At 39.1% G+C, this 66,891-nt stretch overlaps 3 protein-coding genes and 1 pseudogene across 18 annotated transcripts in view; 2 read left to right on the top strand and 2 right to left on the bottom strand.

The window, feature by feature from the left end:
• Nucleotides 1-6,416: 6,416 nt before the first annotated feature.
• Nucleotides 6,417-16,398, top strand: LOC148867777 (protein REDUCED WALL ACETYLATION 3-like). 15 transcript variants are annotated; one of them, XM_088977162.1, is made up of 17 exons: nt 6,417-6,564; nt 6,894-6,946; nt 8,867-8,958; nt 9,959-10,102; nt 10,195-10,251; nt 10,339-10,411; nt 11,850-12,008; nt 13,116-13,265; nt 13,345-13,600; nt 13,672-13,793; nt 13,909-13,995; nt 14,093-14,181; nt 14,275-14,337; nt 14,537-14,593; nt 15,335-15,431; nt 15,518-15,676; nt 15,935-16,398. In XM_088977162.1, exons 2-17 carry the CDS (start codon nt 6,914-6,916, stop codon nt 15,938-15,940), a joined length of 1,644 nt encoding a protein of 547 aa, XP_088833288.1. In that variant the 5' UTR covers nt 6,417-6,564; nt 6,894-6,913; the 3' UTR covers nt 15,941-16,398. The 15 variants fall into 15 exon arrangements, 11 of the variants coding, with proteins under 11 accessions (XP_088833288.1, XP_088833286.1, XP_088833287.1 ...); XM_088977160.1 differs by having other exon boundaries at nt 6,497-6,617; XM_088977161.1 differs by having other exon boundaries at nt 6,516-6,737.
• Nucleotides 16,399-19,363: 2,965 nt separating this feature from the next.
• LOC148867776 (putative pre-mRNA-splicing factor ATP-dependent RNA helicase DEAH2) lies at nt 19,364-24,507 on the bottom strand (annotated as a pseudogene). The gene is made up of 7 exons (XR_016110804.1): nt 24,118-24,507; nt 23,422-23,624; nt 22,266-23,335; nt 21,664-21,789; nt 21,308-21,546; nt 21,093-21,211; nt 19,364-19,853 (listed from the first exon to the last, which is right to left on the bottom strand). The product of XR_016110804.1 is annotated as a putative pre-mRNA-splicing factor ATP-dependent RNA helicase DEAH2 (transcript).
• Nucleotides 24,508-28,346: 3,839 nt separating this feature from the next.
• Nucleotides 28,347-32,587, bottom strand: LOC148867775 (uncharacterized). Its single transcript, XM_088981124.1, has 2 exons — nt 31,852-32,587; nt 28,347-28,963 (listed from the first exon to the last, which is right to left on the bottom strand). The coding sequence occupies exons 1-2, from the start codon at nt 32,263-32,265 to the stop codon at nt 28,730-28,732; spliced, it is 648 nt and encodes a 215-aa protein (XP_088837250.1). The 5' UTR covers nt 32,266-32,587; the 3' UTR covers nt 28,347-28,729.
• A 24,354-nt stretch (nt 32,588-56,941) lies between these two features.
• The window catches only part of PAPS3 (poly(A) polymerase 3), a 14,128-nt gene continuing 4,178 nt past the window's right edge, over nt 56,942-66,891 (top strand). The window contains exons 1-7 of the mRNA XM_088979972.1: nt 56,942-57,793; nt 57,987-58,794; nt 58,905-58,982; nt 60,779-60,886; nt 63,829-63,891; nt 63,993-64,154; nt 64,695-64,808. Coding sequence (XP_088836098.1) covers nt 58,540-58,794; nt 58,905-58,982; nt 60,779-60,886; nt 63,829-63,891; nt 63,993-64,154; nt 64,695-64,808 — 780 coding nt within the window. The 5' untranslated portion in view covers nt 56,942-57,793; nt 57,987-58,539. The remainder of the gene's footprint in view (nt 57,794-57,986; nt 58,795-58,904; nt 58,983-60,778; nt 60,887-63,828; nt 63,892-63,992; nt 64,155-64,694; nt 64,809-66,891) is intronic.

The raw sequence follows: 66,891 nt of genomic DNA, 5'->3' as shown, positions 1-66,891 counted from the left end.
ACCTCATCCTGCTCTCCGACAAAGAACCTGCTTCAGCTCATCTTGCTCTCCAACGAAGACGAGTGAAAAGACCTCGAGCAAAAAGAGGGCTCTGTCTGTGAATGGAGGGAGTCTCGGTTGGAACCACCATCACCTCCGCCTATGCAAAGACAAGGCTACACTCATTTTATCTTTGAGGTGAAGGCCACTATTGGAGATACTCGCCTTGGAGAGGAGTACTTTTTGATAACCAAATGGTGAACCATTTCATTCAAGAGGAAGCACAGCATCAGTGGGAACCCCAAAGCTCTGAGGAGGCCGAGGACATCATGTGAGAGGGTCCTTCTATAGTGGAAACCCCAAAGCTTTAACCTTTCTCAAAATCCTCATTGCTCTCGTTTCCTACGCCAGTACGCCACTTCCATTACCTCACTGTGCTTATTCCTCTGATGCTTAAGGTGATGGTGAGGGAGGGTTTATTGATCAAGAAAACCAGAGAGCTTGGCCGGGAGGTTGGTTTGATGAAAAAACAAGAGGAGGCCAGAAATGGATCTATTGTTGCTCAACCGTCTTCTAATTTCTCAAGGAGTTAGATTCCAATGGCAGAAGGGGAGGAAACCTAGATGAGTGGATCGAATCGGTTTTGAGAGAAGGCAGGTGGGACGAGTTGGACGTCGAGGAAATTGTATAGGTATTAGCATCCGGTATTTTTGAAGGAGACATACTGCTAGACGGCCAAGCAGTTTCGTCTTGCTTCACCACCTCATCCTGCTCTCCGACAAAGAACCTACTTCAGCTCATCTTGCTCTCCAACAAAGACGAGTGAAAAGACCTCGAGCAAAAAGAGGGCTCTGTCTGTGAATGGAGGGAGTCTCGGTTGGAACCACCATCACCTCCGCCTACACAAAGACAAGGCTATAGTGAATACGGTTCTGCTTTGTCGTCCATTCAGTTGTCATCTGCCTTTCTGAGCTAGGAATCCAAAAAAGGCAAGCTACATTCACCCTACGTGAAGATGGAGCCACCGAGTCCACCCTGACTCTGCCTTACGTTCGCCTTGCTTTGCCATCCACTAAATCTCCAGAGTCCACCCTGCGTGAAGATGATTCTCAATTGTAGCTGAACTCTACAAGGGGGTTTAGAGAGAAATCATCGTTTGTATCGCCTCTACAGGGGAATCATCGCCGCTCAGCAAGATGTGTTCCTCTACCTATTGCAAGGATCAAGTGGGTCTCTAGGTATCCAGTTCAGCAAGTGAGTTGTGACATTTGAAGAAAGATGGATGGGATTTAATGGAAGGGTAAAATTGATATTTCATTATTTAAAGACGATGATAATTATCAGAAATAGTAGGGATAGTGTAAGATAATAATTAAATAATAAGGATAGAGTTAGCTAATTAACTAAACAGTGATGATAGTTTAAGAAATTTTCCATTATGCTGTAATGAGAAAAAAATGCTAATGTGGCAATAATAGTCCCAAAAAAAACATTAGAAAACAGTATGCCAATTCAGCACTATTTTTTCAGAGAACATTTATTTGGAAATAACATTGATTCCAAACATTGCCATATCACTTGTGACATTCTGAATTTTTCTTGAGACCTTGGGTCAGTTTCTCTTTTGTCATATCCGTCACGGTGAGAGTGTTAGAACTTCCTGAGGAGGCTTGGTTTTGCCATAAAAGTCCCTTATTTTTCTTATCAAGATGGTGTCTTAGTAACAGTTCGTGGATGGGAGATTCAAGCTCTAGGCATGATTCCTTTTGGTCGCTCTTATAATTTTCTGATGTCAGTTTTTTTTTTTTTTTTCCACCGGATCCCCTCTGTTGTGGGGTGGTAATGATGTGTGGCCATGGTTATCCACGCCTATGTCTACACCAATTTGCACTTTTATTGCCACGAGGGATTTATTCAGCTGGCTTTTACTGCATGAAAAAGGCCTATAATGAGATGATGTAGCAACAGCTAGGCCAATTATATGGACCCTTTATCTTGACCTAAACGTGAAGACTTTTGAATAACGCAAGGCTGTGTTTGGTTGGAGTTTTTTAATGAATTAATTTTATGAAAAATTTTAAATAACTTCCCTTCTACTTCATGTTTCTCTTATTTTCTGATAAACCAAACACAGCCTAAAATAAACCATTTTTACAAATCTATCAGCCAAGCTTGGAAAGAGAAAAGGGGAGAAGGAAAAGGGTGCAAGAATAATATAGTGCATGTGCACCATGGATTTAATGATGCATCGGCCACCCATAAAAATTTACTTTGCCGCCAAGGCAATCACCTTTCAAACAGGTAATAAAGAAAAAAAAGGAATAATTAGACTTGTTCGAGCCTTTAATCACATAAGCAATTATATGAAAGGGTGCAATCTCTTTCTCTCTCTATATGTATGTATGTATAAACAACTCACTGAAAAAGGTATTAAGTGTTAACCACCTTATTGTAGGTGTCATCTATTATAAGAATATAAGGAATAAATCAAAGCAACAACCCTAATGGGAGAAAACCCTTTTTTTCATATAAGCAAGCTAGCTATAGAGTCCAGAACAAAATCATCAGGTTTTCATTGTATAAATCTCAAAAACGTTGACTTTTCCCCCTTTCCCTTAACTCACATAGGACATAGCTAACCAAATAATGAATTCAACAGGAAAACAAACATTTTGCATCATGAGTTTTGCAATTTTGTATTACCTGATGAGGATTGAGGATTAGTTCTAGCAATTCTTACCAAAATGTTAAAAAGTTACAATCACTATAGAAATAAAACAACACTCAAACTAATCATACAATTGACAAATTTATACCTTCAACATTTATTTTATACATATGTATAGCATAGACATGGGAATTGATCAATAATGAAACTGCCTACTTATCAAGGGCAATATTATATGAAATTTAGGCTCAATTTGGAAAGAATATAAATACAAATATGTACTGTTTTAGAAATATCAAATATATATATATATATATAAGGTTTTATATTGTATATATTTGTATTGTACTCTTCGCAAATGGAACCTTAAGAGGTAAATCAAGTACAATATAATACTATTATGAAGGATTGATAAAACTGTCTTTAACAAATCAGGAATTCAGGATATGTTCAAATTGCATAATCCCACTTTGTACAATGTAACTTGATATATAGATAAGTAGATGGATTGGAGTTTATTTCCTTTATTCGAAAGAGCCCTTGACCACTACATAAAATCAGGTTGAGTATGAGCCTGAAAAAAAAAATTTAAGTCTTAATATAATCAGTGGGGTGCTCATTCAAGGAGAAAAAAAAAATCAATGGATTGATATAGGTAGGTGGAGGTAAAAGGGGCCTTTAATTGGTTCAAACCCGTTTAATTGCAGGCTTTAAATGATGAGTTCTCAGCAGAGCAGAATTCATGAAAAGATTAGACTTTGGAGAGGGTGAGTAAAGCAACCTTGCTTAAAAGATATGGCTGTACACCAGCTTGCTTAAAGTGGATGGAGCGTATCGGCCTGATTTTTTACCGTATATATATATATATATTAAATCTATTCAAAAGGGTCGGTATCCCAAAGCCCTAGCAATAGCTCACTGATTTTCGGTCCTTGATTAAGATTACTCTGTGATAATAATATTGTATCAACAGTTCATTGCGAAATTTCGATCCTTGATTAAGATTGCTCCGTGCTTCAGCAAGGAATAGAAGACAGTATGATGGCGTCATTTGGCAAGTATTTTTAGAAAGATCTTTTAATAATTTAAATGACTAAAAAAACATATTAAGCTTTTGGGGGATTGTTTTTAAAGACAGACTATTTGGTAAAAGGCTCCGTTTATCAAGCTTTTGAAAACATGTTTGGAGGCTATCTATCACAATGATCATGAAATTTGGCATATTTGGTCTTTTTTCGGTCTTTTCGTGCACATATCTTCTTATCTTTCCATCTTTTGGTTACCGGATACAAAAGGACCGATTTTCAGTCTTTCAAGTTTATTGCAGCTCAGAAAAGTTTAAAGAAAGACTAGAGGTGGATTCAAGTCGAGCCGAGCCAAGTTAAATACTTGGATATTTGAGCTTGACTCACAAGAATAGTATCAGGCTCGATTCGAGCTAGAGACTTGAGCTTGAGCTTGGCTTGGTTCATAACTTGTAAAAAATTATTATTTTTATTTTTAGACAAAAAATAGAAATTATAAAAATTATTTACTATTATACATAAAAAATAAAAATTTTATTATATATATATATGTATATATAATAAAAAATATTTATTTAATACTAAGCTCGCAAGCTAAGTTTCACTGGGCTTGAGCTTGACTCGATTAGCAAACGAGTTTATATATCGATTTCAAATTCAACTCAAAACTCGATTTAAACTGAACCAAACCAAACTTTTCATGAACCAAACTCGAATAGCTCATTAAAAACTCGACTCCTGGCCATCCATAATAAAGACTTACCAAATACCACCTTTCTAAATAATCCCATTTCAAATTAGCGATGGCCGCAATTAAGCATCGAGGAAGAAGAGAGTATAGACTTTTCATAAATTTTACCTGGCAATTACGCTTTACTATAACTGACTGAGGCAGCAGTTTGATAATCGACATTTGCAGCTGTAAGTGTATCCATGGATACTTTCTTATCCATTACTGGTGAGCACCATGTTTGGATGGTGATGGGGAAGCTTCAGCAGCAGATCTGTGGTCTGTTTGGATCACCATGATAATTTACAGTTACTTCACCATTATAATTGGGAGCAGACCGCAGTGACAGAAGTGAGTTCCTTTTTTGTTGGATAATAACAACCTTCCAATTTTTTAGTTGCGATCTTCTCCCAAGCAAAACTGTTTCTCACCTAATTTGCTTCATGGGCCGGCCTTCCGACCCAATTGTACACTGTTTTGGGTATGGACTTTAGGCCGGGTCCATTCAAATTTGGCAAAAACCAAGTTCGGGCCCAACTCATAAACAGGTCTAATCTCACCTAATAAGCTAATAGTAGAACTCATCATAAGATTAGGACCCACTATCTACGCATGAGATATACAGATATGGATTGGTTTTTTGTCTAGCAGCTTTGATTAATCAAAAGCCTTCATAAATTTTCATGAATACCATATGATTGACTATCACTTTTATCCCCTAAAATTACAATCAGATTCACCCATTAGAATTTTGGCAGAAGCCGAAACCGAGCCCGGTCCAGGGACAGGGACAGGGACAGGTCAGACAAGACTTAGAGTTAGATTTCATAGGATATAAGGGTTAAAGAGAAATAAGGTTTGAGAGGCCCATTAACATTGATCAACTCGTGGCCCAACCCCTGAGTCTCTGACTGCCCACGCCTGGGTGTTTTATATTATTATATACAAACAAAAGCGAAGTGGGCGTAGCGCTAGGCGATCATCCTATTATCCATCGATCACGAATGGAGTCATGAACGCGTTTTTGCGGTGACAGCTTTCAAATTTCAAAAAAATGATGGAAGACGACAGAACTCCAAAAGTCGGCTACGTATAGTATTAATAGCGGAGGAGGGAGTCCGGATCTGCTCCCCACAGAGAGGTTCCACAGCACGTCTCAGCCGCATATTAAGAATATCTCCCGTCCTTCTATGCTGTTATTCATGGGATTTGCCGTAAGTCGATGTGTGGAGCAAATTCCTATTCAGAGGCAACCCAACCTCGCGAGACTAGGTCTGCTCCTCACAAAAGACGCCTCACACTGACTTCACACGCACATTCTAATCGCGCCTCACCCCGCGATTAGAATTTAGAAAGTGGAGGTATGTCGTCCTGATTGGTCCTCCAGGCATTTTTGTCGGTGATGACTTCACCTTTTAGATAAAACACCGACACTTCAGAACCACATCAATTTCCTGTTTCACTGTTCAAAATCAGTTTGATGGATCAGACCTCTGCCACCGTTGATCATTAGATTAACGATTCACAATGTCATACACATACGGTCATTTTTCTTTTAGTTTTTATTCGTCAGCGATTCTGCAGTCCCTGACACGTGGCAAGCCATTTTTCCAACGACTGTGATCTTGACCGTCGATCAACCTTAGCAGAAAATTTGAAAAAATAATATTTAATTATAACAGCTGGAGAAACCTACAAGCTGTCAAGCCACTCAACCCCCCTCCCTCCCTCGTCAAAGAAAAGAGAAGAAGGAAATGGGGGTTAACACGTCGAAGTCCACAGCTACTGACCAGAGAGTAAAAGATTAAAATGAAAGAAGGGTAGTTTTGTGATTTCCTCTGCAACGACTTGTGAAAGGAAAGCTACACGGGAGCAGTTCAGATCTGCTACGCTCCCAAATCTGCCCCAACAAGTCATTACTGCCGTACATCGGAAACATCTCCGACGAATGAGAAGGGAGATGCTCCCGATGTGCGGCTGTAGTGGCATGTTGGGACAAGGGTTGAGAGCGTTTTATTGGTAGCACCGTAGCAGATACCGACCCGCCCAACAACTCTCCACATGGACCCAACCAACGACTCTCGACCAAACTTCGTTGCATCCAGTTCAGACTAACTAGATACGTAAATTGTTAAGACGCAGAGAGAGAGAGAAAGAGAGAGGTATAACAACACATCGGTCGATCGCTTCCTTCAGAGTTCAGACTAACTAATACGTAAATTTTATTTAAGAAAGGATTAATTCCCTCTTTCTCTCTCTCCTTCTCTACCAAATTTGTTTTATCAGTGCATCTCTGATTCACCTACATTTCTAAGCTTCAGTACCACTAAGCATTGTAAGCGAATTAGGGTTTCCATTATTTTCTGTCAAGCGAAAATCAGATTTCCTGCTCGGGTTTCGATAGATCTGGTTTGCCGACGCACTAATTTCTAGTTTCCTGGAAATGCTAGTGGATTTACAGCTCTTCTCACCGTGAGTTCTTTTTTGCTAGGTCGGTATTCTTCTACAAGTATGTCGATCACTTCACCTGTAACACCTGGTCAGGTATGCTACGTCTTGGATGAACGATGGTTTTGATTTACTGTGTTCTCAGATCTTTAGCTGTTGAACATGTTTTCTGAGTAATTTAAGTTATGATCCACTGCTAGAACTAGCTGCAACTCGTCAATTTAGTTGTAAAGTTGCTGGAGTATAAAGGGTGTTTGTTGGATTTGATCTTGAAGTTCGGACTATAGGCAATTGGGCTGATGAAAAGACAATTCTTCGTATTTAGTCAGTGTTTCCTCTTCGTATCCAGTCAAGATGAAAGTTATTCGTGTAGTCTGCCCATGGAGTACAATTTTTATCTTATTTCAGTTTTAATTTATTGTTTATTTCCCATTACCTCTCTTGAATCGTATTTATGTGTACTCACTGCTCAAAAATTTTGAGGCAGGTAACTAAAAGTCCAATTCTAATTTACACCGTTCTCGGCGTCCGAGGTTTATCTGAAGAAAAATAATTATTCCAAACTCTCTACTTGTGCTATCCACGCCCTTTCATTGACTGCATTTAACAATTGAAATCAATAACCTGTTTTCTATAATAACAGGATAACATCTGGTTGTCTGTATGTTTTAAGGCATGATACAAGTACCAAAAAAAATCCTAACACTATTATACATTTTTATAGAGTTGTGGTCAGATATATCATACTTTACCTTACTATCTAACAGAGTTTTTTAAATTAGATTAGTGCTTTGTACTGACCAAAGTCTGTTGTTCAAGACCCTCCTTGGGAAAAGCAAAGTCATATGCAACTATAGCACATGTTCTTTTGTGTGTGTGTTTTTTTTTCACATTGCATTTTTGTCATTCCTTCATATTCTATCATATGAATCATCATCATTATCCAAGCCTTAGCCCAACTATATGGGGTTGGCTACATCATCATCATCCAAGCCTTTTCCCAACATTTCGGTGCTTAAATCATTTCTTACTACCTCTTCTTGCAATAGGTCACTTCTTCTTGTAGGTTCTGTTGTCTGTTAATGGTCTTCTATGCACATGAACAAACCACCTTAGTCTACTTTCTCTTATTTTATCACCTATTGGAGCTACTTCTAGGTTCCTTCTTTTATTAATTTTTTTGGGTAGACTTGTAGGTTCCTTTGAATGACTTCATTTCTGGTCCTGTCCTTTCTAGTTCTTTCACTCATCCATCTCAGCATACATGTTTCTGCCACACTCATTTTTTTGGAAATGTGATAGAAATATTTCTAATTTGATTAGACTAGATATATCTTCTCCTGTGTCATGAAATATTATTAAGGCTTCGTTTGGGAAGAACTCCAATGCTGGATTGATACATATATGCACTCTAGTTCAGTTTCGCAGGTATTTGGTAAGAATACATTTGTACTGAAAATGACAGCAATCACGAATTCCAAGACATGGTTGCATCCAAAAAATAGATGCACACTTTGCACTCAAAGTTGACCAATGTAAAAAAAGTGGATTCCAGTCCTGGAATTCGTGTTTGTATCCACCACAACCAAAACCATTTGGTATGAATACAAAATTTGTCAATGCAAAGCTAAACCAACTTTGCATTTTCATGAACCGTGCATATTTGTATTTGCACCCTTCCCAAAAGGAGCCTAAGATGCACTCATGCACCTTCTTGCCTAAAGTGCAAACCCAAGATGTAATTGGAACACACAAGTGGACCATATATCTGTTAATATGGGATTAATGACCATAAGTTGATTAGCTAAAGTTATACATCTTTGGTGTGGTCTTTAGTTATTTGCTATTGTTCATAGATCAAAGGTTCATTTATTAAGAATGCCTAATGTCTGGAGGAGTCCAGATCTGGATAGATGCACCATGAGACTTGATGTTCTATTTATTATCAATCTTTTTTTTTTCATTTGTTATTATCCAATATATACCTAACGGGGTTCAATTGAATATTGATTTCAGGTGTCATTTTTACTTGGAATCATCCCTATCATTGTGGCATGGATTTACTCTGAGTTTCTGGAATACAAGAAAACTTCAATTTCTTCAAAAGCGTGAGTTGATTTTTTTAATCCGGTGCTTACATTGTTGCTTCTGATAATGTTGATATAGATTTTATTTTTTTTCTTTGCTTTTTTGAGACTAAAATAAAAGAAACTTATTGTGTGTGTTTTGGTACATCAAAAGTAAATAATTTTTATTAAGTTGGCTAGTCCCCTGAATAACACTGGATGCTAATTACAGGGTTGGCTTCTCAATTACATATTGGAAACCTCAAATGCGCCTTGTTTAGCCAAGGGAACCTCAAGATAACCTTGGGATCTATGAGAACAAAATGTTCAATTTATGCTGAGGTCTTAATCTTTCCCAAAGCTCTTGCAAATCTTGATGCACCCCCCCCTCCCCAAGAAGATACCTTCTGCCCCATAGTGTTGCTACAGTAGCTCTAAAAGTGTCACAAATAACAGAAAACCCAGTTTTTTTTTTCCAAATTAGGACCCTGGGTTGCTGCCCCTGTGGGAAGTTGTAATTGTAGTCCTTGTTTTGCCTACATTAGAGGCCTTCTAACGATGATACCCCCTCTCACCAAAGAAAAAGCAAAAGAGCATAGCCTTAGAAACGAAGTTGCTAAATGGTCATAATATAATACATTAAATATTATCTTGTTATTCTATCTAATTTTACATGCTAATTTATGTACTAACAATTTGCTCTCATGAAAGTTCATGTACTTGTATGTTGCATACACACATTTATTCATGTCATACTGCTCATATATAATGTTTTTCTTGGGCATGGTTTTAGAAACTAACTTGTGTCAGTAGTTCTCATATATATATATATATATATATATATATGTATATATACATGTATTTTGACCTAGTCAGAACACCCTAATGGTGTACATTGTAACCAAAACAATGTTGAGATTTAAGGTCCAGATTATCACACATCTGTTCTCCTAGATATTTTGTTTTTACAATTTTGGAATTTGGGGTCTAGCAGATTCTAAAGTGTGTACTCTGTTGAATTTATTTATTTATTGCTTTGTAGAGGCAGGCACTCCGACATCAATTTGGTTGAGTTGGGCAAGGAAACTGATAAGGAAGATGATAAAACTGCATTAATAGAAAGTGGGAATCTCCAATCAGCTTCTCCTAAAGCTCGAAGTTCATCTGTTACATCTCACCTTGCTAGGTTTGCAGAAGAAAGCAAATGTCTTCTTAAATTTTTATTTGATTTTGACACCATAAGTTAAAGATGCCTTACCATTGTCAATTTTTTTTCAGATTCTTTCTGATGGACGAATCATTCTTGACTGAAAATCGATTTTTATTGAGAGCCATGTGCGTGAAACCCCTTCAAAGAGTTTGGTTATAATTTATATGTATAAAAAATTTATCATCAGCTGATTTAGTATTTTTGGCTTTCAGATCTGAATTTGGTCTCATCTTGTTCTACTTTTACATATGCGACCGTACAAATGTCTTTGGAGAATCAAAAAAGGTGCTGCTTTCTTCCTTTGCCAGCCCTTGTAATGTTGCCAATTTATGTATCTATTTAACCACATTTTGGCAATCAAAGAGCATGTTTAAAACAGTTTCTTGTTGAACATCTTAATGAGAGGGATAATAAGAATGGTTGTGTCTCATTACTTGCCAAAACTACATCACTTCTTGCATGGGGACATATTCCAGTGTCAAGCAATCAAACCCCACTTAACTCAAACGAAATTCCATCGGAGAATCTGTTTTTTTCTGGCTAGATCAAATACTGTGAGGTTTAATTCATCAAAGAAGTAGAATTTCTCTTATGCTTGAATAGAGATTTAATTATCAAAATCATATTGGTTTTAATTATTCTTTTGGTGAAATTTATGGTCTTCCATGAAAAAATAATAAATTCAAACTCTTTGTATTTTGCATCCATCTCAAAGAACTATGGAGATGACTGAATTACCTATAGATAAAGAATTAAGCTTGTGGATAAATGATTTAGAAACAAGAGGTTTTAAAATAAGTAGAACAAACAGAATTAATGATATGTAAATTTACTAATAATAGGAGTACAAATCAGGGTGCACGTAGGATTGGAGACCAAGAGACACAATGTGACATTTTCCAGTACATTGGTTCAAGAATTCATAACAAGGGAGAGACTGAGGAGGATGTTGCCCATAGGATTAGAGTAGGAAGGGCAAAACAAAAGGGTGCATCCAGAGTTTTAGGTGATAGGCAAATACCACTTTGATCAAAAGAAAATTTCTGTAAAATAGTTGCAAGGCCAGCTATGCTGTATGGAGCAGTGTTGGGAAGTCAAGAAACATGTCCAAAAAATGAGTGTGGCAGAAATGCAGTATGCTGAGATGGATGAGTAAAAAAACTATAAAGGATAGGATCAGAAATAAAGTCATTCAAAGGAGCCTAGAAGTAGCTCCAATAGGTGATAAAATGAGAAAAGAGAAAAGTAGACTAAGATGGTTTGGTGACATGCATAGAAGACCATCATTGTCACCCATAAGAAAAAGTGACTTGTTGCAAGTTGAAGGGGCTAGAAGGGTTAGGGGTAGACCAAAGGACATGGGTAGTGGTAAGAAATGATTTAAGTGCCAATAATTTAACAAATGTCATTAAACAGAACGGAATGGCAAAACAGACCCCATATAGTTGGGATAAAGCTTGGGTGATGATGATGATAAAGAGATGTCCAATTTACTCTTAAAGTGGGGTATTTGTAGGTATTATCACCTGGTTAAAATAGTTTATAGTGTTGTACTTCTTGATGCACGTTGTTTGAAATTCATATTCTACACCATTTTACTTTTGCCTTTAATGTGTTACACCAATTAAATAAGAATTGTTCATGTTCAGCAGTGATTTGCCCACTAGCAACTTTTCTTGGCATTAACTTATTTTCATTGGTTGATCATCACCTATGTTTGCAGACTTACAATCGGGATCTTTTCCTATTTCTCTACTTCCTTCTCATCATTGTCTCAGCGATGACTTCTTTTAAGATCCACCATGATAAGTCACCATTTTCAGGGAAATCCATACTTTATCTGAACAGGCATCAGACTGAGGAATGGAAAGGATGGATGCAGGTTTGTAATTACACAACATGTTTCTTATTCTTGGAATTCTCTTTTTTTATGCACGATCATGTTTTTATTTTCTGTTTACACTCTCTCATATAGAAGACAACCCTAAACAGTTGCTAGAAGACATTTTGGAGTGAAAATTCAGTGTTTACTAACATTGAGTGATTGATTTGTGCAATTTCTGCATCTTATCATAGATGCGACATTCACTTTCAATGAGATAATTCGGTGTCCCAGATATATTTTTTTGGTAATAAATAAAAAATTATTAAGAGAGAAAAAAGAAATACAACAAGGTTAAAATATATCACCTAAAAAGGTCAAACACCCAAGCCCACCAAGCCTTCTAGCCCTTCTTAGTACAGACAAATAATTCCCCAAACCTGACTTCCAACCAACAGAAATTCACAAACCAAGGCAAGAAGTTACATAGCCCAGCCTTCTCCCCTAAACACTCCAGAGCAACCCCAGACCCTGATACAGTCAAAAGAACAGATCTCCCCTTTGAAACTAATCTTCATTCAGCAGGTATCTCTCTTCCATGTCAAGGAACATTTTTTCAGAAATCCTTCCCTTCCTAGGACATACTCCCCTAAAACCTTACATGCTTCTTGTACTTGAGTTTCTGCCAATTTTTCAAAATCCACCTTTTGTTCTGCTTCCCTGACTTGATCAAGAGGAACCCCTTCACCTTCCTTCTCTCCTTTGCTCTCTTCCTCTGTTTTGGTTCAGCATCCCCAAGCCCCTTCTCAATTATTATAGCTTCTTCAGATTGAGCATTTATGTTTTCCCCTGAATTTTTTCTCATCCAGACCCTTGTTTACTGAATCCAAACCAGAGCTAAATCTTTGGATTATTTTGATGCCTCACCTTCTCCTTCATTCCCCTCCTCTTATAGTATCTCTTATACTTGCTACAGGGGCCAACCCCAATAAGCTTAGTGCATGCCCATACAAGTAGATTGTTTACGAATTCTTGTTCCTAAAGCACTTCCTTTAATCCAATACCAGATTAAGTATCTACAATTTTTTTAATAAGGATGGACAACATTGTCGGTTAATAATGGCATGCTATAAAATGGGCCTTATTCCTACTACTCTTTTTCTTCAGGTATTATTTTTAATGTATCATTACTTCGCTGCGGCGGAAATCTATAATGCAATCCGTATTTTTATTGCTGCATATGTGTGGATGACTGGATTCGGAAATTTCTCTTATTATTATGTCCGGAAAGATTTCAGTCTTACAAGGTTTGCTCAGGTAAATTCACTCCAACTTCGAAATCATCCTTCTACTCATATCCAATTTGTTTCTGACAATTACCCTTTTTTTCAAGCAGATGATGTGGCGGCTAAATTTCTTTGTAGCATTTTGCTGCATTGTCCTTAACAACAACTATATGCTATACTACATATGCCCCATGCACACCCTTTTCACTCTTATGGTTTATGGTGCTCTTGGTATTCTAAACAAATACAATGAAATTGGATCAGTCATAGCTCTAAAAATTGCTGCCTGCTTCATGGTGGTCATTCTGGTCTGGGAAGTCCCTGGTGTATTTGATGTGGTTTGGAGCCCATTTACCTTCTTTCTTGGTTAGTAACATGCCAAATCTCATTTCCATTACCTTCGCTTGGATAATTGCTGAAGCCATACAAATTTGCAGGTTACAGTGACCCAAATCCGTCAAAACCAAAGTACCCTCTCTTGCATGAGTGGCATTTCCGCTCAGGCCTTGATCGCTACATATGGATCATTGGGATGATCTATGCTTACTATCACCCAACTGTAAGTTCAATCATGCATCTTTTTTTTATTTTCCAGGTATTAATAATATCTTGTTTATCCTCTTATGGATTCTTCCTTGTGTCATGACTAATGTATTTGCATTTTGTCAATTTAGGTGGAGAGATGGATGGAGAAACTGGAGGAAACAGAAACAAGGCGCAGAATATCTATCAAAATAGCTGTTGCAACTGTTTGTTCAGTGGTAGGCTGCAAAATCTTGTGATCTCTGTCCAATGTGATCGTTAACTTTGGTGTTTAAGTTTTCATTTCTGATTTATAACTTTTTTATAAAATTTCAGATAGGATATCTGTGGTTCGAATATATATATAAACTGGACAAGGTTGCATACAACAAGTATCACCCTTATACATCATGGATTCCCATAACGTATGCATTTTCTTTCCTAGAACCTATCAAGAATTTGAATTATTCACATATACTATTGCTTATTAATGTACTTTTCTATTTTTTGTTGATCAGAGTCTACATTTGTTTGCGCAATGTTACTCAGCAGTTCCGTAGCTACTCTTTGACCCTTTTTGCGTAAGTAGCTTTTTACTTTTTGCAATCATTCAAGCCTGCTTTTCTATTTATCTTCTTGAGTAATGCATTCATTTCAGATACTGCAAAAAGCTTTCAACTCTTGCAGTTTGTTGTTTTTGGCTCCCTTTTTCCCTTTCTTTCGTTTTCATTTTCTTTCTAAGCAATATATGAGATGTGTGTGTATTTTGTAATCCAATAGATGGCTTGGGAAGATTACACTGGAGACCTACATCTCACAGATCCACATCTGGTTAAGGTATGTATAAACCCGTAACTTGAGAAACTTGTCAAAGCAGGACTAACAGCGGCAGATTAAATGATGCATTCAAGTTTTTCATACATCACGAAACAAGCTGTGGTGATTTACAGATTATACTAGATTAATCGATTGAAATACTTTAAATATCATGGATGTGAATATCAAGGTTCTCTTTTAACTATGAATGCAGCTATAGTTTGTCATTTCTTATATTGGTTATGAGGTTTCCATGTTTGAACTCCTAGATCCCCTCCTAGGGGTATCATTGGCCAGGCTGGACTAGGCTTTGGGCCTAAGTCATTAAATTCATTAGATTTTTTTGGTAGAATTATAATATAATATTTTATATTATATGACATAATACATGCATAAAATATGCATAATAATTTATATAAATAAAAAATGTTATATATAATATATGATGCCCGTCATTTTATAATATTTATATAATAATATAAAAGTAAACATATAAAACATGTGTTATATAAAAGAAATTTCTCGTTGTGCCCAAGCCTGGCCTGATTCAGGCCCAGGGCCAGGCTGGGCAGGGCTGAAAATGATTTCCCCTCCCTGCCCCCTAAAAATGGAAAAAGAAAGATTAATGCTGCATTGAAAGACCAAGTTTGTAGATGATCTCTAATGAGCTTTCTTTGTAGTCTTCGGAATATTATGTAGTTGTTGGGGCAAGCTGATCTTTTCCTTTCCTATTTCTTAAACAAGATCTATGTGAACCTGCAGATCAGGCGTGCCAGATGGACAGCCTCGATGGCTGCTATCTCTTATCCCAGACTATCCAATGCTGAACTTCATGCTCACTACTTCAATATATGTTGCAGTATGTTATCATTCACTATTAAGTTAGAGAGAGATAGGAAAAGCAAAACTGGTACCATCTAATTTCTCTGTACATTACTTTTGCAGATTTCACACAGAATCTTTGAGCTTACCAATACATTGAAGTCTGCTTTTGTACCAAGTAAAGACAATAAGAGATTGATGTATAACATGATTGCAGCTGCAGTAATCTCGATCATGTTGTACTCCTTGTCCTTTGTATTTCTGCAAATACCTAAAATACTGGTAAGATTTTATATCATGTCAATTTAAGTGGCCTGAAGCAGGTGCCCCTTATGCCGAGTTGCATGAAATACTGCCATCTGTTCTTGGCCTGTCTCAGTATTCACATTGTGACTAGTTGCCTCCTTGTGAACTAAATGCCTGAAACAGATGGCATATTTTCTTAGATAAAAAAACTCAACCAAGTTTATATTAGGTCAATGGTTGTTCTGACTGGTCTTCTGATACATAGTCTGACTTGTGCTGTTTAAACACATGCAGCATTGAGAAATTGAAGCTGTGTAGATAATCTACAAGCCTGAAGGGCTAAATCACATTGGAGTATGCTTTGGATGCTCAAAGGATATCTTAATGGCAGAAGCTCTTGCATATTCAACAGAGATTGAATAATCAGGAGGCATGCACTGGCTGATAAAATCACTTGAAGTAAGAAGTTTGAGAGTGGGCCGTTATAGTAGAGGTAGTCTGTGCTGGCTGCTTTTGTATAAGAAAGGTTGGATTCAGCTTCCTCCAATTTGAGGTGCTGCTTTTGCTTAGTATTTCATACCATTTTGTCCATTGTAATGATTTCAATTTCATTATAGCATTTATTACGTAAAAAATTTGAGTAAGTTTGCCACTTCCATCATGGGCCACACACATCATTGGCATGTAACCCATTGAGGCAGCGAGTTCTTCAAACAGCATTTCCAAGCGAAATATGGTGATGGAGATTTATATAGTCATTGCGCTATTAGTCTATTGGATGATTACTGTGACGGTGTGACCCCCTCGCTGTATTGTTCGGTCGCTTGGTCCAATTGATCTTTTGTGTTTTCACTTTTCCATAGTGCCATATTGTATCTCTGGAGTGGAGTCGGGGAAAATATATGATGCCGGAAAAGCTTTGAGCAATCAAAGCACCCTGAGAATTGTGATGAATACCCCCTGATTGGTTATCTTTTTTATGATACCGGTTGATTGATTGCGGTATAATGGTCCAACCCAGTTAGGGGAGTAGTTGAAGTTGAACCCAACTTGTGGTGCTGGGCCACCATTTGTTGGATACGATGGTTCCCTCCATCTCCAGGTGATTCCTGAACATCACCATCAAACAGTCGGAGCAGACTTTTATCATACTAGTAGGATTGTGCTTGCTCCCTGATATGGCGTGCAGATGCCTTGCACTAATAAACCACAATTCCACAAAACAAAAGGCCCTCTACTGGCCGGTGCCAGACTGCCGGTTATGGTGATATGATGGAAATTTTCATAAGCAACTTCTCTCGTTACGTGTCTTGGATACCGTAGTAAATAGTAAATGAGTAATCCAATTGTATAATCTAATACATCCAATTGTGGGTGTCAATCTGTCAGTAAGACTGACATCATGCTAGTAATAGGGTCCCACCGCATGTTGTTTTTTTCTTGGTTAAGTAGACTGCACTTCATGTCAGAATTTTGAATTTCACTGCACCTAACACCTTATCCTCTCGTGTATTAACATCAATTCCGAGTTGTCACCTGTCCCAACTCTATTTTTTGCAATTGTGATAGGGGCCCCAAAAAGGCTAAAAAGGCATTACGGGTTACCCCCCACTGTCACAAATTATGACGTATACGCTCCCCCTTGGGTTGGAGAGATATTAGGCGATGGGATGATCCCTCCTAAGTGCAATGGAGGTCGGCAGCCTTCCTGATCACCTACCGCATGCCGCATTTAGCCACTATAAATAAAGTTTATTATTGTTCATCGACTTCCCTATACAGACAAAGACTCCCCTTGACCGTTAAGTCAGATAACGGAATGCATTAAATTATCAAAATATTCTATTAAATTTTTTCTATTTTCCTTTTTTTACCCTTTTTCTCTTAAAATCTATTTAACCTATTGTTTTTCCTTTCTTTTCTTCTTTTTCCCTCCCTCACCGTCCTCTCTCATTCTTTCTCTCTCCCAACTCTTTGAAATGAATGGATGGAGAAAACCCATTTCTCATCTTCCCTTTCTTCTCTCCTTTGTCTTCAATCTCGTTTCTATATCCATCGCCAACGATGTCACAATCATGGGAAACTGCAATGCTTGATAGTCCAACAACAAATGTATGCCCATATCACCAAGAAGATCGCCCAACTTCAAGCTCTTAGAAAACTTAACCTACACGACAACGTTATCACAAGGGCAAGAGAGAATGGGGGCGAGGGGGACTGTATCTACGATTTGCTCCATTGCCTGGATTTCAGGGATCTTATCCCTGAGTCGAGTTTCAATTCCCATCTTCAAGGTTGTTTGGTTGTAGTTTGTTATATAGAGAGGATTTCTTAAGTGAAGGAAAGAAGATACTGAGAAGAATGGCATCCAGGCAGCAAAGAACCAAACTTGGTGCCAGAGCCAGGCAGGGAGAGACTGTAGTCCCTAGTGGAACTAGAGGGAAGAGCCTCGCAGCACAGGAGCATCTCACCGAAGGGAGGAGCTGTGGAGGGCAGACGAGGAAGGAGCAACTAGGCACGAAAGGATACCAAGTGATGGGGCAGAAGAGTGGACTTAGCACCATGGCCCCCAGAGCCACCTCCCCTGCAACACTTGCGGAACCGAAGCCGGCATCACGTCCCGACCTGAAGACCCCGTCGCCACTGCTAATCCTTCATTTACCGATGAAGTTACCACCAAGGACATCCACATAGATGCCTTCACCTCCCTCTCCATTTGAATTTTCCTCCCCGACACCTGCCTCCCCGCCGTTGATTCTGAATCTCATTCCAATTCTAGGGCTAGGTCTAGGACTTCTTACAAATCATTAGATCTCGATTTGACATCTACTGCTCCCGGTGCAAATCCCAACCTCCAGAACCTTTGTCGTAACAACTATGGCGCTCTTGGAACGCTCAAAACCTATTATGCTGCAATTTCACGGTGGCGGAAGTTGCCTATCTAGTTGCATTTGAGGACAGGTTGAAAATTTCGAATTGGTTAAGGAAGCAAGCAAATGGAGAGAGAGAGAGAGAGAGAGAGAGAGAGAGAGAGGAATTTGAAGAAAGCAGTAATGGAGAGAGGGATTGGGATTGAATTAAATGGATTCAATCCCAATGCTACTAAGGGGAAATGCAAGAAGAGACATCAGGGGAGAGAAAGGGAGAGAGAAACGTGAAGGAACGGAATGATAGTATTGGAAGGTCAGAAAAGATGAACAGTGTTTTTCTCGTCTAATTATTATAAAGGTAGTATGGGGATTAAAAAAATATTATAACGGTCTTTTTAGACGGAAGGCTAATGGAAAGGGGTCTTCAGAGTCTTTATAATTTACCCAAAAAACACCCTAGACAAAGTGAAGGTATCAACGTGCAATTCATGTTTTTTTGTTTTTCCTCAAGGCATTGGGAGTGGATCTCACGTATGATAATAATAATTAGGCTTTGGTCGTCGTGACTTGCCACCAAAACTTCAGATTTATGAGAGAGATTACAGTCCAAAAATCCCAGAAGTAAGTGTGTAGTTAAATGCAAATATGTGCTGAGAGATTATCAATGCAAGCACAGGCTGGGTTTGATCTTTGATGTTTGAAAATTGAAACCAAGTGAGTTCCCAATATTCCACGGATGGGTACAACCGTATAAAAGTAAAACATGTACTATAGAGGGTAACTTTGTTGACATATCTGCATTTACTGCATACAGTTGCGAGCGCCTAATTCAAGGTTACAGCATTCGGAGATATGTAAGTAATTGATTGACCAAAGTACGATGAAATATTATACTACATTTGGACATCTTACAGCTTCCATATCATATTCACCTCAACCATAGCCTAACGTTCGAAGAGTAAAGAAAATAACATTGATGATTTCCACTGCTTTTCCGGTAAAAAGGGGAATTGTGATATCACATTAGAATATGAACGGAAAATGGGGGAAGAAAGATATGGAAGAGGATGAGTATTATGTTCTAAACTTCTACCACCACCTCCCACCGTATATAGGAAAAAGAAAATTCACCTCAATGTGTAAATGACACAGTAACTGATTAGCATTTCCCGCAATCTCAGCCTTTGGGGCCAAAAAGGAGTACTAAAATCAAGTACCCGAAGTATTGCTTCCTCTCCTCCCTATCCCTCTCCCGCTTCCTGTAGAGCCTCTGAAGAACTCGTTTGGCTTCACACTGAGGGAAATTGGCAAGATCATAGTAGTGGGGAGCTATGTCCACTAGCCTGCAAAACAACAATAGAAATGATGAACACGCTACACAAAGTAGCACAAATCAACAGGATTCCTGAATCAGATGCCAATGTAAGACACGGGGCCTCATTAACACAAAACATGCTACCTTAGTTGATTCTATAGAAGAAAAAAAGAAACAAAACTTCCAACTTGAAGATCTACACCTCCAACTCCATAGTTGATTCTATAAAATCCTATCCTGATGTCTTCCTTTGAGTTTCCACTAACTCTTTTAGAGACCTCAAACTTCATCCAACTTACTCCTTGGTCCCTACCATTGCAATAGTTAGCCTACTGTGCAAATTCCAACAGCATCTTATCCGCAATTATCACTTGGTCATTTACTGGGGTCACTCCTAGATCCTAGAAGTACTGATTTCTGCATCTTAATTCCAATTTTGTCACTCATTTCAAACCCCCCATCTTTATTTTTTCACTGGTAAAGTTCTCGTTTTTATTAAACCATTCTATAGGCGTGTTGTTTCTTAAATTCTTATTTAATTCATACCTTTGATTATAAAGCACCTTACAACAGTTCTTTGTTTTACCACCTCCATATTATCTAATCATAGTCAATTAACACCATCTCGTGAAGATGTACTGGAACAATTTCAACCTAAGTTGGACTTTTGAAAACTGGAGCAGATACCATCATATAACCATTTCTAATTGAAGTATTTAACTTTTATTTATTTATTTTTAACTGGACGTTTCTAAATGGATCTTTAGCACTAGGACTTGATATAACTAAAATATTCAGAAAAGTTAGTTCGATCCTACGGGGATGATTCTACCCTACCAGAGACAAAAATCAACCTTAGCTTCTCACTAAGATGAAAGATACCAAAGAAAAAGCAACATAAAAGACGCATGATTCCTTTGTGTCCCTTATCTTATCAGCAGTGAAAAGATCAACATAAAAGATACCCAAGAAAAAGAAAAATAGGAGAAAGCATTGCGAAACCAGCTCTCATACAAAATATTTATGATGCATCATAGTAATAGACATACCCTTAAGGTCAATTGATTGACCAAAGCAAATTTGTAAACCAAAAGCCAACAAATGCAAGATTAGATTATCTATACACTAAGCCTAAACTGAAGCATAACTTAAACAGAGAAAGCAAATTTTCAGACTAGATTAGTGCAAAAATGCATGATTCCTAACAGAGTTGGGCATCAGAAAAACAAGCTACAGATGTTTAACTAGAAATTTGTTGGTGTCATACCATTCCCCACAAACATCTGTAACTGTGTGAATGAAATTCCTTCTAGTCAAGACAAATTCATTGTAAACAACCCATTCTGGTTTGTGATCCAAGCAGTTGGAAGGATGAAGATGAACCACATTCACATACAAATTTTGACCCAACATCAGTGTGAAGAGAATAAAACATTAAAATATTAGTCAAGACTGAAATATAAACAGGTCAGGGATGCACACCTGATTATCTTTCACTGTCAAATAGTGGCCAGTACGTTCAAGGTGTGCTACCTGCATAAAATACACAGCCAGCATAGCTTTCCTTATATTGACATAATAATCACAGCTGTTGAAATCTGTGCTGCACAGCTTCAGAGTAAATCGGGCCATGATGCGTACTAGTTGTTGCCTCACATTGTCAGCAGCCTTGAGTGCCCTATGGTTGATAAAATTCTCATAACACCACGTAGGATCTTCATCTGCAACATCTCAAAAAGACAAAAAAATATAAGATAATTGATATCAAATGCCCTCTATTATCATATTTTTTTTGATAATTAACTACTATCGTAATAGCCACAAGGTTAGGTACTCACTGTTCTGCTTGTATGCATGATATACATTCAAAAGGGTGAGGTGATCCCCATCGATGTGGCCAAACTGAGCTTTTGCTTCATCTGCAGATTTCTTCGCCTCCCTAGGCCGTACAAAGCAATTGGGTACTAAAGAAAGAAATTGTTATCACAGAGGAGGCCCATGGTAGGTCAGAAGATGCATAGAGGCGAGACGACACCATTTGCTTGATGAGAGAATACTGAGAAACTGCAACTATCTGCAACAGCACTTACATAAAAACTTCTTACGGTGCATGCCAACCAGTGGCATGGAACCTGGACAAGGCAGTTGCTGATGACAACCTAACAGGGCAAAGTAAACTCTAAAGACATGCGAAGGTACTTGCACACATGCAAGCTCCATTGCATGTTTGACTTGTTAATTGTATGCATAGGATATAAATTGTGCTGTAGGATCCTATGCACAAAAGCAACTATATGATATGCTATAGCAAGCAAGCATAAAACATGTCTACCAACATGGATATACATGCAGATCAGTCCAAGAGGAACCCCAGCTGTACGTTGAAGACTTAAAATAAGATCCAAGAGGAAGAAAAAATTAGTATAGTTCACATTTGTACCTGATAACATGGCTGAAATACACAGGATCTCGTTTGAGCAGCTGAATTCAGGACTAACAACAAGCATCTTCGACATTTGAGGATCCAAGGGGAATTCACTCATGATTTCCCCATGCTTTGTCAAGTTTCCATCATCATCCAGTGCACCCAAGTAGTTCAGTACCTCTAAAGCTCTCATCAGTGGGTCCATGAAATCAAAGTGAACAAGATCATCAATTCCAAGCTTCTTCAGAGTGAGCACTGTGTTTGCAAGGTTTCACTGCAGTATTTCCGGATATATCTGCGGCTAAAGATCATTGTGGAAACTCTTCTCAGTGTATAGCCTAAAGCATTTTCCTGGTTGTGTTCTTCCAGCATGCCCTGCTCTCTGATGCGCACTTGCCTTTGATATTGGTGAAACCAACAAGGATTCCACACGTACTCGGGGATTATAAACTTTTTGCTTTGCAAACCCAGGGTCAATAACATAAAATATGCCATCTATAGTAAGGGATGTTTCTGCAATGTTGGTTGACACCACAATCTTCCTCCCACAAGGGCCACCTTCCTTCAGCGGAGGTGGGAAAGGTTCAAATATCTTCTGCTGCATAGCTGGAGGAAGGGTGGAATACAATGGCACAACTTTCACCGGCCCTACCTGATAACCCATATTTGCAATTTCTTTTGATATTTTCTGGCAAGCATCTTCAATCTCCTCTTCTCCAGTAATGAAAACAAGCATGTCACCAGCAGGTTCACACATGTGTATCTGGACAACTGTCCGAATAGCTGCTTCAAGGTAATCTCTCTCAGGTTCTTGACTGTAAAAAATCTCCACTGGATGAAGCCTTCCAGGTACTTTCATAAGTGGTGCCCCATAAAAATAACCCTGAAACTTTTCAGCCTCAAGAGTTGCACTCATCACTACCAGTTTCAAATCAGGTCTGTTTTTGAGAACTTCCTTCAAAAGCCCAAATAGAACATCTGTAGCCAAAGTTCTTTCATGAGCTTCATCAAGGACTATTACCCTATAGCGTTCCAGGAGTGGATCTGTCATAGCTTCTCTTAAAAGCATACCGTCAGTCAGATACCTGCTAAGTGATAAGAATCAATTATACAGTAGCAAATGGCAAAAACAAATGCTGAAACAAAACAAAGGAGTTGAATAGAGTCTTACTTTAGAACAGTCTTTGAACTACTGCAATCTTCAAAACGAATGCTGTAACCAACTTCTTCTCCAATTGTTACATCCATCTCTTCTCCCACTCGACGGGAAACAGACATTGTAGCCACTCTACGAGGCTGGGTGCAAGCAGTCATCATTTTCTTGCGTTTGTCTGGAGTTTCTATGTCAACAGATTCTAAAACAAACTGAGGAATCTGTAGAATACCAATTAACCTTTGTTAAATATCTAAACTGGAGTATACAAAAAATAAATAAATAATAATGATCAAGCTAGCTGACTCCCACTATATAAGACTACCAACGAAGAAGCCCTTGATACCAAGAATAACCAAGATGTCACCGAGGAATTTTAGGAACATTATCATTAAGATAGTAACCAAGTAGACAACTGCATGTGAAACCCATTGCTGAAGTATAGTGGCTTGCTTTGCATTATGAAATGTTGTTCCAATCAGAAGCGAAGCACTGAAATGTGCCTCCAATCAACCAAGATAGATCATAAATGTGCTGACACCAACTACTAGGACTTGAAAGGCTAAAGAAGGAATTATAGAAACACTATTTCCCCACAATTTATGAAATTGTTTTAAGCACCGAGGAGTTATTAAAAAATCCAAAGTTGATAAAAAGATATCCAGGACAATTTTGATGAACAAGCCACCCATAAACCATGCTCAATCTACTAACCTGAGTTGTCTTCCCACTACCAGTTTCTCCAACCAAGATCAAAACCTGATTATCCTTCAAAGACTGCAAAAACTCATCTTTCTGCTGCCAAACCGGAAGAGTCTTCATCTTCTCCAGGATTTCGTAGTATCTCTGCGAGAAAGGTCGTCCATTCCATCTGTTAATGCCTGAATTGTGCGCTATACCGCCATTAGTCTTAGCGATTTTGGCAGAGATTGAAGTATCATCCATCAAGCGGGAGACAGTAAAGAGCAGATAAAACCCAATGCGAAAGAAAATCCTTGATTGATCATACAGAGTGGGCAATAAAACCCGAGAACAGGCCCAAACAAGCGGGAGACAGAGTAAAGAGCTCTCTCCAAGAAATCGAGCCTCGCCCGATTTCCGAAGTACCGCGTTGTCTCACTTTTCTGACAATTACTTAAAGCGTCCCAGTCTTTTTAACTCCTCGCCGCTCCCCTCCTTTATTTATATTTAATGTTCATGTACATCTCTAATATTATGCATTCATTATATCCCGATTTCCGTTTGGTTTATTTGGAATGGGAATGGGTCTATTCCGTTAAGACGGGAATGAGAATGGTAATAAAATCAGAACGAGTGAGATTTCGAACGGCAGGGCCCTCAAATGGGAAATGCCATTCTAGCAAGAAGGGGAATGAGATCCCAGAATAGAAATAGCCCATTTCGATTTCGATTCTAGACCACTATTCTTGCAAACCAAGCAGGGCCTTAAATATATTAGGTGCATGATATCTAGATTTAACTTTTATGGACGGCATGTAAACCATTAAATAGGAGAATAATATGAGTAGAGTTCCACTATGATACTAGAATAAATTGTAATCAATTAACCGGTATCCTAAAAGTATGGGAAAATGTTTAAAACTCACCATAAGTTTTCAGCATTACTCTTAAACTCACTACAACTTTTCAAATTAAACAGACTAATGGGTGTTAATGTACTACCATTTTAACCTTCATAGAAAAATATAAAATATATACAAAATAAATTAACATGTGTTAATATATTATCATTTTAATATTTAGACATTAAAAAAGGTAAAGGTCAAAAAAAATATTTTCAAATATAAAATACATAAAAAACATAGAAATTACAAAAAATATAAAAATTGCAAACAAAATAAAAATTATTTTCAAATTATAGAAACTATAGAAATTGAAAACAAAATTAGAAAATAAAAATTGTAGAAAAAACCAAAATTTATAGAAAAACACAAAAATTGTAAATAAATAACAAAAACATAGGAAAACTTAAATATTGTAGAAAATAGAAAAATGTAAAAAAAAAACAAATTATAAAAAACATTGGAAATTATAACAAAACAAAAAATGCAAAAAAAAAAAACACAAGATAATTGAAAACAGAAAAAGACAATTTTTCCTCTAACTCACCATTCAAGGGTAATTTGGTCATGAAAAAATATTATTTGTGCTAACGTGGTCACCTCTGTTAAGAAGCATTAATAATGGACTAACGGAAGATGAGTTTTAGAAAATAAAAACTTACTGACATGGTGAGTTTAGACATTTTGAAAAGTTGTGGTGAGTTTAAGAAAAATGTTAAAAACTCATGATGAGTTTTAGACAATTTTCCTCAAAGTATTAATCATATTTATAAATTGCACAAAACCCAAGACAAGTATTTGATTTATATGGCATAAATTGAATTCGGCTATGATACCATAATAACTTGTAATCAATCGATTAGTATCATAAAAACTTGTAACAATCAATTAGTATTATAATGATAACTAATGATGTGGTATTTATCAAATTTCATAGGGGTTTTGATTGATTAAAATTCTTTTAGTATCATGTATGTTAGACAATTAAGCCTACCCTTGTGCATTTGATAAATAACCACATGATTTGGTCACCTCTTTTATAATATTGATTGATATCATGTATTTCCAATATCATAGTAGAACCCATATTTAAAATTTATAATATATCTATTAAGAATTAAGGTTCTGTTTGACGTATCTTTTTGTGCGATCTATCAGCTATTTACAAGCTTGGCAGACCGCAATTCGTTCTTTTCCCATTTAGCTCGTGGTAGATCTAGCTGATACGTTGAAAAGACACAAGCACAAAAATGGTGATTTGTGGAAAGACACGCCTTAACCAAACGGGCTTCAGGTAGGAGTGTCAATGGACAGGTTTTGGGTTGGACACTATTCAAATCAAAATCCATTTGGACAGATTGGATGGACCAATAAGACATATTGAATTTGGACAGACTGGATGGAACAATATGATATATTGGATTGGACTTGGTCCATCCATAATGAATTTATATTGGATATATTTGGTCCATTGATAGAAAATAAGAACATAATTGTCAATGGACCAAGTTTGAGTTGAAACCAATCTAAATTAATAGGAATTTGAACAGATTGAACAATCTCTAGACCAGTCCAAAATGGTCCAAAATATTTATTGGATTGAATTGGACCAAGTCCATTTGTAATGGACTCACATTGGATTCGATCGGATTGGACCAAATCCAATCCAATTGACACTCCTAGCTTCAGGCCGCTCAGATCTTAATGCAAAAGCTCAATATGTCTTTTAACTGTCAGAACTATTAGAAGATTTTCCCAAAAAAACTTGCCACACAGTTTCTAATTTTAGTTCATTGTAGTGTGTAACATTTCACTTAATTTTAAATAATTTTGTTTATTAATTCTATTCAATATGCCAATACAATTAAGTCCGATATAAATCACATAGATAAGATTCCATTCTATCAGAACCAACTATAAGAGAGAAAATTTATTTCTAACTATCCTAATATTGGTAGATCTTAAACTTTTAGCCCTACATACCAGCTTATGTACATAAACCTGACCAGTTGTTTGGGCGCATAAAAATTATGGTTTGTCTAAAAAGTGGTGCAAATTACTTGAGTGGGCATGGTTTGGATTTTTGTCAGAATTTGAATGGACCCAACGTAGAGGCCAAAGTTACAGGTAGTGTAAAAACTAAAAAGCGAACTCACGATAAGGAATACAATTTAATAAAAATACAACATTTAGACCAATTAGTATCCTCTACTTTGGCCTAGTGTCGTTTTGGTCCCTGAACTTTAAAATGCAATAATTCAGTACCCAAATTTTCAAAACCCAATACATGTTGTTAACTAGTTGTTAACCAGCCATTAAGTGGCATTTGAAAAGGACAAAAATGTCCTTTGAGTGTTTCTTTATCAACAATCCAAACATTGACAAAAAATTAACAGTCTCAAATCCTTGTCTCTTCTATTCAAGAAAGTAGAAATCACCAAAATGCTAAGAGTGATCATTTTAGCCCGGCCCAGCCCACATATATTTAAAATTACACATTTTGTGTATAATGTATACATGTTATTTTACATTATATTATATATTTTATATATAAATATTATAACATCACATATATAATTTATATTATATATAATATTTAATAACATATAATATATAAAATAAAAGTTCATATGCATGTCATGTCATTTAATACAAAATATTATAGATATGTAATGCTTTATATTTGAAAGACATTGACCTGGAATCAGGCCCGTGTAGACCTGGGCTAGGGCTTATGTTATAAGCCTGGAACCCCAGGTCAGGCCGGGCTCGGGCCTAAGCTATTGCCCTTATCATAAGTACAAAGCCCGGCCCAACCCGACCCATGATCATCCCTACAAAATGCCCACTCAAATGTGATCCCAACTTTCTTGAATGAAAAAGGTAAAGATTTGGGACCGTTAATTTTTTGTCAACGTTTAAATGATTGATAAAGAAAATTTAACACTCAAATTTTTTCAAATGCCATTTAACACCTGATTAACATCTATTTAATGGTAGGTACTAGATTATCATGTTTTAAAAGTTTGGAAACTCAATTGTTGCATTTTAAAGTTCGGGGACCAAAGTGACACTAGGCCCAAATTAAAGGATACTAATTGGAAATTTTCCCTAAATTTTAAGTATATATGAACGTATATATTTAAATAGGAGTAAATCCATATTTGGTCCAATTATAAACAAATCAAATTCAAATCACCGTTAATAGGACCAGATTCAAATTGCGATAATTGGACACCGTTTGCAGCCCTAACTCGGGCCAACTCGAATAGCAACCCTGGAACAATGGGATTATGGGAATAACAAGGAAGAAAAAGAAAGAAATAGCCAATCAAAAAAAGAGAAATAGGACAACCGAGCTGAGGAACCATGTTTTCATTTTCGACCAAATCCTCAAGAAGGAATTAGCCAAGAAAAACTGAACTACTTGACGGTAATATACTCTAAACCGTTTACATCTACATACCATAAATCGTTCAACTGCTTACAGCCTTAAGTACATGGTATCAACTTAGGCAAACCAGTTCTAGCCTAATTTTGAATTTTCACCCAAAAAACCCCCAAACATTTCAACCATGACAGACAGCACAAGGGAAAAAAGAAAGGAGAAGAAAAGAAAAAGAGAAAGAAAATAGAGAATCCATGAAACCTCGTTTACTTCTACAAACAGGTTCTGTAGAGTTGAAAAGGAGACACCATGACGCAGGACTGAATTGTCAGTCTTCAACCCGTGGAGCCCTGTCCTATCGCTTGGAAGGCCTCTCGTCGTCATCATCCGAATCATCTTTACTCGACCTCTTCCTCTTTGCTGAAACCTCACCCTTTCCATCATCATCATCATCATCATCATCATCATCATCATCATCTTCAAAATCATCATCCTCCCCATTCTCTTCCACTGGTTCAAAATCACTAGCATCTTCCTCGTCCTCAGCTCGACCTACTGGTCGGACAAGGTACTCTGTTCCCATATCCTCCTGTATAATTATTCAATAGATGAATATGGTCAGAAACATACTGAAAACACACTCAGAAAAAACCGAAACAATGAACCAGGGGATGCTTCAAATGGCAAAATCGATAGTGCTGGTTTACAATATACACCCTATAAAAGTGTAAAAGCAGATACAGTGACGTGAGGGGTGAGATGCTCCAACGATCTGTTAGATAGCTCACAGAGATCACATTAGATATTATTTCGTCCAAAATGGATTAAATTACTATATTGCATTGCATGCTCAACAAATAAACCACTGGATGATCAAAAAAGAAAGAGCTTCAGAAGAGAAAGATGTCAACAGCCCTTCACAGCACAAGAAACTACACAAAAGGAGGGAAGAAAAAAATTAATAGTTATAGGTGCTGAAGCATGCAATGCTAAATGAGAGAAAAAATAATAATTTTATTTTTTCTTCTTAATAAATATAATTATATAAATATGAGGGAAAATACATCACAAATAGAAACCTCATTATAGCAAAACAAGGTCTGAGAATCATAAGTGAAATTAGTGCCCACAGTAGTAATTTCTTTCTACAAGTCACTTGCTAGATGAGGGCAACTTTATAAGCTATAATGATTAAAACACTCCAGGTTTGAATGAGAAAGGGGTCGTTAGCATAAAAGAAAAAAGACTTAAATTATTCCAGAGAATAAAAATTGCTCAGGTCACAAAAGCCAATCCTTTGGGTAGTATTAAGAGCAGATAAAATGCTAATGTTAAGGATTTTGATTAAAGGGAAAGAGGAGAAACATTCGCCACTAACTGGATCTACACATATCTATGCTTACATTATGCCATTGTGAGCATATGTTGAACTGATTGTGATTATGCACTGAATCTGAGGGTTAGTTCAAGAATCTAGTTAGTTTACTTTACTGTTTATCCTAGAAGATGTCATAAGCCTCACCCTGGTGGTAAAAATATGATGACTAGAGTTTGAACTTTGAAGAAACCTATACGACTATACCTTCCCCAATAAAAAGAAGGAACAATACATACCAATAGATGAATAGAAAAAGTAAGGAAAAACTACTAATTAAGTAATGAACATTCTTCTTCAAAAGAAAAATGAAAAGAAATCATGGATGGATATCTATGAGAGATAAGAGGCTAGGCAAAATCTAAACAAATAAATCAGGGCTATTGTTTTAGAATTGTAAAGATCAAAATGGTGAAGTAAGAAGAGGATATGTTGAATAAAGCATATACGGTGCTCAGAAAAAAATTGTCAAATACCAGTGCACTGGTAGTAAAATAGGAAAGATGGGCACGATTCCTAATAACAGTGATGACTTGTTCTGGCATGTGGGTGTCTTGGCAAGCTACAAAAGATAAACAACTGCTGGATAAAAGAAAAACATAAATCCAAATAGCATAGAAAAGTTAACAATTTTAAGGAACATAGCCTAAAATTAGTACCAGGAAATTACATCCCAACAGACAGACTACATCCCTAACCATCCAGTCAAAACAACCCAAAATCATGGAACCATGGGTACATGGTGGCTAGATATGGGGCAGACTTCAATGTACTAGATAAGATCCTCATCAACAACACAAATCAAATGCAGGAATTAGAAGAAGAGGAACACCGCATCAGTGACCTAACATCCATCTTGCCAGTGGCACACATGCAAAGGGGGTTAGGATCCCATCAAGAACAAAATAAAAATAAAAATAAAAAATATCATGGCAAGTTATCATGTGGCTGGAGGATCCTATCAATAAGCTTAGTTACATTCTTTTGTATGGTCATAGATAACATAACAGTACACAGATCAGAAGGTTCATAGCATTCACTAGTAAATTTTGGCCAAAGGAGATCTCTTAGGTGAGTCAGACCTGTCAGATCCCGAACCCCTTTGCATGTGCACCACACTACCACAGGTAGGACTATGGTGGACTCGTACTGCAAAAGTCATCTTGGTCCTTATTTTCTCTCAGCAAATATCAAATATGCCCATTCGTTTAATTTTCTTTTCAGATCAAGCAAATCAGCAGAAGAAAAAATATTAACAACTTTTTAAATAGCATACGATGATTGTCTTCATGGGGAGTTGCAGATGAAGGCCACAAAAACAACACTGAAACCATGAAGGAAAAATTACAACTACCACGTAACTTTCAGGGAAACAGAGGCGATACCCAATAAATACACAAAGAGAATGATTTCCCTTTTTCCAGGTGGTGGGGTAATAATAATAAGTAAAAGGCAGTAAGAGAGGACAAAAAACAAACAGATAAGTTTCCAAAAAAACCTGACTATCAATACTAACCAAAGGATATGTGCATATTCATCAAACTACGCATGGCTTGAAGAGATAGAAGAAAATATAAAGTGAGAAGACTATATCAACTATATTCAAGAAAAGTTTCACTTTCATCTAAATCTACGGTTCTTTACATCTCACCTTCCAGACTCGAACAAAATCCCCAAATATACAGGCCCGTTTCATGAACAAACTGAACAGAAAAGCCCTAAAAAGCATTTATGTAATACAAACTACACAAATATAAAGCATAAAAAGCTACAGCAATGATGATTGATGAACACTGTTCCTTCCTCTTAACACGGTCTACGGGCTAAATACACTGCAAAGAAACTAACTACATGAAGATTTTAGGAAGAAACAGTAAACCACAGAAGATCCATCAATAATAAGCACGATAATTTAAAAAAGGGAAGAAAACTCCAAAAATCAAATTTAACAATGGAATGAGAAGGAAGGAGACCTAGACTGAGATTCAGAGAGAAAGAAGAAAAAAAAAGTAAAAGGAAGGAGGCAGGAGGAGACCTCAGACTCGGAGTATTAAAACAGAGAATAACAGAAAATGGAAGTAAAACAGATGGAATAGTATTACCTCTTCCTCTTCCCCTTCTTCATCGTCGTCATCGTCGTCGTCGTCGTCGTCATCGTCGTCATCGTCCCCATCGCCCTCGCCATCATCATCTTCATCCTCATCGTCGTCGTCATCCTCATCATCATCCTCGTCATCATCTACAGACTGAATTTTAGGAGCACCGGCGGAGCGTGGAACCTCTTCAACGCCATCATCGTCCTCATCTTCCTCTTCATCATCTTCCTCTTCATCGTCGTCGTCGTCCCCGTCTTCCTCCTCGTCTTCTAACCCATCGTTCTTCGGTCCGACAGCTTGATATTCCTCGCCGTCCTCTTCCTCCTCCTCGTCATCAACAGCATAAACATCATGGCTTTTGCCATTCAAAATCTTAAGCTTCTCTTTCTCAAATTCAGTTCCTTCCTCCATGATCTTCATCTTCAGACAAGCTATTTTTTCTATTTTTCACAGAAATTTCTATAAAAATGAAAAAAAAAGAAAAAGGAAAATAAAAATCGAAATTACAAAAAACAGGGGGAAGATAGAGAAGAGGGAATAGAGGAGTTTCTCTGAGTTCTAGCAGTGGCTCTGCAACCATGATCTCAGCCGTCGAAACATGATTTTCCCGGATCGATGACGTGGCAGAAAAACGGACGACAAAGAACTTCTCTAGCGAGAACACTCGTGTGTATGTGTTAACAAGCTTTTGCGGCGCTCCATTCTTTGCCTTTCTCACGTGTGGAACTCTTTAGTTTAGGGCAGGCGTTAGCTACTACTTAGCTATGAGTTGAGTAATGGGTTAGGGTTTCTCTGCGGGACACACTTGCCGCATGTTGGATACCACAAGTTTGAATATTCCATCGAAGTCCCGACTCCAAACCGTGGTTGCAGTTTGTCTAACGTTCCGTGATTCCGTCGCGTCATGGATTCGCTGAGTCGGCTGAGTCTGGCTGATCTGCCATTCTTATATCGCTCCTCACACTAACCTCACTACGTGTCCTAGTGTACATGGAAAGCATCTCCCACTCCCGTACTTTGTATTGTTGAGAACGAATCTGTTTCCTCACGGAGCGCATCTCGTGCGAGTTCGGATTTATATATATAGGGCATTGCTGGCCATTCTCACTCAATCGTAGGTTGAGAATATCGGTGTAGATGGCCTAAAAAACTATAAACATAAAAATTACATCTTTAGAGATTTTTAGGAAAAAATGTCATAATTAATATATGGAAACCGGAAACAACATAAGGGTATTCTTTAATAAGATTATAACTATAAAATATAAGTTTAATAATTATTTAATAAAATATTTTTTATAATTTTTAAAGAATTATTTTATTTTTATTATAAAAATTAAAAAATAAAATTTAATAGAAAAATAATTTTATGGATGTGGGTAGATCATTCATAGATTTACAACATGGTAAATATTATAGTTAGATCACACCAAAAATTAGAAAAAAAAATAAGTATTACAAAAAAATTAAAAAAAAATATTTTACAATAAATTTTAATGGATTTATGAATTAAAAATTGGAAATTCATCTAAAATTACAAAAAAAATTAAAAAAATAAATATGTTTAGTTAAAAAATATTTCTTTCATACTAAACTTGAAAAAATAAATATTTTATTCAAAAATTACAAAAAAAATAATAAATATTTTAAATTTTTGAATGGATTTATGGATATGTTAGATCACCAATAGATTTATGACATAATTACATGGGCATATTACACCAAAAAATATAGGATTTTCTACATAATGAGATTAAATATATATATACAATTATTTTTATTTAATATGATGAATATATAACATTGAAAATGTTTTCTACAAAATCTGTACAATTTTATTTTTTTGTGCTCTATCATTTTTTAAATATTTATTATTCAATTATGGGCATTATGGGTTTTTTGAAAAGTTGGATCATTGACCCACCATCTAGATAAAAAATAGCTTGATTTTGGATTAGTTTTAAATTAGGTAAAATTATAGTTAGAGTAGGTTGTACATTTTAAATTAGGCTACAGGTTGGTCCTAAAACCGACAAAACTCTAACAACTGGCTCTACATTTTAAATTATAAAAACCCCCACTATGCCATTGTAAGTTTATGTGGTTGTTGCCAATATGGGACTCTTAATCCATATTGGACACAACAAAAGTCTTATACCAAAATTGCCCTTTAATGTTGGGTGATTGGAAAAAAAAAAAGGGGTTTTAGTTTCTCTTCCTCTTGCTCTCTCCCCTCCCACTCTCTTTCAGAGTTGTCTCTCTCTACTCAACAACTATGTGATTTGAAAATAAATAAAACTGGTTTTCGATTTTGGTATTTACGTTATCACTATCAATTTTTATCATTATCTCTCTCTTAACCTATCATTCTCCCTCAATCTCTCTCATTCTCTTTCTCGACCGATCTCTCATCCTCCCTTAATTTTGTTGTTTTCCCCCTGTTTCTCTCCTGCTCCCTTTCTCATTCTTTTTTTTTTTATTTTCTTACACACTTATATGGTATTAATCAGACCGTATAAAAGAACATATAACCAACATGGTATGGTTCAAAAAATCGTTACACCAATTTGATAAAAATTCACAATAAACTCTTTAAAATGAAATTTACACCAACTTGATAGAAATTTATAACTTGATTGTACAAGTGGTTGGTCCCTTTAGTTTTTTTATATTGTCTAATTAATATTGTATAAGTTTGTAAAAAAAATTAAAAAATAACGAGAGAGGGAGAAGGAGATATTGACTAAGAGGGAGAAGAATGAGATAGATTGAGGGAGAACGAGAGAGAGTGAGAGAGAGAGAGAGAGAGATTTTTATTTGGCTATAGACCAAAGTTGTGAGAGTGGGAGAGACAGAGAGAGCAGGAGATCGAGAGATGACTATGAGAGTGAGATAGAAGGGAGGGAGATCGAGAGACAAAGGGAGTGGGGGAGAAATTAAAAACCTATTTTTGATATAGGCTTTTTGTTGTGTCCAACCTGGATTAATAGTAGTATGTTGGTAACAACCAAATAAGCCTTCGATGACATGGTGGGGGCTTTTATAATTTGAAATGTAGAGCCGGTTGTTAAACTTTTGTTGGTTTATAGACCAATTTGCAACCAAATTTTAAAATGTACAACCGGCTTTAACTATACTTTTCCCTTTAAATTATATATTTCATTTACATTATATTGTATAAATAATTTGTACTTATCACACTTAATTTTTGTTTGTTTATGATATCATTTGACCCAAACCACTAACCCACCACTCAAAAAGAATAATAGTTTGATTTTTAAGTTGACATTAAATTTTGTATTACATTTTCATCACTGATAAAATTATTTCTTATATATAATACTTATTTTTTGTTTATTATAATGAATGCATAATATTAGAGATGTACCCAATATTTTATTTTTTTCAAATATATAACATTAAATATGTGCCCAAAAAATTTCTCTCTCTCTCTCTCTCTCTCTCTCTCTCTCTCTCTCTCTCTCTCTCTCTCTCTCTCTCTCTCTCTCTCTCTCTCTCTCTATATATATATATATATATATATATATATATATATATATATATATCGTCAGAGGATGACCATTGCCTGAGACCGACGTTGAATGACAGAATATGGCGTTTGGCGTCTAAAGAAAGCAAGGGGAATTGGGGAGGAAGATGAATAAGAAGAAAGCAAGGGTTTTCAGTTTTGGTATTAGCCCTTAGGTATCGAAGAAGGGGAAATGGGGAAACTCAAAAAGTCAAATGGTAGTGGGTTTATTTATACTTAAAAAAATAATATAATATATAATACATAATATATATATATATATATATATATATATATATATATATATAGATTAGGCGGTTTGGTTAACTGCTGCTTTTTTTAAGGTTAACTAAAACCGAACTGAAATTTGCGGTTTTTTAAGAATAGAGAACCAAATTTGAACCGACCTATTTGGTTAACCAGAGTTTCGGTTCAGTTTCGATTGGCTTTTCGATTTAGTTTTTCAGTTTTATTTGCTCACCCCTAATGACATCATTTCATTTTTAGGTAGATTTTAAAATTGGCAATCAATTTTCATCATTACTAAAAATACTTCTTACATTTTATATTTATTTGTTTTAAATTTTTATTATTTAATTAAGGTATTATTTATTAACCCATTGGACCTCAAATGGCCAAATTGCTTGCCCACCACCGGGAGAGAAGAGAATGTCTTTGTTTAATATGTACGTTAAAAATGTTCCCATTTTTCTTTCATTTTATTAATTAATCGTGGCAACATGGACTGACCCAAAATAGTTTAATTTCTTACCACCACCTAGATGAAAATACTATTTTTTCTATGTAGATTTTAAAAGTATAAGCTTTTATGTTATTGGAATTATTAATTTATTAAGTATGGATTTAATTAATAGAACTTAATGTGCGAACTTGAGAAGAAACAAAAATGACTTAAATATATGATTCAATGAACATGGATGCAAGTTAATAACTTAAATGTTGGATTTAATGAGAAGGAATTGAATGCATTGAATATCTTAAAATCACCTCTTTTCAACTCATTTAATATCAATAACCAATTACCCTATTTGCCCCCATTTTTATCTATAAATATAAATATAGAAGGGTAATTTTTGTCTTCAAAAAATTCCAAAAATATTCTTGAGGCCATTCGTGTTTTTTAAAGTAGTGTATATATATAATAATATCGAACAAATTGAAAAAAAAAAGTATTTATTTTTGCAATTTTTGTAAAAAGTTAAGAAAAAAAACTCAAAAATCTTGAGTTTTGGAGGTTGTTTTTTGGGTTTTTCTTAAGATTTTACAATTCAATAATGTATAGGGATGATTTGATGATTTGGTCGATACAGTATGATTTCTTGCCCTCAAAGTCCCAAAAACAACTAGTTTCTCGGACGGGCTACACTTAGCCCATGGGCCGTACTGTGCCACATATTATGCCACGTGATGGGCCGTGCCGGCCCATGAACCTGAAAAACCCAATTCAACATGACCCACATAAATTGTGTCATACCTGGCACACCACACGTTCCATTGTGTGAGGCCAATCCAAAATTGTGTGGACACATGTGGCATGACCCGATTTACACCTCTATATACTTGTATTTATTATTCATGGGGAGATGTTCCCCATACATGGTGGGATGTGGTCGTGAGGTGCACTCTATAAGGACCCAATTCCGTATTGTTATTCATTGGGATCTGCTCCTCACACTTGGGCGCCTCACATGCACATCCACTATGCATTGGGAACATCTCCCGTGAAAAATAACTTACAAGTATGGGAGATGTTCCCAATGCATGGTAGTATGTGCGTGTGAGGCACATGTGAGGCACCCTATGTGAGGAGCAGATCCAATCTCAGTAGAATGGGGTTGTGAGATGTGCTTTGTGAGAAACAAATCCTGGTTCCGATCCAGATTTGTCTACTCGAATGTAATAGTGCACACCTACACGGAATGGGTGCAACTCAGGTGGATTGGATTGGATTAAAGGTCAACCAGAGCCCAATCCTAGAGTTGCAAACATCGGATTATGATTAACACGTTAAGCCTAAATTTATCAACCCAGATCTAACTTGAACCTAGCCCACCATATATAGAGTTGGGTTAGGGTTAGGGTTCGGGTCGGGCTAGATCAGATTCATTGGGCTTCAACGGATTGGTCGTTTTAAAAGAATTTATATATTTATTGATGGAGGGTGATTTGGCTCGACCTTGTAGTTCAGGTACATGTGGGCATGACCCTACTCAAACAGTGATTCAGCATGAAAGCACAATGGACGTGAGCACAACTCAGAGGGAAAATCCCGTCGAGTTCAGCACGGTAACTCGACAGGCAAACTACTTGCAGAAAGCCGCCTTGCCCGCACCTCCTCCCCGGAGTTAAGGCACTTCAGGGGGTCCCGAGTTCGGGGTACCCTGACCCCTTTTGAGGCCCAAGCTCCTCCCAATGGACCTCGGCCATTCCCTAGCAAGAACGCATCGATTCTTCTCCGGACACCCCGAGGCACAAAGACCTCGGGTTGGCTAGCTCGGCATAACCGGCTACAAGTAGCCCATCACTCAAAGGACAACCCAGTTCAGGGTAATTCGCAGGAGAATAGTTCGGTATACCGTAGGAGGGCTTCTTGCCCGACCGTCATGCCCGACAAACCTGTGGACAGCAGGCATGTCCCCCTCGCCGCGCCTGCCACCTTTATAAAGGCGTCTCACACCTGACAGACATGTACTTTGTGTGACGGCCTCGCGTGTGCCACCACAGCCCTGCTTGTAACAGCTGTGGCAGACTGACAATGGCGGTTATACCTGCCCTGTCAGAGGTCAAAGGGCTGGAAGCAACAAAATTCAGTTATAAGGGGCTTATTCTCAAGGAACAAGGTATCTTCGAATCACCTGCGTAACCTACACTCTTAAACTTCATTCTCCTTTCACTTCTTGCACTCAATACTAACTTAAGCATCGGAGTGTTCCCACCGGGAAACCCCCTAGGAGTTCTTCCTCTTTCCTCTCGTCTCAGGTACTTCTCAGGAGCCACGCGAGCGCCAGCTAGGAGTGGCCGGATTGCACTACATCATTTGGTGTCGTCTGTGGGAAAGGCTTAAAAAAGCCTTTCTCTCTAAGCCTTCTCAGTTCTAATCTTCCTTGAAACAATCCAACGCTCATGGCTTCCTCTAGCAACGTCAGACGAAGCATGGAAATGGACAACTCCAGGGAACAACCCCAACTTCCTATTGTCTATATCGAATAGTTCATCGTCCCCCTCTCAGCGGACGGAATCCCCAGGTTGAATGTACCTCTCACAGTGGCACCTGTCGTTGCCCCACTCCCTGCTACAGTTGGAGCAACGTTCACCGAACCTTTGATCGTGCCCCCAGCGGCCAGCTCAAACCAACTGGAGGACTTGATGTAGTGCATGCGGGCCATGCAGGCCCAAATGCAACAGTTCCAGCAACTTCAGCTCTATCAACAACACGTACTGCACCAGGTCTCCCAGTATCAGTATCAGCAGCAGTTCCCCCAGCTGCCTCAACCTCAACTTTAGCAGTCGCAGTTCCCGCCTCGGCACCCGGCCTCGCAGCAAGCTAAGGCTCACCGTCAGGACGAGCGCCCCTTTGGCCAAGGAGAGGTCCCCCCAAAACCTCCCAAAAAATTAGGCCATCCCCCACAACAGACGAGAGAGACCGGCTACCCCGATCTCACCGCAGGCAGACAGGTCGGGAGGACCCCAACTCGCTAGGTCTACGTCACCTCGGCAGTCGAATTTTGAAACTCCGCTCCTTGAGAACCAGTTCGAGGTCCTGGCAATAGACTCCAAGCAGGACCCCTCTGTTCGCAACCGTCACAAGTAGACCGGGATACTCCCTGCGCAGACCATTCCGGACAATGCAGAGGTGAGCAGCACGAATGCTGAGCCCACCAAGAAGCAGAGACGCCGCCGCCGAGCTTGCCGATCTGTCACCCGTGATTTGCCCGAGCTCATGGGAAAGAAGAGGTAAGCTCGACCGAAGTCAAAGCCTCCCTACTCTCGGTTCCATCCCCCCTGTCTTCCGAACTCCTGGCAGTCCTGAAGCGCAAAGACTTCAAACTCCACCCTCTTGACAAGTATTTGGGTCATTTGACCCAAATGATCACATAGATGCCTTTCAGTCACAGATGCACCTGTCGCGAGCTAGTGAGTCATGCATATTAGTGGCCTTTTCCACTACTTTTAGGGGAGCAGCCCGTACATGGTACTAGAACTTGGCACCAGAGTCGATAAGAAGTTGGGCGCAGTTCGCACAAACCTTCACGTTCCACTTCGTTACTAGCAAGCGGTGTCTGCGAACTGAAGAAAGTCTCCTCAGCATAGTACAGAGAGAGGGAGAATCCATCCGAAGCGATATCAAGCGGTTCAACGATGCCTGTATGCAGATACCATGCCTGGACCCTGCCGTACGCCTTGCAACAACTAAGAAGGGCGTGGAGCACAAAGAGTTTAAATGTCACATGGTCGGTTGTCAACCAACCAGCGACCATAATCGAGTTCCTGAAACTTGCGGACAGGTTCATAGCCATCGAAGAGGAGATCAACCACAAGGGCGAGGGCGTGCCCGAAAAAAGAAAGAGGGAATGAGAGCTCTCCAGTCAAGGAGACAGCTGAAAGAAAAAGGACACAACTCGGGGTCAAGGCCGGGTCAATTATTCCGACCTCCTGTAGCGGACCAAGCCGATTACACCCCACTGAATGCGAAGAGGGCTGAAATCCTGATGGCGATCAAGGACACCCCGTACGTGAAGTGGCTGCCCTGTTTGAGGGGGAATCCCAATGAAAGAAATAAGAATATGTATTACAATTTTCACAAAGATCACGGTCACAGTACCGAGAGTATTTAAAACCTCTGCAATGAGATAGAGGAGCTCACCCGTCGCGGGTATCTAAAAAACTTCATACAAAATAATAATAATAGTAGTAAAACAGGTCGGCAAGGGGAGCACGGTAAGGATGCTCCCGAGTCCACTAGTAGGCTGGCTGAACAGCCGCAGAGGCAGCCTCCAGAGGAGAGGCCAGTCCGGGGAACCATCCACATGATAGTGGGAGGTTCTATCGTCACGGCTTGCACTTCAGCAGCATTTCGGATTTTGGTTCATGAAGCCACTCGGGAGGAGCAGAACCCCCCAAAGCGGTCGAGGACAGAAGAGCCAATTTTCTTCATAGACTTAGGCAGCTCAGCCGACATCCTCTTCGAAGCTGCGTTTGACCAGCTCCAGTTGTAGAGAAGCGACCTGAAGCCCGCATACACTCCTTTGGTAGGCTTCAACGGAGAAGAAATCCAGCCCCTTGGGAAAATAATAGTACTTGTGGAAGTTGGCACGTGGCCTTGTGTGGTCAGATTCAAGCACGACATCTTGGTGGTCGCGGCCCCCTCCCCATACAATGCCATAGTAGGTCGCTCGATCACCCATGTCCAACGGGCGGTGGTGTCCACCTACCATCTGGCTATGAAGTTCCCTACAGATTTCGGTGTGGGGGTAGCGCAGGGCGACCAACTCGAGTCCTGCAAGTGCTATGTCGCCACCTTGAAGGAAAAGACCAAGGTAGCCGACGACCTCAAACTGGAGCGACCTACGGAGTAAGGCGAAGAACGAGTCGTGCCCACGGAAGAAACTTAGATATTTTTGCATAGTCCACGGCAGAGATGCCCGGTATAGACCCCGAACTCATAACTCACAAGCTGAATACTGATCCTGTAGTTAGGCCCGTTAGACAGAAAAAAACGCAACCTAGCCCCGGAGCGGTGGGAAGCAGTCGACGAGGAGGTTGAGAAGCTCCTCGCAGTTGACTTCATAAGAGAAGTCCATTGCCCGAGCTGGGTAGCCAACCCCATTCTGGTAAAAAAGGCTAATGGAAAATGGCGCATGTGTGTCGATTACACCGACCTAAACCGAGCCTGCCCGAAAGACTGCTTCCCGCTCCCCATAATTGATCGTTTGGTGGATGCGACCTCAGGGCATGAGTTGATGAGTTTCTTAGATGCCTATTCGAGCTATAACCAAATCAAGATGGACCCCACAGATGAAGAAAAGACTACCTTTGTCATTGAATTCAGCTTATACTGTTACAAGGTTATGCCCTTCGGGTTGAAAAACGCAGGGGCAACCTTTCAAAGGCTTGTAATTAAGTTGTTTGTGCCGTTAATCGGCAGAAAAGTAGAATGTTATGTAGACGACATGGTCGTCAAAACTCAATTCTCACATGAATTAACATAAGATTTGCATTATGTTTTTGAAATTCTGCGTAAGTTTAATATGAGACTGAACCAAAACATGTGTGTGTTTGGTGTGACCTCGGGCAAGTTCCTAAAATACATCGTTAACCAGTGTAACATCGAGGCCAACCCGGATAAAATTAAGGCTATTTTAGATATGAGACCGCCCCGGAAGTTGAAGGAGGTTCAGAGGTTGAATGGCCGCATAGCCATCCTGAGCCGCTTCATGTCTAAATCGGTGGACTGTTGTTTACCGTTCTTTAAGGTAATTAAGAGCAAAGGGTTCGAATGGACCCAAGATTACCAGCTCGCGTTCGATGAGCTCAAGAAATACCTCGCTAGAGTACTGACCTTAACCCGGCCCGAGGAGGGCGACATCTTAGAACTGTACCTCTCGACGAGTGACAATGTGATTAGTTTGGTACTAATAAAAAAAGTAGATCGGGTCCAACAACCCATCTATTATGTTAGTAAAGTATTGTGGGGAGCAGAAACGAGATACCTGGAGATGGAAAAGCTAGCATACGCACTGATAATCGCAGCTCGGAAGCTCTGTGCGTACTTCCAAGCTCATACTGTTATCATCCTCACCGAAAAACCTTTGAGGCAAGTATTGCTTAAGCCTGAGCTCTCTGGTCAGTTGACGAAGTGGGCCATTGAGCTCAGCGAGTACGACCTCCAGTACAAGCCGCGAATTGCCATTAAGGCGCAAGCCTTAGCAGATTTCATAACCGAATGCTCATTCAGCTCCGAAGTTCCCAGGCCGGTTGAGCGCAAGGCTCCCACCTTGGGTGAGCCCGAAGCTCCTGGGTCGATCGAGTTTGAACCCTGTGAGGTAGCAGCCAGTGTGGCACCTCACCTAGCTTGACCAACCATGAGCTGGGTTGAGGAGCCTTGGATCATTCACGTAGATGGTTCCTCGAACCAACAGAGCAACGGTGCCGGAATAGTTATGCACGGCCCAAGCGGTACGAAACTGGAATACGCACTATGCTTTGAGTTCGTGGTGTCTAACAATGAAGCAGAGTATGAGGCATTGATAGTCGGACTAGCCATAGCTAGAGAAGTAAAAGCAAGGCACATTGTTATCTGCAGCGACTCCCAGCTCGTGGTTAACTAGGTCACCGACAAGTATGAAGCTCGCGAGCCAACCATGATTACCTACTTGACCAAAGTTAGAGAAGCCCTGCTCGACTTCCAGTCACACTTCATCAGACAGATCCCTAGGTCGAAGAACGCTGAGGTCGACGCTCTGTCTAAGTTAGCCAGCACTAGCGGCATCACCGTGAGAACCGTGTACATAGAGGACCTGTCTCGACCAATCATTCTCAAGGGGGCAGAGGAGGTCGCTCCCATCATCCAAGCAGAGCCGAGCTAGATTGACCCGCTCGCGAGCTTCTTGCTACACGGGACCCTCCCTGCAGATTGCAATGCAGCCAGAAGGGTGCAGCGCCAGGCAGCCAAATACGTCATGATAGACGAGCGGCTGTATAGGAGATCCTACACGCTCCCCTATCTGCGTTGATTGCGGCCCACTGAAGCCGAACTCGTACTCCGCAACACTCATGAGGGGTTGTGCGGCGGGCACTTGGGGGACAGGGCCCTTGCCCAGAAAGCGCTTCGACAAGGGTATTATTGGCCAACAATGAAGGCAGATGCCGTTGAACTTGTTAGAAAATGTGAAAAATGCCAGAGACATGCCAATATCCACCACCAACCCGCTGCAGACCTCAAGTATCTCACCAGTCCGTTGCCCTTCGCACAGTGAGGCATCGATCTACTCGGGCCATTCCCGCCAGCAACGGGTGGAAGGAAGTTCTTAGTGGTAGCAGTGGACTATTTTACCAAGTGGGTAGAATTTGAACCCCTCGTAACGATCACAACCCGAAATGTTCGAAACTTCTTTTGGAAAAACATTGTATGCCGCTTCGGATTACATCGGGTATTGATTTACGACAATGGAAAACAGTTCGAAGACATCAAATTCCAAGACTGGTGCCAAGACATGGGAATCCGACTGAACTTTACTTCAGTCGCACACTCTCAAGCAAACAGTCAAGCAGAAGTAACGAACAGAGCCATCCTCCGCGGATTAAAGGCACGACTGGACTGAGCTAAAGGATTGTGGGCAGATGAACTACCCAATGTTCTGTGGGCGTACCAGACCATAGAGAAGACCGCCACGGGAGAAACTCCCTTCAATCTCACCTACGACACTGAAGCAATAATCCCTCCGAAGATCGAAGTGCCCACGCAGCGACTAGAAGCATACAGTGATCAAATGAACAAAGATGAGCTACGCACCAACCTCGATCTACTCGACGAAGCAAGGGGCCTCACATACATCAGAACCGCAACCTACCAGCAGAGAGTAACTCGGTACTATAACACCAGGGTCAAGAGGCGAAACCTCCGCGTTGGCGACCTGGTCCTTCGTAAAGTTATGGTACCTGAGCCCGGCATTGGAAGCTTGGGTCCAACTGGAAAGGCCCCTACTGAGTGAAGCAAGTGCTCGGGGAAGGAACGTACGAGCTCGAGACCCTTGAAGGGAAACAAGTACCTCAGGCATGGAATATTGTCAACTTAAGACAATACTATCTATAGCAACCGAGTAGGCCACGAGCCGCTCCTAAAGCCCAAGGGCAAAAATGCCGAGCTAACATGACCTCGGCACAATAAGACTCGGTCGCCTTCGGAGCATGGGCAAACCTCAAAAATAGACTATAAGTCACCCCCAGAGCCTAAGGGCAAAGAACGCCGAGCTGACATGACCTCGGCACAACAAGACCCAGTCGCCTCTATGGCATGGGCAAACTCCAAGAGTGAGGCACAATCCACTCCTCCAGCCTAAGGGCTAGAACACCGAGATAATGAAAAGACCTCGGCAGCATACAATATCTAGTTTTCATCGGCATAGCCTAAATGCTTGCGATACCTAAGGCACAAGCACTTCGGCTAGGAACCATGTGATGGATAGCCCGTCTTGGCATGCGACAAGTTAAACTCGTAAGAGACAACCAAATGCCAACTTAACCCAGGTGCAGACAGGTCGGGCATGTACCTTACTATGTCACTCATGTACAAAAGGCTGCCTCTACTAAGTGTTGAAATATAGTTCGGGACCACGATGGTTGAGGAACCCACACTTTGGGTAATCAGCCTAGTAGCCTAACAGTTCAGAGTAAGACAACCACTTCGGCAAGTAAAAGAAAATTACGCAAGTATTTGGCGTAAAAACGTTCCTCATTATATAGGCTCCATTACACTACATAAATACATTCAATACAAAAGAGAGGGAAGTCAAGCTCGCAGGCCCAGAATACAAGGAGTGCCTGACTACTTGGGAGGCTCGTCGGCCTTACTCGGGGTTTCATCAGGGGTTGCCTTAGAAGAATCAGTCAGATCGGTAGCGTCAGCCTCCCCTCTGCCGCCGTCGTCTTCAGAGTCTGGGTCATCCGCGGCCTGGCGTGCCATGTCATCTGTGATATTAAAAGAAGTGAATGCACTTATATCCAGATCGGGGTAGGTAAGCCTTATCCACCATCGGCCAAGCTTGAACCCCCTGCGGTAGGCCTTTGACATTATGTCGTCAAACCTCGAGGACTTGACGTAGTCGACGATGGACTGAACCTTGGTCTATTCCAGAACATCGTGAAAGATTTTCGTCTTCTCCTCGATATCGGCCTTGAGAGACTCCACCTCATGCTCTAGGGCCTCCTTGGTTCCCTTGAGGGCCTGCATCTCAAGCTGCGAAGCCTTCTGGGCCATTTTGAGGCTTTCCACCTCGAGCTTTAGGGCTTCCTGACCAACTCGCAGCCCGTTCACCTCTGCCTTCAACCAGTCTCATTCCCGGGCCAGCTCCTCCCTCTCTAGTGCCAAGGTGTCATTCAGATCTTTCTGGGCAGCGACAACACTCTCCAATTGATGGACCTTGTCCTGTGTTGCCTTTAGCTCGGCATGGGCTACACGGGATGACTCCTCGGCAGCCAAAGCGTGCTTCAGGTGTTTATCAGATTGGAAAGTTAAGGCGTGCACGACAGTGTTCGCCTAACAGAAAGAAACTAGTCAGCCAAAAAAAAAAAGAACTTACCACCATAATGTGGGTTGTCGCACGACCTCCGAGCTGACCTGGGGAGAGTTCGGCCCAGCTCATGACTTCTGCATTGATGACACCCCTCTTGCTTCGGTCGAGGCTGACCTTGGGATCCAAGATGGACTCCTCCTCTTCGGTCCTCGAGCTGGATGCCACCGCATCTGTAGTATGCTGAGCCGACCCCTCTGTAGCCTCAGCGGCTGCCCTAGCTGAGCTCGGAGCCTCAGCAGTAACCCCTGTTGGATCGTTCTCCAACCCCCTCGCAGCCTCTGGCCTTTGGGGGGAAAGTTGTCCTCCAAATCTATTATCGGAGGGGCGCTGTTGAGTCCGGTCTTAGGCGCAAGAGCTCGAGAATGATTGGGTTCAGGGGAGGGAGCCCTCGGTGACTTCACACGAGCCCTTTTGGCGACCTTCTTCGTGGTCCGCTTCTTCCTCCTCTTCATTTGGTTAAGGAGCCGAGTAGCCGTGATTCTCTCTTCTTCGTCCATGGGGCCTACAACAAAGTTGGCATTAGTAAATCCAAAAATGACAAACAGATAAAAACAAAGCGCCAAAAGACAGAAATAGACCTACCCGAGCTCAAACCGGCCTGAGCAAGCTTCTCTTCGGTGATGTATTCCCAATGATCGAGCTCAGCCTGATCCCACAAGTGGAAGGCCTTCCACGTCTGCTGGTTGAGGGCGATGCTGGTCGCCTGGGTAGCCACCTTCCAGCTGGTAAGGAAGGGCCATCTTGTGTTGGCCCAGACCATAAAGTAGTCCCGCTTCCAAGCCGGGACCTTGTTCGGGAACTTATGCAATAACTTAAAACCTGGGCAGGGAGATAAGTAGTAGACCTGCCCATGCTCAGGGGGAGCGCTAGATGCACTCTTTTTTATCAGCACTATGGAGCAGAGTATGTCCGCGTCCAAAGAGAACCTCTTTTCATGGCAAGGAGAAATGCTCCCCACTAAATTCTGAATGGAATTGGGGTGGAGCTGATCCAACGTGATATTGAAACGCCTTAACACCTCAGGGATAAAAGAGGGATACGAAGCCTGCTGACGAGCTGTTCCCTGAAAATCACGACCTCATCTGGACCGTGCTCCCAAGGGAAGTTACTAGTGGGAAGGTTGTAGCTGTACTCAGAAGGAAGGTTGAACTGTTGGATGAGGTCTCGAAGCTTCTCCGATGTCAGAGTAGAGGGACCGAACTGGTCCGGCACCCGACCTCGATGGTAAGTGGACGCCAACTTACCCGAAGTTGCCCGTGCTTCGTGGGCAAGTCGGGTCGGGGAAGGGTCACCATGACCCGAAGTACCTACCCCGGGCATGTCGATGAGACTGTCCATGCTAGATGACATACCGAACTAAAAGAAAGAAACAGACTAGAAGGGAAAAGGAAGCTCGGGAGGACTCACCAAAGAAACACAACTGGATTGGAAGAATAAAACGAACTGGAGGACCCGAGCTAAGAGACCCCTGGCGCGAGCTCAAACGCTAACGATGACAGCTTTGTGGCGAAGAAAATGGGCAAGGGACCCTCTATTTATAGTCGCGACCGCAGGTTCTTCAAGGCGAAAATGATTTAGCGCATTTTTGACATCCGCGAAGTCCAAGTCGCGTAAATTCCTAGCGTAATCTGGACGTGACTCGAATCTCTTTTCGGTCGAGCCGGGCATTAGACCGGTACAACTAGATGGAACACGCGACAATGCCTTAAATATCGATGCCAAATCCACCCGGTGCGTCATGACCTCCCCACGCCGGGTCACTGCCGCCAATGCAGGGAGAGGGGGGCAATTGATGGAGGGTGATTTGGCTCGACCTTGTAGTTCAGGTACATGTGGGCATGACCCTACTCGAACAATGACTCAGCATGACAGCGCAATGGACGTGAGCACAACTCAGAGGAAAAATCCCATCGAGTTCAGCACGGTAACTCGGCAGGCAAACTACTTGCTGAAAGCCGCCTTGCCCGCACCTCCTCCCCGGGGTTAAGGCACTTCACGGGGTCCCGAGTTCGGGGTACCCTGACCCCTTTTGAGGCCTGAGCTTCTCCCAATGTACCTCAAGCCATTCCCTAGCAAGAACGCATCGATTCTTCTCCGGACGCCCTGAGGCACAAAGACCTCGGGTCGGCTAGCTCGGCATAACCGGCTACAGGTAGCCCGTCATCAAAGGACAGCCCAGTTCAGGGTAATTTGCAGGAGAATAGTTTGGTATACCATAGGAGGGCTTCCTGCTCGACCACCGTACCCGACAAACCTGTGGACAACAGGCATGTCCCCCTCGCCGCACCTGCCACCTTTAGAAAGGCGTCCCACTCCTAACAGGCATGTACTCTGCGCGACGGCCCCGCGCGTGCCACCTCAGCCCTGCCTATAACGGGTGTGGTAGACTGACAGTGGCGGTTATACCTGCCCTGTTAGAGGTTAGAGGGCCTGTAGCAACGGAATTCAGTTATAAGGGGCTTATTCTCAATGAACAAGGTATCTTCGAATCACCTGCGTAACCTGTACTCTTAGCCTCCATTCTCCTTTCGCTTCTTGCACTCAATACTAACTTAAGCATCGGAGCGTTCCCGTCGGAAAACCCCCCGGGAGTTCTTCCTCTTTCCTCTCGTCTTAGGTACCTCTCAGGAGCCATGCGAGTGCTAGTTAGGAGTGACCGGATTGCGCTACATCATTTATAATGGTGCAATTTAAGAGAAATTGATTGGAAATATGTATTTTTATATCAATGTAATATAAAAAATATATTGGAAATAGATATTTTTATCTATAGAAAAAATATATTTTTATATTTATGTAATACACATGTTTATGTATTTGAGTTGGGCGGCCTTGATTTGGGTTAAGCTGGGCCTGGGTGAAGCTCCTACTACATAGAACATCAACTAAGCCCAATCCATTTTTAAATTAGGCACGAGTTTTTTTTAGTGTCAACTTGCAAAAATTCGGGTTTGTTCGGGTTAGGCTTAGGTTGGGCCTGCCCAAGTCGCATTTAGGGCTGTTTATAAGAATGCCCAACTCGATTAAACCGACCAACCCGGACCGACTCAACTTGAGTCGGCCGGGTTTTCATCAGTACCGGTCGGTTTCGGGTTGGATAAATATATAAACTGATATATCGGGTCGGTTTCGGTTTTCTTGTGTGAAAACCGAAACCAACCTGACCCGAACCGAACTATTCTTCTACTAGTTCGGTAGTTCCTAGTTTGAGTAGTTTCCTACTTAACTATAACTAGTCTTCTACTAGAACTAGAAGGCCCATTAGGCAATTACAATTAGAATAGGCAATATATCCTAGTTTCTAACTTTCTATAGTCTTTTACACCAAATCGGTAATTACAATTAGAATTCAATTAGGTGTCTTTTTATACAGGAGCAAAACCGAAACCGACCCAACCCGACTCAAACCGACTAAGTCGGTTTGGCTTATTAGTGGGTCGATTTCGGTTTCCACCTTAGGTAACCCGACCAGGTCAGGTCGGTTGGGAAAACCCTAATAAATTGACCCAACCCGACCCATGAACACCCCTAATCGCACTCGTAGTGCACACGTAATGTATCTCATCAGGCTACATTCATATAGTAGACTAATATGCACCCTTCTTTTTATATCAGAAAATAAAAAGGAAAATGTTAGTGTGTGTAAGAAAAAAGTTTTTTTTTCTATGATATGAATAACTATAAACCAAAAAAAAGAAGAATAATAAACCACGTACAAGTGATAGATTGGTTTTACCTTACCATTATATTTTCACGTGGTAATATATATATATATATATATATATATATTGATGGAGATATCAAGAATGGGTTTGAAAGAGCTTTTGCGTTAGAGGCGAGGTGGATTGATTCAAATGTGCTGATGTACTGCTAGGTAGGGGTGGATTCAAATCGAATCGAACTGAAAATTTGGTTATTTGAATTCGACTTGCAGGAATAATATCAGGTTTGAGCCGAGCCTATGACCAATTATAAGCTAGTTGGTCATCAAAATGTAGTTGTAATGACTTTATTGGTCACGTTACGCAAACGTAAATAATTAGTACTTTATTTATTAAAATAATATTTTTTGCTGGTTAGTGATTACCTATTAGCAAGCAATCCAGATCTTTACCCACTAGAATCATATTCATACCTATCCACAAGATATTATGACTGTGTATTGGGAAGGAGATTCAAGCTCATTAATAAAACTCACTATATCACTAATTCGACGTTAAAGGATTAACGGTTATTAGTATATTACCACAAATAAATAACATAAAATACAAGACGCGTATGAGAAAGCATCTGCCTTGTCTTTGGGCAAGTACAATGACCTTTTTCCATCCACTGAGAAATCGACGATCGATCATATGTCTGCTCCGTGGAGATTATCACCGGATCTCTCATCAAATCAAATGAGATTGGGCAGCAGAAATCCTTCGGAATTGTAAGGAAGGTCTCCCCAATTTCCCGATAAATAAGACCCTTCCATGCCTTCTTTTGATTCCCAGAACCCATTTCTTCTTCTTCCTCAAATCCAAAAAGCAAGAATCTACAATATCCAGTGAGCGTGAGAAAACCATTGTGTACTGATACAGTTGGGTCAACATCCCCTTCGTTATTGTAAATGTGCTCCTCTAGAAACTCAATCTCATTAGCAACGATAGAGAGCATCTGAACCAGTGCGACATTGCTGAGCTGGAACGGAGCCAAGAAAGCCTCCGAGGACGGTGCTTTTCTTCTTCGCAAAGAGGAGAAAATAGCAGTTGATGCCATAGAAGTTAAGGATTCAAAACCTTCGCTTCCTCTTTCTCTCCTCCAGACGAAATGAGAAATCAACCTCAACCAAACCTTTTCCCAACCTTCTCTCCTCCTTGATGTGTATGATCTCTTCTGAAATCTGAATCCTCATGCAGTAAGGCTCTATTTTATCTGATTTTATAACTTGGGATTGCCATATTCTTTTATCTGGTTCACTCTTCGTTTTTGCACATTTTCTTTCATTCTGCTCTGGCATGGCGTCAGATGGAGATTGAATGGGAGCGGTTGATAATTGAACAACGAATCCTCTAAACAAATTAATTGATAATTGATGGCAATGGGAGCGATTGAGTAGATTGAATGCACAGATGATAGATTAGAACCCATGCGGATGGTACAATAAATCTTTCTCTAATTCCTTTGCCTTACTTAGGAGGAGGGTCCATCCTTCGCATATTTATGTAACAATGGTTGATAAAAAACGTACAAAACTCAACTCGTTCGTTTGCTCTTAAGACTATATATCATTCATTGAATTGTTCTCTACCTCTCTGTCTCTCTCTCACCAGACCGACAACCAAAGTTATTGGGTAGCAGACGAATACATTAACGGCCATTATTTTTGTTTTCTTAATGCTGCAGCTGGACTACAAATGACTTCATCATTTTCGCTTACCCACCACCCACCTTGCCATATTCTCTCATTTCTAATTCTCCATTGCGTTAATGGCAACCATTATGCCTATCCATGTCATAAGTATTGAAAATGCAAGGTGTATCTGAAAGGTAATTTTAAGAGACGTATCAATATACACTTTAAAAATGTATACATACTAATATTTATTATATATAAATTTAGATGATATTTATTATGTATACAAGTTAATATATTCCTTAATTTTTATTAAATAAATTTAACTTGTATTCATCTTATTATTATATAAATATTAATAATCAAATTTATAGCATTTGTTGGGAAACATCCGCCAAGGCAGGAAAGATTACTTTAAGTATAAAAAAATATGTTGTTCTAATTAGTAATTAAGGTTGGCATAATGGTTAATTAATTAGTGTTGCAAGCAAATGACTTGAGTTCAAAACTTCTTACCTTTGGTTTGTGATTTTCAACAAGTTATTTGACTTAAATAACATTTAATGAGATATTAAATGTTGTAATTAAAGATAACTTAAATGAGCATTTAATTAAATTATATTAGCATGTAGTGACATCATAGACTTTAGGTTAATTAAAATTGATATTAATGAGAGAGAATATATAAATTAAATTTAAATTTAAAAAGGAGAGGGAAATTAAATTCGACTGATACATAATGCATATCGGCTCGTTTTGGTAATGTATCGACACGTTTCGGATTGTATCGGCCGATACATACCTAAAGCAAACCGATACAATGCTGGTACGGATCTGTATCGTTTCGATACAGACGAAAAAATACAAAACCATTTAATTAGACATGTTAATATAATTTAATGGCTCTGATAGTCTAGAGCCGCTCAAGTCACTTCCCTTAATGGGTTGGCTAGTTACCCCGACAAGACTGATCTACTAACCCCAACACCTTCATCCTCGACATATCATTCTAGTCTTGCATGGGCAGAGCCAAGGCAACGTCGATGAGAGTGCTTATGATCGGATTCCCGACCCCAAGATCGTACTTACTCAGAAGGGCATGCAGGAAGTTATGAGCGACAGAGGAAGAGTGAAATCGGTAGAGAGAGACCCTAAATGAGCATTTTTTTTTCTCTAATTCGCTAGTCAGGGGCAATTTGGTTGTGTGAATTGTATTTATGTTGATGTGGACAATTTCTATTAGTGAATATTAATGGTGCTTTAACATAAGGGGAGTTTTGGAAAATAAAAACTCACTGACATGCAGTGAGTTTTAGACATTATAAAAATTTATGGTGGGTTTAAGAGAAATGCTGAAAAGTCATTGTGAGTTTTGGACAATTACCCTTAATAAAACTATTATTGTATTCCAACAAGAGTACTGCACCTAAATACATACACAGATTTTTCATTTTTGTATTGTATTGATGTAGCAATGTTTATTTAGGGTAAAATATAAAAACATCCCCTGAAGTTTCTGACAATTATAAAAACCTCCCTTATAGTTTTGTTTTAATAAATACCTCCCTTGAACTTCTGAGAAATTCTACAAAAACCTCATTTTCATCACCTTTACAGACGAAAAACGTTAAATTGATGCATGTTTTTTTTTCAAATACCCATTCTACCCTTTTATAAATTGTTTTACATACAAAATTACTAAAATAATCATTCTTTTATTTAACAAAAACCTACTTTCAATGGTCATTCTCTAATGTTTTTTGTCGAGTTAAAACATGGTTATTCAGTAATTTTGTATGTAAAATATTTTATAAAAAGGTGAAATGGGTACTTAAAAAAAACTGGTACATCATTCTAATGTTTTTCGTCTAAAAAGATGACAAAAAGAAGGTTTTTGTCAAGTTTCGAAAAAAGTTCAGGAGAAATATCGTTAAAATGAAACTAAAAGGTAAATTTTATGATTATAAAAAATTTTAGGGGAGATTTTTGTATTTTACCCTTTTTATATGCTAACTGTAATGTTTTCAATGTACAACTGTGGTGTCCTATACGTAGTTGGGTAGGAGATTCGAGTTCATTTGACAAAAAGAAGGTTTTTGTCAAGTTTCGAAAAAAGTTCAGGAGAAATATCGTTAAAATGAAACTAAAAGGTAAATTTTATGATTATAAAAAATTTTAGGGGAGATTTTTGTATTTTACCCTTTTTATATGCTAACTGTAATGTTTTCAATGTACAACTGTGGTGTCCTATACGTAGTTGGGTAGGAGATTCGAGTTCATTTGCAAGAACCATTATGGATTCCAACAAGATGCAGCTTCGAGTGTAAATACAGATTTTTCATTTTTGAATTGTATTGATGTGGCAACTTTTACTTACACGTTGCACTATGTGTCCCGACACAGAGATATATATATATATATATATATATATATATATATATATATATATATATATAGTTTTTTTTTTCTTTGATGATTTGAATTCGACCTTTTAGCCATTTTAATTTTCAAATCTTGTTTGTTTCTTTTTGCACGAAATATAAAATCATGGTTTTTAAAAACGAACCAGTGATCGAATTGGTCAAAGGTCTGGTTACCGGTTCGAACGGTCTGATTGTTCAATTCAAACGGTCAATTCGTTCTAACAAAAAAAAAAAGGAAAACAGTCAAAACCGTTCGAACGATTAACTGACTGATTCAGCGGTTACTGACCAAAATCAACGATTTTAGAAGAAAATATGGTTTTAAAGGAAAATGGAGGTAACCAGTTCCCGATTTTTTCAGTCCGATCCGGTTTTTGAAAACAGTGTATAATGTTTGGGCGCGAAGCCAAATTTCCACGACAACCACGACTTGACAAAACTGAAATACAATAAGAAAACTCAAATTGTGTAAATGAAAGGTTTGACTTGTAGCAGTAGTACCTTACAAGCTTAGCAGCTAAGAAATGCCATCAGCAATACTAATATTACAAGGCCCTAGTTACTCTATATGCGAACAAAATTCTATTCAAACATATAGTTTATAGTAATTTTAAGATACATTTCACTATAGTTTTCAAAATTGGACCAAAAAAACTGAGAATCGGCCAGGTAATCAGTTCCATTTCATCTTAAAACTGCTTTTAGCAAAAAACTATTGATTTGGTCAGAGATCTGTTGATCCGAGTAGCTGAATTGTTAAACCATTGACCCAGGCAATGATTTTTAACTGTAAGTTATTTTTAAGTTAGAACGGGCTGCTCACTCGAACCAAATGGTCAGACAATTTGACCCGAAAATCAATCCCCATAATGGTTCCCTGTCTGATCCAGATTTAAAAACCTTGCGTCTCACTTCCATATAGCAAAGGTATATCATTATATGTTTGAGGTTTTGGACTGAACAATCAATTAGGAAAGAACATGCTAGTACTTCGTATGTATTAACCCATAAAGGCACCCTAAATAGAAATGTGATAAAAGTTCGAAACCGAAAACCCAATAATTTTGTTTAGGAGAATAGGCAAATTCATACCTAATTTTCTTGTTAAATGTATCTGATGGAGCGCGATCCGGCCGGTCTTAGCTGTCCGCGGCCTTGCTTCTGAACGGGGTAGCAGGGAACTTGAAACGGAGGAGATGGGGAAGCTCCAGGGGGAACCCGGTGTAGAGGCTCCGAAGCTCAAGTTAGAATCCTTCAAAAGCAAGGTAATACCAGATAGCGCAAAGTTTGCATACCTCGTTTGTCGGGGGGCAGGGGACTCTTATAATCACTTTGTGCACTTGCCCCGAGGCCCTTCTCAGGTCGGGTATGATTACCCTTGTGCTTGTCAATTCAGCCATCGTCCTTTCTGCTGAGATAGGACCGTCACTGCTTAACCGTCTTTCTAACTGGAGACAGCGGTGTCAGTGGCGGTGGCAGGTGGCCGTTTAGAGTGCTGCTGCCAAACGTCAGATCCCAAGTCAGTCAGGCGCGGCGCCCTCGGGCACGGACTTCCTTAGTGTCAGGCATGGTACGACTTGTTTGGTTTTGGTGCCCAGAAGGTGATGCGAAGTGCTGAACGAGGCGAGATCTTGAGCTCGGAGGTATCTATAGGGCAGGTCAGTTCGGCGAGGTGTATCCCGAACTGTTACAAGGTGGGTCAGTTCGGCGAAGTGTATCCCGAGCTGTTACAAAGTGGGTCAATTCGGCGAAGTGTATCCCGAGTTGTTACAAAGTGGATCAGTTCGGCGAGGTATATCCCGAGCTATTACAAAGTGGGTCAGTTCGGCAAAATGTATCCCGAGCTGTTACAAAGTGGGTCAGTTCGGCGAGGTATATCCCGAGCTGTTATAAAGGGTGAGTTCGGGCCCCCGATAGGGAGTTCAGTCCGCTCGTGTCCCCTTGTTCCCGCCTAGGCTTGGCCCCTTTTGCCGAACTGTTGTTTCTGCCACGTGTCACGTAATAGAGAGGTCGGGCCAAATCTTCCTTCATCAGTACCCTTACCCTTTTTAATCTTACAATGCAAAGAATCCTTTTGGTAGATTGGATTGGATTGTCTGTCCTGTTGAATCCGATGTGAATCCATTACAAATGGACCAAATCCAATATAATCCAATGAATATTTTAGACCGTTCAATTTAATATCTGAATCGTTGTTCAAATTTATTTTAATTAAATTAATTCTAATCCAAATCAGGTCCATGACTTGATATTGGCTCAATCTAACATAGTTTTTAGGAGTGTGGGCGTTTTTTGGGACCAATTTAAAAAAAAAAAACCACCAATGCTTCCAAGACCAATTTTTCACAAAAAAAACACTTATGCTATATAAATAATGAACAATATTATGATAAGATGATTTTCATAATTGTTTTTCATGTATATGCTAATAGGTAAGCACAATACAGGATATGCATCGGTTAACCTTCGGAGAAACGTTCATCATCAATGCATTAAACACCAAATTTAACATTTAATGCATCGCTGGAATTGAAATTTTTTAATAATTATCAGAACCAAACAATGAGATACATTAGCGTTTGTTGAAACGCATATATAGATTCGATGTGACACTACGATTGCACGTTTGACATGACAAAATATCTTTAATTATCTTTTGCATTTGACATGACAAAAAAAAAAAGTAATCAAATAAATACACTGGTAAACACTCAATATAATTTGTGACACATGTCTTATAAAATATCTTTAATTTATCTTTGAAATAATTTAAATAAAATTAAATTTTGTGATACGTGTCTTATAAAATATCTTTAATTTATCTTTAAAATAATTGATACAAAATTATAACAGCTGTCAGAAAATTCATGGAGAACCCGTTTGATTTGATTTGCGGGAATGGAGATCTGAATTGGAATGAGGCAATGAGGCAATGAGGCAATGAGCCATTCTAAAGAGTAAATCCATTCCAACGGAATCTCATACACCCATTCCCTTCCTCTTGAGAATGATATCCTATGGGATTTTGATTCTTGAACCAAACGGACACCTAGTTGGAGAAGGGTGAGAGAAGAGGACTGGACGGAGCTTCCTCTTGTCCTCCAATTGCCCATCTCAGGTTTTGGAATTTACATACATACACAAGAGGTACATGGGACCCACGTTATACAACAGCCATTGGATCCATCGCAATCTGCGGGTGGAACGTGAACCCCGGAACCTTCTTGACATGGCGAAACCGTATTCGGTTGTGCCCCGTCCAAACGCACCATCCACTCGAGACAAAGATTTAAGGGCATTTTAGGTAATTTCCATGATATCGGCGAAGATATTCCACTTAATCAATTGTCATGCACTAACCTGCGCCGGGAAGACGGGAACACACTAACCCCCCCCAGACAACGCCTATGATTATGATACCCTTTTACTTGCGTAGTTCGATTAACCGAAGTCCGAGGAGAAAGAGAGAGAGAGAGAGAGAGAGAGAGCGCAAAGGAGCAATGACAGCCAGACCGAGCTGTCTACTCTTTTAAGCTTCAATTGTTTGCTATCAGAAGAAAGCTACAGAGTCGTGACAGCCAGACCGAGCTGTTTACTCTTTGAGTTCAATTGTCTGAGTTTTACGGTTAGCCTAAGAGCGCATATTGGCACAAATGCACAATCCCCAGATGGGAAACTGGTAATTAATGGAAAAAGAAGATACAAGAAAGCTCGAAAAGTTCATTAAAACTAAAGAGAGTAAAGCACCTCTCAAAAAAAGACTGAAAAAAAGATTACGAGATCAGATAGAAGAGGGATTCTGTTTTCGTGTCTAGGCTCCAGACTCGTAATCATACCCAACTTATCAGCGTTCTCAACTGCCAATCCTCAATCTCACAGTAGCGTCACCGACGTCGATAACTCTAGCGAGGTCGCCGAGAAAAACGGTTCCAACGGCCGCCTGAAATTTCAGTATTCCAGCAAAGCTGCAGATGGAGAGATACGGCAATTAGAGAGTACAGCCACAGAAGACGAAGAAGAAACACAGCATCGCAGCCAATGCCAAGGACTCGAAGACCGTGACGAAGGTCCACAGCACATCATCCACGATGGTGAAATTGAAATCAGGCCATCGGAAACTCTCGAAGGCCCATCTTGGCGTGAAGTACGAGAAGTTGAATTCAGGCCACCGGAATATCGCTGGTGATAGGGAGAAATCGAAATCCAACCACCGGAAAACCGACGATGCCCACATCGGACCCATACTTGATCTCTCTTGCTATCGCCCCTTACTAGGTCATGGAACCTCTTCTCGCGGCTCTTCCTGTCTTCTAGCGTTCTCGTGGAGTTGCTTTTATATATGCCGGTGAGGGTGAACATAATAATCAATTATCTATTTCTCGAGGGCAGTTTGGGATATCATACAAAGTTACCTTCCCTGCCCAGTCCTCTTGTTGACGTGTTGGCGGATGATATTACAGCTGTCCTCTTTATACCATTTACCGTTGGATCGGTTCTTTTAACTTACAGGAATGAATTCATCGAAGTTCATGTCACAGGATTGTATCACCTGTCAACCATACCTGATCGATTCCAATCAAACGGAAAAAGAAACGCCACTGCATCAAGTCAGCATATTACTTGGTTCGACGAGTTGCATTTGAATTTATTTTTCAGTGGCGGTGAGCCTGAGGGGCTGCCCTGCCTTTACACAGTGTCGCGACACCTCAGACAGGGTGCTATAAAAGGCAAGGCACAAGGCAGTGAGTCAGTCAATCGACAATCGCCCTTGGTTGTTCCACCATTTCGACGTTCAAATACTGCATTGCAGAAAGGAACGTTACTTTCTGTGCACATCTCTCTCTCTCTCTCTTTCTCTCTCCTTCACTCTTCCTCTTCTCAATCTCTGTGATTTTAGTTCGCTACCTGCCTGTTAGTCTCGCTTTGCTGTTTTTAGATTTCTGTGATCGATCTTCTTCCTATCTATTTTGTTTTTTCTTGAAACCTGATCGTTCTTTCTTCTTTCTCTTTGCATTTTCTCCTCTTGGATTAGTCTTATCATTCGGCATTGATAACATCTTGATTTAGTCTTTTTCGATCTGAGTCGTGTGTATGGCATATGCTCATTCAAGCCAAAGGAGTCTTGTTATTCCTCGACCACATTTTTTTGATCATCGAACTGTGATTTCTTCCCTCGGTTCATTTCCTGGATTTTTTGTTATCGGAAACCCTAATTTTCGACCTGCAACACCCTGCGTTGAGTTTCTTGTTCCGGTAAACCCTCCTTTTGTTCCTTCTGTTGGATTTACTGTTAATCCTGCTCTGCTGAAACATATGGATGAGGAAAGGTCGCGCTCGTTGCTTCAGGTATCTGAACCGACTATCCAACTTATTCTCCACGTTGTGCGTTTATGTGTTTCCCAATGTTGGTTGGTTTCTTGTTAACATGGGTATTGGTTTTGGGTTTTATGTCGCAGTTTATGGCGGATGAAGGACTCTTGCCGTCACCAGACGATGAGCTAAAGAGGCTAGATGCGATTGCGGAGCTTAAGCAGGTCTGTTGGCTGCTATATGTTTTCCTAAATAACTAGGGGTTTTGCCATTTAGTTTAGTGGCTTTAAATGGTAATTTGGGGGATGACATGGCTAAAGGAACTTTAATAGATTTTTGGAGTTGGATACTAGTTGGCATTTACATCAAATGTAGTGGATTCGTGAATCGTAAATTTCTTGATCCTTTCTTTTTCTCCTTTCATCTCTTGCGTTTGCTCCTCTTAACTACAAGCGGCTTCTAACATTATTCGATGAATCTTGAGTTTAATCATAAAAAAAAGGTTGGCCTGATGCATGGGACCTGTTCCTCGTAAGTGCAAGGGAGGGATGATTCTCCAAGGTCTCCCCACCCGAAAGAGGAAAACCTGAAAATATCTTATATAAGAGAGATTGAAAATGAAGAATTGGACAATGTCTTCAAATGGCATATGGATCGTTAACATTGGACCTCCAAGTGAGAACTTATGCTTCTTGCAGTTACTGAATCACGGGCTGGTGTTAGGTTACAGGAAGACATTGGATAAAGTGGGAGATAGATGTAGCTGAGGCATAATTGAATAAATAAGAAAAGAAGAGCTGAGTTACTAGCTTTGCATCAACCTTAAGATACACCATATGGCTAAGGTTTGTGATAATTAATGTTCATGGGGCTTTTATTACAGTTATTTGAGGTCAGATGGATGCCTGAGCAGCCTGTGGTAAACTTCTCTGAGAGGTTCCCGCCATTGGATCCAGAATGAGCATATATCTCTATTGATTTTGATTCCTATGCTTGCCTTGATTATGTAATTGTGAAACAGGATAATTGCAGGCAATTTTAGAATTCAGAGAGGGATGACACATAATAAAATGTTTCTATTTATTTTGTTATCCTTCATACTTTTTGGCAAAGTTGGATTAGAATTGAGTGTAACAACCTTGTTTGGACTTTGGACATGATATAGATCCAATTGATCCCATTTAAGGCAGCAATTAAATCATAATTGGTTTTTATTTTGGGTTTGAGGCATGAGTGTAGAATGCTATGACAGTTTACCTGGGCCAATTGTGGTTTTAGAAGTATGATAGGAAAATAGTATAAATTGATAGTTTCTAGTTGTTCATGCAAAAGTAGGATTCCTTATTGTGTCAGTCAGTTTCTTTTTAATTTCTTTTTGGTTTGGTAGTAGCAAAGGCTTCTTACTGGACTTGTTCTAGTTTATATGGGTTTTGAAAGGTTTGTTGGTGCTCCTTAGTGATTTTGGCAATAGTTTTGGGAGGTTTTGTTTTATATTAACTGGCATTTTTATGGATATTTGAGAATTGAGTTCAATGCATGTTACTTGTAAATTGTAATGCATTTTATATTCTCTGATTGTAATCCATAGCTCATCAGACTTGACCAGATTCAATCCTCAAAAGAAGGTTGACTAAGGATTATGCAAATAGATCTTGGGGCAACTTAGGCGGTCCCTTCACTCTGATTATCAGATGGTGTTTTTTATGGTTTAGCTGTTCAGTACATAGGTTTGGCTTTCAGTTGATCTTCTTAATTTGCTCAAGATGGATAATCTAGTATATCTGTATATGACATTTTGTTGGTATAAATTTTGGGAACAATTTCAGTTGCACTATTGGAATGTGGAACAAATATGGTGTTTGATTATTCTCATTTAAATCATTAAATCTTGTATCATTGCTTGTGTTGCCAAATCGATAACTATATTCAATTTGCTTTATACTTAGTAGGTTCCGATGCTGCACATCTTTGACATAATAATTGTTATCTAAAAATGGGGATATTTTATGTCATCTTGCAGATTGTGCTAGCATGGATAAAAAAGGTAGCATGGCAGCGTCGTCTTCCAAAAATCCAGATTTTGAGCACTAGTTCTACAATTTTAACTTACGGATCCTATGGCTTGGGAGTAATTCTCTCTCTCTCTCTCTCTCTCCCTCCCTCTCTCCCTCTCTCCTCCCTCCCTCCCTTCTATCTATTTGACTAATTCCCCATTTGTTGTCATACTCTTATATTTTTTCGATGATTTTGCTGATATATAAGTATCATTGAGAATGTTAATTCATGGAGATTTCTACAATTTCCTTTTCCCCATTTGTTGTGTAGGAAGGGGTAATAATGGTCTAAGTTGCTGAAGCTTTTTGCTGCCATCATATCATTATGTGTAGAAGTGTACTCTGTCTTGCTGGAACTACCATTGTTGATTGGTGCAGAATATTCTAATGAACAACAAAACTTGAAGACTGTTGATGATACAACTTACTGAAGTTAGTATGGTGATGGAATTGTTATTTCATAGGTTAAGATAAATTTGTAACTAGAAGAGCATGAAGAATCTGTTTGAAAGCAGAGGGATTGGATATTCAAGCCTCTAATCTTTGTAAAGCCGCAGGTACTAAGATGTGTTGCACTAACTGGAAAATAAGATGAAGTTGATAGGGATTCAAGGTTGGGAGCAGGGGCGGAGCCAGGGGGGACCCAGGGGAGCCATGGCCCCCCTATGGTCCAGAATTCTTCACTTGGAAATAGAGCTTTCCATGTAAATTTCCCCCCTCCCAAACTCTCCACCCCGATGATTGCCCCCCCAATCCATACTTATTCCCCCCTCCCCCATTTCACTTCAGGTTTTGGCCCCCCTCACAAAAAAATTTCTGGCTCTGCCCCTGGTTGGGAGGATACATTGAGGTTCGGCAGACTGGGAGTGGATTTGGGTTGAAAAGGGGGAGAGTCAGGCTACTGTGTTGGGACATATTAGTGATGGGTTCTGGTGGTATGAAATGAAAAGTTGGTGGTGAAGGGCAATAAGAATGCTAGTCATGTTACCAAAATTTCCCTCTAGATTGAAGACTGGTTTTTGTGGGACTGGTCCATGTAAAAAACTTAAAGAGGGTTTACAAAAGGAGGTGGTTTTAGGACAACCTTCATGGTTTTGGTGATTGGTGTTGTATCTATGCAGATACACAAAGGACAACAAGATGCGTTTTATGTTTTAACATCAAAGGGTATTGTTGATGACTGCTCTAGAGGTGATTAGTATTCAAGAAAATGTTTTGTTTCTTGAGAATAACATGCACAATTATCTGTAAAAGGTGTTATAGAATAAGAATTATAGAACTCGTCCATTCTATGAGTGTTCAGAAGATTTTAAGGTAGATGACATGTATATTTGAGAGGAAAGAGTTTGACGTAGAAGTGAACCTATAAGTTGCTGAAGATGTGGCCCTGTTTGTTGAAACTATCCAAATTCAGAAGAATGTGGATTTTACAAATGGTGGTTGACAAAGGCAGTAATTTAATAGGTGGACCTAGGTGCTCAGGCGAGGCACATTTTAGGCCCTATTTGTTCTTTTTTGAGCCTAGCGGTTGGGTTGTTCATTCATTCATCCTAGTAAAATATCTTCTTAAAAGACAATTAAAATTATAAAATCATTTTTGTGTAAGGATTAAGAATTTAAGACTCTAACATGGACTTGTTCGGGCTTGCCTCGAGGGGCTTGGTACAAAGGCGGCTTGTAGAATCAAGAATGAAGATGCTTTATATCACATTAGCTATTTGAAGTAATGCAATCGAGGAAGAAAAAAGAAATTGAGGGTTTTACATGCTTGAAAATGCTTTATATGTTTGATTTTATTTTAAAATTTTCAGTTGAATATGCTTTACATGTTATGCTTATGTATTTTAATTTTAGATAATAGGTTTTTCAAATATTTATTTTGAAACTTAGGTTTATGTTTTTATTAATTTTGTGTTTAACATATATATATAGACTTCACACACACACACACACACATATATATATAGACTTCACACACACACACACACACACACACACACACACACACATATATATATATATATATGAAGTTGGAGTGGATATAGACTTCATAGAAGCTTTTAGGATGACAAGTGGTTTATTTAAGTGGTGGCGAGTCTAATAAGGTTTGGAGTGATGGCTGGCATTTTTTGGAGGTTGAGAGCACAATGGGGGGTGGGGGTGATTTTGTGGTGGTGGGAGTTACTTGTATTTTCTCCTTTTCCTTGATGATTCCTTGTTGCCTTCCCTTGTCTCTTTTTTCTCTCTTCTAATGAAAATTTCGATCATTGCAAAACAAAAATACAAAACTGGGGTGGGTGCTTTCTGTATGTGTTGTGTATTCGGCATGGGGTGATAGTTTTTGGTTGGGAGTGGTGGACTTGTATTTTCTTCTTTTCCTCAATGATTCTTTGTCACCTTCTCTTGTACTCCTTTTTATCTTGTAAAGGAATTTTTGATTATTGTTTAACAAAAGTCCTCTATTTATTGTTTGTGTCTTCTGCACATACATGCAGAGGCATGTGTGGGTTTAAATCGATGGTAGCCCTTGGAAGAGTCTCCAACTCCCCCCATCCCAACTAAAAATAAATAAAAGGAAGGCATATACATAAAGCAATGAATTATATGGAGGATAATTAAAAATAATTAGGTCCTATCTATTACAGTGGTTTGTTCCTTTTATCTCAACTTTCTAGTTGGTTTGGAATTTAACATGGGACATTTTGTGGTATTCTACTCATGGAGTATCTATCATACATGTCCTATCATATTCCTATAAAGATGTTGGGCTTGCTTTTAGCCCATTCTTTTTACTGTCACAATAGTCATCTGAAAGAATATGGCTAACAGATAAAAGTATAGGTGGCCATTCGTAAGCCTTTCTCAGCCTCTTTTCTGGCACCTAACATAAAATGGGTACTGGATATAAGTTGTACTACTTTTCATTCTTGTTCCTTTCTTTCTTTTGCTCATTAATTTGTGATTCTAGCACCTCATAGATCTTAGGTATTGGTGCTGATGATTTTTCAGTATTCAGGTTCATGGACCAGAGTCAGATATTGATGCATTATGTGTTGGCCCCTCCTTTGCCACCATGACTGTAAGCTTCTTCATTCTTTTGAGCAATGATCATTCTTTTGATCAATTATTTGAATTGTATCAAGCATTATTTCTTGTCTGATAAATTAAAGGTTCTTGCAGGAGGATTTTTTTATTGTTCTGTGCAACATGCTTCAAAATAGACATGAAGTGTCAGACATACACTGTGTTAAGGATGCAAAAGTTCCTTTGATGCGCTTTAAATTCAATGGGATCTCTATTGATCTTCCATATGCACAACTTAAAGTTCCATCTGTTCCTGACGTAAGTCTTCAGCTATGCAACTAATGCTGGATCCTCTTTCTTTTTTGTGTGAATGATAACAATCATATTGAAGGGGTCATTCCCTCTCATCTTTCTTAATTAGATGGCTTACAGTGTTTGAACTTAAGACATTTTTTGCTTGATATTATATGTGCTCTCCCAGATGATACTGTGATTCATACAAATGAAATCATCTTTATCAGGTGACACGCTTGTTGATCTTTATGTAATGTATCAAGCTGGACAGTTTTTTTGCAATGTTTTACAACAGGAGGTTTGACACAAAATGAATTTTTATTAAAGTAGAAATGGTATTTTGTGTGTCTTTTTGAAGGTAAAATTCTTTTGTATGGAAATTTTGCTCAGGAATGGAAAGAGTTGCATTGTATGAATGGGTATAGATTAATATTCTCAAGTGCTTGCTTTTTTCTCTCTTTTTCTTCTGAGTAGAAAGCAAAATGATCAATGTAGAATGGGTATAGATTAATATTTGTTCCTAATAATGTAAGCATATTGATTATTGAGTGATAAACGTTGCAGAATGTGGATATTCTGAATTCGCTCTTCTTACGAAATATTGATGAAACCAGTTGGAAAAGCTTATCTGGTGTACGTGCTAACATCTGTATTCTTCAGCTTGTCCCAAACTTGCAGGTAAGCCTTAGATCTGATTGTTCTTTTGATGCTTGGAGTACTATGCTTTTCTATTGGTAACGGAGCTTCAAGCCTATATTCTTTGCTCTGATCACATTGTGCTCCAAATCTTTTATGTATCATCTATTATTTCATGGGTTTGTTTTAAGTAGATTTGACAATATTCCATAGCGTTAGAGCTGGGGTTGTACGGGCTTTTCATTTTTCTGTAAGAAGTTAAGATTTTATCACTATTGAACAGTATCTTTATCTATAAAATGAGGGTTTCCTTCCCATTAACATCACCTATTTATGCCATATTCCCAGAGGGCCATTCTATATGTTTTCTTGTTGTCTTTTGTTAGTTTTTGTGGCAAGTATAATTATTGCAATTTAATTTTCATGTATTTGAGTTTAAGCAACAGATGCTATAAACTATAAATGGTCCTATCATTTACATTCTTCCACAATGGGGAGTAGAATCCAAGAAGGATTTGCCAGTTGGCTTTGTCAATACAAATTCCAATATTATTACTCTAATCAGATTCACATTTTTGACACTCTATTTGGATGCAAGGATTAAGATATCGATAAAATACGCCCTGTATGGGTGTATTGTATTGTATCCAAGGTCTTTGATATACTAATATGGACAGAATTGGGAGTTGAAAGTTTGGGATGAGAGAAGGAATTCTCAAGCTGATAAAAATAAAAAAAATACAAAAAAAAGAGTATCAGTGTATCAATATACACTGATACACAATTTTTGGTATTGTGTGTATTGATATTTTGATTCTTGCTTGGATGTGCTGATCTCAGTCAGTATTTTAAAAGTAGATGGCACAAGAAAAGTGCAAGGACCTTTTAGTGTTTTGAGGTGCAAGGTCTGTGGTGTGTACCCTTTCAAAGCAAGGTGCTCTTATTTTTGATAAAATTGTAAGACTTGTAATACACAAAAATGCAAATTTGAATTTTAAAAGAAATGCAATGTTTTTAAAATCATATTTGCTCAAATTACATATCAAACACGTTCAAAGTAAAAATGTGGAAATGAAAGTAAACCTATGTTACTTCAATGTTTATACATGCTTGGCATACTGGTATCATATCCTATGGTATCTGCACACTTATTGGATAGAATACCAAATACTGAATGGAAACTTCTACTTACACCCTATAGCATCAATACGTTTAGAATATGTAAAGTGGCATGTTTTGACAAATTGTACTATAAAAATGTCTACAAATGAGACATAATAAGTCATGAGAAATGGCATAGAGCTTCAAATACTAGAAATAAATGCATAATATAAGCATATTAGATATTACATGGTCTACCCATACATGTACCCATGTCCAGAATTTTAGGAAATGGAGTTGTATTCCTGTTTCCCATATCCATATCTGGGTATCATAGATAGAATTAGACATATAAGACTCCTGCTTCAATCACTCAACAATTCAAATATGCGAAACTTTCAATATATATATATATATATATATTTGTTTCATAGTTGTATTACCTTCAAGCTTTTGGTGTGATGTTAAACATCTTGTATTCCTATTCCTAGAAGTTCGGTCCTCCTCCGTTGAGGACCTTTGTGGCTTGAAGCAAGCCCAAATAAGTGCTTGCAGAGGTTTGGCACAGGCCCCCTGACATAAATTTTCACACACATACACACACAAGGGTGGTTATATGATTTTAGTTATAGTTACATTCTATTTTAGGATTAGGGATCAGATATTAGTTGTATTATATTGTTTCTTCTTTAGTGGAAATTTAGTTATTTGAGGTCAGAGGTAAAGCTTCAGGTACTTGAAAGATCTTTGTTTTTTGTTTATTTTAAAAGTTAAAAGAGCATTACTAGTGTACAAACGACAATACAATGCAATTTAGAAATTGATAAAAAATTACAAAGGGTGTAAAATGTAGAAGAATATTAAAAAATATAACAAAAAAAGAAATATTTAAAAAGGGCACGTGCTAGGGCTGAGGCATAAGGCACACTAGGCACACGGAGAATCTCTCAAAATGCACCTAATCTATGCGCTTAGGCATAAAGTACTGAGCTTTACTGTTGAAGCTTTGGCCACAATTTGGGAA

Source organism: Nelumbo lutea, chromosome 3 (genome assembly GCF_056320005.1).
Source record: "Nelumbo lutea isolate HS-2025 chromosome 3, American lotus-T2T, whole genome shotgun sequence".
Lineage (NCBI taxonomy): Eukaryota > Viridiplantae > Streptophyta > Magnoliopsida > Proteales > Nelumbonaceae > Nelumbo > Nelumbo lutea.
This window is presented reverse-complemented; position numbering and strand designations above follow the sequence as displayed.

What these genes read in the sequence shown, in the direction of transcription:
- LOC148867777 (XM_088977157.1), top strand. Translation starts at nt 6,914, where the DNA reads ATGTCGATCACTTCACCTGTAACACCTGGTCAG. An exon ending in ACATCATGGATTCCCATAAC is followed by an intron (nt 14,182 to 14,274) that starts GTATGCATTTTC and finishes TTTGTTGATCAG; the next exon opens with AGTCTACATTTGTTTGCGCA. An exon ending in CTACTTCAATATATGTTGCA is followed by an intron (nt 15,432 to 15,517) that starts GTATGTTATCAT and finishes TTACTTTTGCAG; the next exon opens with ATTTCACACAGAATCTTTGA.
- LOC148867775 (XM_088981124.1), bottom strand. Translation starts at nt 32,265, where the DNA reads ATGAAGATCATGGAGGAAGGAACTGAATTTGAGAAAGAGAAGCTTAAG. An exon ending in AAGAAGGGGAAGAGGAAGAG is followed by an intron (nt 28,964 to 31,851) that starts GTAATACTATTC and finishes ATAATTATACAG; the next exon opens with GAGGATATGGGAACAGAGTA.